The sequence below is a fragment of the Pseudophryne corroboree genome, chromosome 4, assembly GCF_028390025.1.
Source record: "Pseudophryne corroboree isolate aPseCor3 chromosome 4, aPseCor3.hap2, whole genome shotgun sequence".
Classification (NCBI taxonomy): domain Eukaryota; kingdom Metazoa; phylum Chordata; class Amphibia; order Anura; family Myobatrachidae; genus Pseudophryne; species Pseudophryne corroboree.
In genome coordinates this window covers 904,386,205-904,458,293 of record NC_086447.1, presented here as the reverse complement: position 1 = coordinate 904,458,293, position 72,089 = coordinate 904,386,205, and the positions used below count along the sequence as shown (strand labels likewise).

Below are 72,089 nucleotides of genomic sequence, written 5' to 3'. Positions count from 1 at the left end.
TTTTTATTTTTTTCCTGTGCTTTGATCTGTTGGTGCAAGGTCAAAAACTGGGGTGTAAGGTAGTCTTTTCAGATGAGGCCACACCCATTTTACAGAGACCATGCCCATTTAATCGAGGCTACGCCCCCTTTGCCGGGAGCGCACGCATGCCTTTTTATTCTTACATCTATGGGGGGGGGGGGGCATTTTTTTGTTATGTCAATGGGGGGGGGCGCATTTTTAAATCTCGCACTGGGAGCCAAATTGGCTAGAAACAGCCCTGCACCTCTCAGATGTAGCAGTACACGTCCGCGCTGATAGCTGTTACTGTCACAATCTCCCTGAAATTATTTTTCAAAAGTAGGCAAGTATGACTTTATCTTCATTCACATTATCCCTCTCCAAGGCTTCGTACACATACCCCTAAATCTGGCATCAACACTTTTTATTCTGCCTGAAATGAATCCTTATATCATTGTTTTAGATGGATGAGGGTCACAATAGCTGACTGTTGTGGAAATAATTCATGGTGATATAAACATACCCACAACCTTGGAGCGGAATATATACTGCAGTGTTTATCAAGTCTCTTGAACAGCAACATATTTTCCCCTCAGCCTTTCTAAGCAGGAGGCGCTTGTGTTGTATCTACTTTCTTATGGCAACTGTTCATTTCATCCTTCAGTGTTCTCTGCTCAGTGCTATCTGGAGTGGGGGTGGGAGGGATTCTCTCCTCTCTGTCGTGGCTGAAATCTAATTTCCACCAGGGTCAGATGTGAGGATCAGGCCGGCATCTCTATAACAACTGACAGTGGATAATAATAACATGACTTTCCTGCAGAGGATATTTGTGTTCACCACAATGAGGAAGATGTAAGTTCCCTGTGCACTTTCTTTCCATAGAATCCTCCTTTGTCCGGACTTACCGTATACCTGCGTCAACCATTGTAGCTGTATCACTAGTTGCCGTAGTAATGCCGTGCTCCGCAGAAGTAATCAATCTCTGTGTGCAACACTGTAAATAGGTAAACATTTATATTTCCACTAGCTTGCACTGTTTGTATTCACCTACACTTGTATAGTCACATTGAGCTATATTAATAAACATGATGACTGGTGCAACTTTAGTAGCACGTGGTGCAACGCGTGCAGATGACACAGTCAAGTCACCCTGTGTAGATGTTTTCCTGTCTTTGGTAGAAATTTAGTACTGCAGGACTGAACTGGCGATGGCTCCACGTTGTTTGCACATCTGTTTTCTTAGTATGACTCGTCTCATGATAAGTGCAACCGTAACTATAGCGTAGGGATGCACGCTGTGATGCTGCAAGGCGCCTACGTTCAGCAGGATGTAATGGAGTCTGGGATTGCCAGAGGTGCGGGATGGCGACCGTTCTCTGACTTTTTTTTAAAGGGCCAATCGCTTACAAGGCCTCCGGCTGCATTACTGATCCAAAGTGCATCCTAGGGCGCAGTATATGCTCATCTGCGACATCACCGGCCGTCGCAAGACCTATCAAGAGGCCAGGAAATCTCCGTCCTCTGATGGAGATCCTGGACGTGTTCTTCCCCTACAATGGCGGTGACACACCTCCGTTTGAAGAAACGAAATCCGTCGCCGCCCCATCGGCACCTCAAATGTTGTAGTGTGGCCAGATTTAGGGGGACATTTACTAAGCAGTGATAAGAGCGGAGAAGTGAGCCAGTGGAGAAGTTGCCTATGGCAACCAATCAGCACTGAAGTAACATCTATAATTTGCATACTATAAAATTATACAGAGCTGCTGATTGGTTGATGGGGCATCTCCACTGACTCACTTCTCCGCTCTTATCACTGCTCAGTAAATGTCCCCCTTAGAGATGTACCCGAAACCCAATGATTTGCCTTCATGTACGTTGTTTCAGATGAAAGTATGTGCGGATCTGTGTGTGCGACGATGGCCGCAATGCCCCCTGAGCCACAACGTTTGGGGTCGGGGAATGGGCAGCGACGGCCAGCGTTACAGAAAATGGGGGTGTGTTGGCTTAATTTTCTGGGCGTGCAGAGACCAGTGGCTGAATCCTTGGACGTAGTTTATTGGCCCCGGCTAGATGAAAACATCTGCCATCGTAAATAACCTCAGACAGCCGATGTTCACGCAGATGATCCGATGCTGCATCTTCAGCGGCTGTTCTGCCTTTCTCTGAATCAGACTCAGAGATCCGCCCAGCACAGAATCAGCACCTATGAATGCAATTGTAAATCGGCCCCATAGAACGTATATTTTATTTCCGTGATAAATATACCAAACAATTTCACGTGGTTCTCGCTACGGTTTGGGCAAGGTGGCTCGTTCCTCTACCACGTGTACAGCAAATCAAGCACATGTTAAGAAAACATGAAGAAGAAAAAAATGTGTCGACTATTGTCACGTCAACTTTTTGAACCTGTCAAACTTTTGTACCTGTGGACCTTAAGCACTGTAATCTGTCGACCTTTTCTACCTGTTGACCTATTGCAGGCCGACTTTATGGTGTCGACCTATTGACTGACTACTTAGACACTGTAGACCTATCATCCGGATACCCAGAAGACAGCACAGTGTCAAAGTGTTTGCTGTCCCCTGCACCGACGCCATCTTTCTGAAGATATCACTGGAAAGATGGCAGCTGTGGCAGAATACATGGAGCGGTCTGGGGCCTTAATGGGCCAATTCAAGTTGAATTGCGTCACCATGGCCTGGCCCCTGTTGTACAGTGCCCCTTCCGGAAGAAGTATGTTTGTGAATTTATTCCGATTAATGCCTTGGGCTAAATGTGATAGTATGAGAAAAGCAGGAAGTGTGGGATTTTGTGGGAGTCCGGACGGATTTTTAAAGCGGCCACCATTTACATAGAAAAAGCTGTTTTGTTTTGCCATGTAAATGATGGGCGCTTTAATAATATGGCCAGACTCACACAAAATCCGTCACATCATGCTTCTCTCAGGCTATCACATTTACCCCTAGTCTAAGTAAATTCATAATAAGTCACTCCTGATACATTTAAATGTTGGAAATGTTCCTTTTCTGATTAGTATACATGTATAGGTGGAGTAACCCCCTGAGATACACACATCACCGGTGGAGACCCTCACATCTAGGATATAAGCTATCCCCAGTAGAACGTCAGTGACTTTAGGGATCAGTGACTGGTCGGCATGTTCTGTAGCGTAAACACGGTATAATTGCACAATCAATGCAAAGCAATGCTGCAGACTTTATATTTTCTGCTGCTCTTGGTTCTAACATCATATAACAGAGAAGGATGCTGGTTAGGAGCAGCCATCAGACTACAGGTACAGTAGTTCTTCTAAACAGTCTAAAGCACTAACGAAATATCATACTGAGAGCAGGATTCTAATCTCCAAGCTTTCTTCTTGTGCACAAGACAGCTCCCATTGTGTACACTACTCAGGCCGGTCCCCCAGCCTTGTTGTTGCACCCAAGGCAGCTGCCCTCTTGTATGTGCTCCTCAGCCCAGTCATATGTACTACTCAGGCCGGTCCCCCAGTCTTGTTGTTGCACCCAAGGCAGCTGCCTCTTGTGTGCAGTCCTCAGCCCAGTCCCCCAGCCTTGTTGTTGCACCCAAGGCAGCTGCCTCTTGTATGTACTACTCAGGCCGGTCCCCAGTCTTGTTGTTGTGCCCAAGGCAGCTGCCTCTTGTGTGCACTCCTCGGCCCAGTCCCCCAGCCTTGTTGTTGTGCCCAAGGCAGCTGCCTCTTGTGTACAGTCCTCAGTCCAGTCCCCCAGCCTTGTTGTTGCACCCAAGGCAGCTGCCTCTTGTATGTACTACTCAGGCCGGTCCCCAGTCTTGTTGTTGTGCCCAAGGCAGCTGCCTCTTGTGTGCACTCCTCGGCCCAGTCCCCCAGCCTTGTTGTTGTGCCCAAGGCAGCTGCCTCTTGTGTACAGTCCTCAGTCCAGTCCCCCAGCCTTGTTGTTGTGCCCAAGGCAGCTGCCTCTTGTGTGCACTCCTCAGTCCAGTCCCCCAGCCTTGTTGATGTGCCCAAGGCAGCTGCCTCTTGTGTACACTCCACTGTCTGGTCCCCCAGCCTTGTTGTTGTACCAAAGGCAGCTGCCTCTTGTGTACAGTCCTCAGTCCCGTTCCCCAACCTTGTTGTTGTGCCAAAGGCAGCTGCCTCTTGTGTACACTCATCAGTCCAGTCCTCCAGCCTTGTTGTTGTGCCCAAGGTAGCTGCCTCTTGTGTACACTCCACTGTCTGGTCCCCCAGCCTTGTTGTTGTACCCAAGGCAGCTTCCTCTTGTGCACACTCCTCTGTCTGGTCCCCCAGCCTTGTTGCACCCATGGCAGCTGCCTCTTGTGTACAGTCCTCTGTCTGGTCCCCCAGCCTTGTTCTCGTGCCCAAGGCAGCTGCCTCTTGTCAGCATTGCCAGAATGTCAACATAAAATCAGCATTTATTATTATTATTGTTATTATCCTTTATTTATATGGCGCCACAAGGGTTCTGCAGCGCCCAATTACAGAGAACATAAACAAATAAGGTAAACAAGAAAACAGTGATTACAATTTAAGACAATATAGGACAAGTACAGGGTATGTACACATACTGTAGCTGCGTCAGCAGACGACACTGACCTAAATATCATGGCATCAGAAGACCAAGGGATTTTGTGCCATCGGAGGGAGTATTGAAAAGAAGATAGGTTCAGTAAGAGACAGAAAAGCACATGAAGGAAGAGGGCCCTGCTCATGAAAGCTTACACTCTAAAGGACACACTGAATGTTGACATGGTCATATCTACCTATAGAATGATGACATTTTGACCGGCAACATGATAGACCACACTAGCAGCAATATTCCTTTGTATACAATGTTAATGGCCAGCAGAGACAAAGAGATGCCAATGGCCCTATGCTGTCTTCAGTCCGTGCACTTTCATACATTGGGGTTGCACTGTGAAGCCCTGTTACGGATGACGGCCTCCACGTTATTACAGCGGGCGTCTGATTACGTTCAGTGTTATTTTCTGATTTGTCTTTATGTGACACTTTAATGTGCAAATGGCATTATCTCTGGTCATTGGCACCAAAGTTGCTGCTTTGTGGCTGCTGCTGTACACACCCCATGTGCCCCAGGAGACTGCAGCCCCGATAACTGGTTACCCTGTATCACTCCATTATATAAGCATGGTGTGCCGTGGAGACAATGGGGGTCAATGGAGCATTACAATGACAGCCTAGTACAACTTGGTTACATAGAGATGTATAACGGTGTCAGTACACACAAGTGATTGTCTGCAGGAGCTGCGGCTGGCTTACACTGATCCCCCAGCTTCTGAGCTTCTGCTGCCTTTGTCTTGTGTGCGGCTGATCTGAATGAGTCGCTGGACTGGGGCCCAGGTTACTTATCTCCACCAGTCACATAAAGATCACATTTTGGGGAGACCTGTAGGCCTTATGATTAGTGGGATTGAGATCAGGCACATGTGCACCCCTTTTCCAAGGGGTATGGGTCGTTGGGTCGACACAACGTAGGTCGACAGCCATTAGGTTGACACTATAGGTCGACAGGGTCACTAGATCGACAGGATCAAAAGGTTGACATGAGGTTTTTTTTTAGGTTTTTTTGTGTCGTTTTCTTTGTAAAGTGACGGGGAACCCCAGTTAGTGCACCTTATCCCCTCGCATGTCTCGCTTCGCTTGCCATGCTTCGGGCAAGTTACTATTCCCAAACGTAGTCCACGTGGATCGTAAAGTATGAAAAAGTCAAAAAATTTCAAAAAATAGGAAAAACTCATGTCGACCTGTTGACCTAGTACATGTCGACCTAATGACCATGTCGATCTAGTGACCCTGTTGACTTAATGCATGTCGACCTATAGTGGTCGACCTAATGACCGTATCCCTTTCCAAGCATGAGCAAAACATATCTGTTCCCCATAAACAGAGGTGTACGTTTTGCAGTGCGACCCGTACGTCGTCGTCATCACCAGGCGAGACTTTTATCAGCCTACACTGGGTGCAAAGCAGACACCCAAATACTTTTTATACTCCTAGAAGCTGTAATGAAAGCAAATACAAAGGAAATAGACACAGTGAATTCCAAGCAGTAACTACTGTATAAATTGATTACGTTTTATTTATAATGGTTAAAGTTGCATTCATTCCTAGGAAAGCATTTTCCTATGGTGACCATCCAAGAGAAAATATGTTGGGGGCAGCTCCATGCACGTACCAGCCTTCGGGGAGTGGGGTGGGAGAAGGGCATGAGACTGAGGCACCTTCGTAAAATGTTTTCCTAGGTAGTAATGCAGCATACAGATAAAATAATAAGTGATTGTGGGCTTTAATATTTTATTAGTTATCTCTTGCAGGGTTTGATTTTTTAAGTAAACATTTCATTTTATGTTTTCATGTGTTCCAATATGCCCTGCTGGCTAAAAACAGTGCCTCGTGCCTCAGTGGTGTCACTGGTGCCTAGTGCAGTGATCGGCTGCACTCTAATCAAATGTAGGTGACTATGTAGCCAGACTTATAGCATGATGCGAAAGCATGTAACAAGCAGTAGCTATAGATTGTAAGCTTGCGAGCAGGGCCTTCCTACCTCTATGTCTGTCTGTTTTTGCCCAGTTTTGTTCTTAAAGTTGTTCTCATTGTAAAGCGCAACGGAATATGCTGCGCTGTATAAGAAACCGTTAATAAATAAATAATGTGGTCTTTGACCTTTGACACCTTGTCGGCCTTGACTGCGATTTCATTACCTTCTGAATGAGTGGCAATAACATTTTCCCATTCCACTTACCAAAGCATTAGAGGCACCCTCACACTTTAATGACAAATGAGTAGCGAGCGAGGCCTGTAATGTGCTGCGGTTACATTAAGGAATCATCAGTATAGTCTGACCTTTCGTTGACAGAAGCTGACTGTGTGTAGCGAACCTGACAGAGCAAAGGTGGTCAGTGCGTTTCGGGAGACAGCAAGGGGTTATCAGCCACCAATACTGTTCATGCATCAACATTAATTATATTCCCAAACAGAAAATAGACTCGGAATGTATACAGATGCATACAGTAAGATCAATTATAATGTAATATAGACAGCAGCAGTTCTCAATATGCATTTATCATGTCTTTTCTTCCTGAGCATCCACTTCTATAATAGACATCTCTCCTGCGGCCTAAAATTAGCCCCTAGCAATGACATTTCCAGTATACAACATCTAAACTAGAACACCCAGAGATACCATGTATCATATTTTATGGTTCTCTGACCAAACTAATAGAATGGGCAGGATAATGATCCGGCATACTATGAGCAGAGAGACAATGGATAAAGAGGAGCTCAGACATTCCTTTGCTATCTGCGTACCTTTTAAATGTCAATGTATTCATTGGTTTATTTACAACTGCGGCAGAATGAGGTTGTTCAGGTGGATCAGTTCATCTATTGTATTCATTGTTAAATACTGGGTGCAAACAGACGTAGCCTAGGTGATCTGGGTGTGACCAGATTAACGCCCAAATCATCGATATGTAGCTACTCAGAGAATCCAAATGTAATTAGCAGTGCAGAATGTTTTGGCTCAGCCAGCTTCGGTGTCCAGGTGTAGGAAAGGACAGGTATGCATGTAGCCAAAGGCACTGATTCAGCAGTTGTATCCGCTACCTTGTGCTGATGCAAGTATCCATCCATCTATGCAAGTATCCGTCCGTCTACGCGAGTATCCGTCCGTCTTTGGGGCTAATTCAGATCTGACCGCTCGCTAGCTATTTTTTGCAGCTCTGCGATCAGATAGTCGCCGCCTACAGGGAGTGTATTTTTGCTTTGCAAGTGTGCGAACGCATGTGCAGCCGAGCGGTACAAAAAAACTTTGTGCAGTCTCAGAGTAGCCCAGGACTTACTCAGCCGCTGCGATCACTTCAGCCTGTCTGGTCCCGGAATTGACGTCAGACAACCGCCCTGCAAACGCTTGGACACGCCTGCGTTTTCCCAAACACTCCCAGAAAATGGTCAGTTGCCACCCACAAACGCCCTCTTCCTGTCAATCTCCTTGCGTTCGGCTGTGCGAATGGATTCTTCGTTAAATCCATTGCACAGCAACGATCCGCTTTGTACCCGTACAACGCTCCTGCGCATTGCAGTGCATACGCATTTCTGACCTGATCGCAGCGCAGCGAAAAAAAACTAGCGTGCGATCAGGTCTGAATTAGCCCCTTTATGTGGTTACCCGGCTCCCCCACCAATACATCTGGAACAGGCACCCCATCTCCTTCTGTCACCACAAACAAGCCCTGAGACGTTACTGTTCTGTGCAGCGGTATCTGCCCAGTTGCCGCCCAGAAATGCCCATTTCACAGACAAAGAGAATGCACAGAGCGAACCGTCCGCTTGCGTATCCTCCGTTGAGGTGCGTGTGTGTAGGCAGCACATTCGTAGTCTGCAATTGCTGTCTTCCACGCATGTGCAGCCGGCTGATAAGCGCAAGATGCTCCCACTTTTGGACTAGCGTCTGACCCTGGAATAGGCCCAATATGAGCATGTGACGCAGGGAGATTGTGGACTGAAAGATGGCGAGATGATCATAACACATCTTAGGGTACACAATCCATTCTGCTTGATCTCCATTTAAACAGATGCTTTGTGCAACATTTTGTAAATGATTGGTCCATGGTCAGATCTGTAATACGGCTTACCATGGACCATCCTTTTAAAGTGGATGTCAACTTCTGATTAAACGAGGGTTCTTCTGAGTCTGTTCATGTCAGGACTGCATACCTCCCAACATCTGGGAACAAGAAATCAGGATACGGTCGTGCAGTTGCCTGAAAAGGGGTGTGGCCTCTCAACATGTCCCCATCACTCTCAGGGCGAGTCCAGTGCTGCTCACCCCACTCTTTAGATGCTTCCCCAACCTTCCTCTACCCCCTCCTCCCCCTGTGGAACACTGCGGCAAAAAAATCATAACTGTCTTGCCAAAAGCAGTATGGTTGGGTGTATGGGATTGGGGAGAAATAGAACTTTTAGTATACTCTAGTATACTCCCCTCATTCCCTATCAGTATATAAAGCTGATAAGCCCTGGTGCTGTGTTTGATTTGTTTATGACTGCAGCCCCACCCTGGTCCCTGCTATCAGCAGCAAAAGCTGAATCTTTTCCAAAGGCATGTGGTAAGTCCCTTAGTTTGCCACCCCTCATGCTTTCCACATGGAATGGTTGCTATGCTCAGTAAACTAACACTTTAGAAGGACGAGAGTAGAGACCTTTCAAAGTAAAGAATGGTACTGGCCTAGTGTCTTGTAGGGACATAATGTTACGGAGCTTTGGTTTTAGCTGATTGGACAAGTTGTGGTCAACTGAAGTCTGGAACACAGTCAGTCTCCATTCACTTTCACAGGGGTGAGGATCTAATCTATTGAGGGTGTCTACTAAGGGTCCACCATAATTCAACTATTTGAAGGGGTGGTCTTATTTAAAGTTTTTTTTAGATAGTGGAATACCTTTTTAACCAAAAAATCTATTCAAATATGAATTTGACAGTATTCCCAACCTTCCATTCACTATATTTAGAAGGGTCCCATCACTTGCATAGATATAACCAGGATCTCTGTTAATCACCATAGGAAGCCTTATTGTTGTGTCAATTATTCTCAGGGGCACCAAGAGGGAGGTGGGAAGGGTACTCATTATCTAGGCCCGGATTCATCTGGGGGGCATGGAATGGGTCCAAATCAGCCATCGAGGAGGTGGAATACCCCCTTCTAGGCACACGCCACAGCAAAACATATTTTAAGACAAGGGGCCTAATTCCGACCTGGATGCTACAGCAGCAGCGTTCAAGGGCTGAAGGCCCGTGAAGTGTGCGCATGCAAAGAAGCCACACTGCACGTGCGCACACAGTTAGATGCAATGGCATCTCTCCTGTGTGGTCTCAGGGCAGTCAGGGGTATGTCGGCATCATTGAAACAGCATTACGGCGGCATTGGGGGGGGTGCATGGGATGAGCCGCAGTGGCTGCGTGATGTCACACACAGCCACTGCCACCCTAAGCATGGTGGGTAGCCATCTGCCTTTGCAGCTAGGCTGCTTAGGCAGAGGGCTACTCGACAGGTGCGAAAGCATCGCTGGATCCAGCATGTGGGGAAGACTTGCCCTGTGCAGGGCGTCCCCCCGCATGTCAAAGATTTTGGTCATAGATGTGCGGTTTTTTCGCACATCTACAATCAGGTCTGAATTAGACCCAAAGTTTTAACAAGTGGGTGTGTCTGTATCCCCTTGTTTTCCACACCCTCTCTGTCACGATTCCAGTGCAGCGATTCTCCAGATACACCAATCTGAGAACCGCTGCCCTTGACACCTTGCTGATTACCTTAGTGTGTGTGTGGTAAATCAACGTGGTTACTGCCACCAGCAGAGGTACCGGACACTGCGCCAGTCAGGCCAGCGACTTTGAAGGAGCATGCCCAGGGCGAGCTTCTGCTCTCACCTGCACACACAATTATTAATACGTAAAAAATTAGGTAACATGAGCCTCTCGGGGTTTGGGTGTAAAAACACAGAATCCAGAACTAAAATTAAGATTTTTAATTCAAGTAAAAACTTCACAGTTTGTAGTTACAGAAAAAGGACGGTTAGAAGAATATAATAGTGTAAATAATCAGTAATCACAATTTCAAAAAATAAAAATAAGGGGGGAAAAAAGACAACATTCCAATCACCTGTAGAGTCAAACGCTGGTTCAGTGAGGTCTCTCTTTATATCCTGGACATTATAGGCCCAGTCTCTCCCTGGATGCCACCTCAATGATAATGATAACTTTTGGTCTGTGCTTCTCATATTTAAACCTCCATGCTTCAGCTTTACCCCATGCCCCCACCTCTTTAGGATTCCTTTAACACTCCCAAAGCCAGAGTGGATTGAGTCTCAGCTTACACTTTGGGGTTTCTCAGCCAGTCTAGCGGGGCTGTTACTTTCATCTTTATGGCTTGCTTTAATGCCCTGGACCTGGATCCTGGGCAAACAAACTGTCGTCGTGATACACCAGGCCAGGAAGACCATTTCACACCTAGGTAGAGAGTGTGTCTTCCCTGAACTGCATGCTTGACCCCTGCTGTATTTATTCAGATTCCTGTCTCATACACAGATACTAGGGCGAATTAGCATCAGTCACGGGACTTCTGGTGGATATGAGCACATTACCATGTGACCTGCAAAGACATTTAACTTGTACAATACATTGATACATCAGGCAATGTGAATAATACAATTGTTTATTCATGCCCAGTCCAATATAAGCTTGGGCACTACACTCTCTAGCACCCAGGCCTATCATGCGTCTTGGCAGCCCTGGTTATACCATGCTAGAGAGAGTTGAGCAGTACCCGTAACAACTGGAATAAGTGCTAGCCATATGTGAGTGCAATAACCCTGGAAATTGCATTAGTCAGACTGCCACCAAACAGTTGCATATCTATAATGGGTGCTTGGGCCCCTGGGTCCACATGACATACCCTGCACCCATTTCTTTAACCACTTGCCTGGTACGGTCGCATCAGATGCGACCATACCAGCAAGTGTTTTATCTGACCTGGTTGCACAGGATGCAACCAGTCAGATTATCAGTGTTAGCAGCTGCAGGGAAGGTCCCCCTGCCTCCCTGCACCCTCTCCCAGTGTTTTGCGTGCTGCCGATCATTGCTGTTCTGTCAGCACAGCAGGACCCCCCACCCAGCGGCTGCAGACAATAGCAGCCGCTGGTAAAGTGTAAAACAACCCCCCCCCCCACGGTACCTGGCAGCTGTCTTGGGGGTAAAATGTAACATTGCGATGGTACCGATATTGCAGACCGATGTTCCGATGTTTCATATAATGTATTTTTAGGGGGGGGGGAATAAAAACTTTTTTTTTTTTTTAACTAAAATCATTTTGGATAAGGGTAAATTCATGTTCTTCACCTAATTCACCTAATTAGTCATATGAGCACATAATCAACTACAAATACATTGTAAAGTTTGTAGGAGTACATATTACTGAATTCTGTTTTATACAGATCTTAGAGTATTCAGATGCAATGCGGAGAAAACCAGAGTAATGTACACAGACTCATGTGCAATAGGCACTTAAACTTAACCATTCATACTGATAAGTAGATAGACATTTAGTGCTGTATAATCCGTACTCAGTAGAGTGGGATGCAGGGAGACTCACCTCACTTCCAAGATCGATCAATACGTTAGCGAATGCTGAGTGGATCCAGACGCTACTAGTGTACACTGCCGCTTCGGGAACTCTAAGTGGACACAGACGCACTGTGCATAGAGACGCACCAGTCATACAGACGCCTGTACTGTGACCGGGTCTCCTCGCGGTAGCGCTTAGTGAACACAGACGCAGCGGCCTATGCTGCAGCCGAGACCCCTCGTGGTAGCGTCTGAGACGGAAGTGAGTCAACAGTTCATGGCGGGAGACTCACGGAAACTGGTCATGAACTGGGGAGAGGGGCGACCAGGAGAGCATCTGACTCCCCACCACTGACACCAACTCTAGGGACCGCAGCCTCATACTATTCCTGGTGCCTTATGATCCCTAAGGCCTACCGCTGGAGCACCCGTGGTGGCAGCGCGTCAGCTACTGTTTGGTAGTCTCCTCCCAATACAGTGCGGCTGTGTCCGTATTCCCCGACTACGTAGAACCGATGCCTTACCTTCTCCCCGTGCTCCGGCCACAGCCTGGTAACGTCTAATGGACCTGCTAGTATATCCGACACAGACGCCCGCCGAGACAGCACTGTACACATGGCTAAGCGTTGTTGCGACCCGGCAGAGAGTTGTTGGAGCGACTCTTTCCAATATGCGTATAAGACGCTGTTAAGAAAGATCACTCAAAAACATAGACTATAAAAATAAAATAAGAAAGCTTAGGTCTGCCAAGAACAGCAGCCCTCTGACCATGGTCCGGTTCCTGCCGCACCAAACAAAAAACTGATTTTCCTGAGCCAGTGGGCAGGGATATATGGACAGGCCCGTTGCATCCTGGGAGGACTGAAAGCTTGTGATCGTTTGGTGCCAATCCTCTGTCACTCCATCATATCCCATTGTTATCCTGTGGATAACCTGTGGACCCTGCCGGAGAAAACCAACAATTTGGAGTGTTTTTTTTGGGGGGGGGGAAACTCGTCAGTTAAGTGGTTAATACTTACCTCACTGGAGTACCATGGCAGCAGCGACAGCATTGCACAAATCAAAGTGAAAATGGCGCAGTGGTTATTTTCGCCTGCATTAGAGAACACAGCCACTTTGGTAAATTGCAGTATGGTCCATATGGGACCTATTTGTCAAATAGGTCTGCGAGTCACTAAATTGAATTTAAATTAAGTATAATTTTTGCAAAATGTATGTCGTTCAATCAACAAAATATTTTAAATGTGATCTTTTTCCCCTTCTTCGGGGCTCAATATGTAAAATATAATAACCACGTGCGTGAGCTGCTTGGAAAACATGTTTGTGGTAAACAAAAATAAAATGCATAAATGAAGATTAGCACAAAACGGCATCAATCAAAAACAACTTAACAGGCGGACAGCGGTCCAGACCACATGATCCCCCTGGCAAACCATTCTTTGTGAGAAGAGCGGAACTTTTTAGCAGGGTGTAAACCCAGGGGATTAGCACCTAATCTTTAAATCTTGAGATCAGAAAGAAATTCAGGAACAGACGGCTATTGTTCCCTACACAGTGCATGTTATTCTTCAGTACTGGGATATACTATATGATGGCGCATTTTCGCGCGGAAGCAAAGTTTGGATTATGACACACTGCGATTAATGGGCAGTTGCATTAATCAGGCTCCTGAATAAAAGCCCAACAAAAGCAAAAACACAGAAGCTGATCACAAAGAGAAATGCAAACCTATAACATTCACCGATCTATAGGGAAAGACTCCGAACCGGTTGCAGAAAGTGAGAACGCCTGACTTTGCAGGTTTAAAAACGAGAAGGTGATTGATTTGCCTCTGGTCTGTTTTATTCATTAATTCATTTTAAATATGGGGAAGTTATCAGTTATATTTCAGAACCTGCTGATGGTGTATAACTGTGTACAGCCAAAACCACACGCAATCTATTTTGTTTCTTCTTTTTTTTTGCAGAAAGTGATTTAACACAAGGCCTGTATGAGATGTGGGTGCAGAACACACGGCAGAAGCGTCTTGTCCAAGGCACATCTACAAAACAGGGCGGGAGTGACATGCCCCATTTTGTAAAACAACCCCGTCACTGCCCTCGCTACGTCCCCCAAACAGTCGCAGTGCGTCAGTCATGCCAGGGTTTGGAGCAGTCAATACGCAATAGGAGTAGTATACACTAATTGGATTAGCATACTACCCTGATTGAGGCCCATACCAAGGCTCCATTAGGCAGACTGGTTCAGATGCAGTCGTAGGAGCTCTTAGCTAAAAACATCAAATTCTGTAAAATGGACGCCAGTGTCCAGAACATGTTTGGTGCAAGTAAACATTTCCCATGAGTGCACTTTGGTAAAACAGTGCAACATCGTAACCAGCCCAAGACTCGTAAAAGATGGTAAAACGAGGAATTGTCCCAGTAGTATATGCAATTTATAGACACTGATCTAATAACTCAACGTGGTTGTGTAAAGATCTCACCCCAGATATAGCCCTCAGGTCCTATTGTGTCAATCACTTCTGTAGTTATAGTGATGCAAGGGCATTTGGCAGGACTTGCCAACACTTTCAAGAAGGTCACCAGGAACCGTCTCTGTGTTCCCTGTTCAATGTCCCCCAATCCTGGGGCAGCACTCACACCTAGCTAGAATCAGATAGGGTTTGCATTAAGGCAGATCTAGGTGCCACAAAAACCTGGAGGTGGATTGGCGTAAGACAACACAGATGATCCATTGCTGCATCTTTGGACGCAGCAGCAGAAAAGATAAGCTTACAGCGGACATCTTTTTACTTACGACGCCTCCTGCAGCTTTAGCATAGTTTCGCACAGCCGCAGCTTTGCCAAAATTACCATCCACCCATGAATCAGACAGAGTTTACCACCGGTTATGCAATACTCCCATATTACGCACATAAGATGGACCACCTCCATTTGTCTGACTCACCGTCACCACCAAATACACTTAAAGTACGTGTCACACACCGTGCATCTCAAACGCTACTGCGCCTCTGTGCACGGTGTAACGCACGGGCCGTACGAGTCTTTAGCGGTTTAAGAGAACAGAGGCTCTTCAACACTTGTAAGGTATCACCGAGCCTGGGAAACCCCATAATAGCCCAGATTACATTTTTGAAGCCCATTGTAGATATAAAAAATAACTGAATGAAAGACAAGAGACTGCGGGGCAGATGTAATAACCTGGAGAAAGCATAAGGAAGTGATAAACCAGTGATATGTGCAAGGTGATAAAGGCAGCAGCCAATCAGATCCTAACTGTTCATTTACATATTGGAGCTGATTGGCTGGTGCCTTTATCACCTTGCATATATCACTGGTTTATCACTTCCTTATGCCTTCTCCATGTTAATATATCTGCCCCTGAGTGGCAGATCTCATATTAGTGCCTTCATTATATACATTCTTGGTATAATATGGAAAGTCACTAGGTTGCCTCTGCATTATTCATAACTGCAGACCAGGCAGAGCTCAATGATAATAGAAGTCATCTGCTAAAGATATTTTGCTACGTAACTCTACACTTGACATGCGACTCTAATTATACACAACAAAAAATAAACAAAATAAAAATGAACTGATGACCAGACCCCGGTTCTCGGTGGTGCTAGAAAGTACAGATGAGATCTTCGGGAACAAAGAAATTAGGGGGTGAGGGGGAGTTTGTTAGTGTTGAATATTTAACTGTTTTTTGCAGCCAATCGTTGCAGGGACTGACTCGAAAATTGCTTAAGCTAGTGTCACACATGTACTTAGATAGCCAGCGCGAAATGCGTCGGCGTTCATGGTGCACAGTTGCTCCCGTGCTGACACACTGACAGTGCACAATCGAAAATTAAAGCACCAATCCCATATAGGAGTGTTGATTAATCAAACAGTAGGTGCAGTTCTTACTGGTCTACTGTCCTGGAATTTCAGGCAGTTCCCCAGGGCTCCTGGGAGATCAGAGAACCCTCCTAGAGCCCACCAACTTAGTTAGGGAAGAGGGCGGGATCCACGGGCAGACTGTCTATCCGGCACTGCTGGGCTAAACCGGCCATATGGATGCCTAGCCAAGCAGCTCTGCCGGCATGCTAAGGCGGGGTGTGTTGTGAGGCCATTATACCATGACTAGCAGCATACACCCATGAAGTATGGCCACGCCCCCTTTACATGTGCATGTAGGAGGGATTTCAGGACCTATTTTAAATTCCAGTCACTCCCTGGCGGGATCAGAGAGGGTTACCTGCTCTCACAGATGCGCAATGAGGTTATTTGCTGCAAATAATAACGTTATGTCACCCACTTTATAGTAGGAAGCCCGGCTTCATCCCATTACCCCATTTGTGTGAGGCATAATTACAAAAATAGCCTCATTACACCACTTGTGTTGTCAGTTGAACCTCCACTCTCACACATAGCACTCAAGTGAGAACAGAGGGGGGAAAAGGAGGGGGAGGATTTTACAATGCATATAGGGCTCAAAGGAGCATAAAAAAATTCTCTCTGCACACTGCATCTTTTGCCAAGTGACTGTGCTTACCAGGAAAACCACAGAACAATGGAGAATTCTAAATCACTAAAAACTGAAAAACTATAATTACACAGACTCTTCTTAGAGTCAGCCGCAGTGATTTGCGATATTCATATACACAAACACACACCTAATTTTTTTCATTGGGCTTGCTGCAAACCACAAAAAGCTAACAGAGAAAACTTTACTATATCATCACTGGGAAACAAAAAAAAAATCATTTTTACGTAGTGCCTGGAATTTTAGCCCTGGTTCTGGGTATTTTTGTGCCACCGATTCGGAAAATACCATCCATTTCTAGGAGTTCTACTTTTTGAGATATTGCCGACGTATTCACCTATTGTTCTTCTGCTTACTGTATATATATATACATGATGTTCTGTTGGCGTTTGCGTGTGTACTTTACATGTTTGTAAACACATTACAAATAAAATACCTTTCTATACATTCCAGAGGTTGAAAGATGGACATTACGGTCCTTGTCGGACCACACCGTAAGTGGGTTTGTGTTTGTGGCAGAACATCCATCACAACTGCCATCAATCCAAGCCGTTATAAGAGCAGGTCTACAGGCCACAATATTTCTACAATAATATATTTCAAACCTAACCCAACACTATCTTTAAAAGACAAACCTAAGTTAGCAAATCAATCAGTCATCAGAGGCACCTACTGCAAGAACATCAGCTGTGCACTGCAAGAACCACCGGCACTTTACTTAACACTATTACCTTTGGAGTAACTGAGGTCCTACAATACCTTTGGGACCCACCTTTTCAGGTGACCGTGCATGCAGAGAAGTAGTTTGAGGAGCTTGGTGGAGTGAAGGCATCTGGGGCCAGGGATAGAGCAGGTGCACTGGTGGTTCCACATCTACCGAGCAGTGCAGAAACGGGAATCTTCTAATCCTGGCTGTGCCAGTTGCGCTGACCACCTATGAGCTGGGTAACAAACTTGGTTAAACCTAACCATGCTGGGGCAATATTGAAGAGGCAGCCATGTATCTGGTGCTGCCCCCCTTTACTGAGATGAGCTCCCTCGCTCTATTAGGCTCTCCCCAACCTTTCAAACGGGCACTGAAGACCCACCTGTTCATCAAAGCCTACCCTTCCGTATAATCTAGTTTGAGGCCACTCCCCAAACCCCCTACCTCATGCCTTGGCCATCTATGCCTCGCTTAATTCCTACCATCAGTCCGCCTTTCACTTGCTCGCACCTCATGTCACTTGTCTGTCTCCCCCCACCCCCTAGATTGTAAGCTCCTTGGAGCAAGGTCCTCTTCGCTCCTGTTCCCACAACCCTCTTCTCTCACTTCAATTACAGCTCTTGCCTACGCCGCAAATGTCTATACCTGCATCTACTCTTGCTCGTTACCGTTTATCTCATCCAGTAGCTGCCTTCCCGCAGTATTATGTTGATTACTCTTTAGGTTCTTGGCTGTAGTGTGTACTGTGAATTGTGGTGCTAATTGTTACTGTAATGTTAAGTTTTGTGTACCCAGGATTGTTCTAAATATCTGCCGTATGTACGAAGAGAACTATTTTTCTGGAAAAACAGGTTCAGAAACTCTGGTCTGGGGGTGGAGCTATAAAAAGAGTAATAGATAGATTTATTTTAGAAAAAGCAGGCACTCAATACGGACTTTAAAATAAAATGTATCTTATGGAAAATAAATTTTGGCCCAGGAGAGGCTCAGGAACCCAGGTCCTGATTAGGTCATATTTAATGAAGTTCAGGAACCCAGTTCCGGCTGAAAAATAGCACCGAGTACGGCGCTGCAAAACACTTGTAGCGCCTTATAAATAAAACGTAGTAATTAATAAGTAAATACTCCAGCATACGTTCTAAAAAATTGCCCTCAAAAGTTTTCATTTTAAACGCCACAATAGAATACCAAACACCTTATTACGGGCAAAGTAGGGATTATTGATTAAATGAGGCTACTTCCAGAAGTGCTCGGGCAGATTTGGAGAAAGCCACGTGTAACGCAAATCTTCCCAGCAGCCAGGACTGGCACAGGTCACACACCTGATACATGCAAGTCACGGATTGTCTAGGTCTACGGAAGATCATAGGTTCACCTTCCATTCCCAGGTAGCACACTAACCATATAATCATGTACTGTATATGGGCCAAGTATAGATTCTGCTTTTATCATGAAACGGCTGCTCTTACTTAGCAATGGTGTCAGTGCACATTACAGCCAGACATTACCATTACCCATATGGAAGCGGACACTGACCAGTAAGGGATCGGTTTACATTCCGCAGCTTTGATACGTGGCACAGGGTCTCCGCATTGGAATGCTCGTTTTACCAAGTAGGGAATGAGGTCATTGATGTACTATTGAATATTCCAACACAGACACAGCGACGTGTAATGTGCATGCATAATCCATTTTTGCTTTTCCACTTCATTGTGAAGTAACTAGGTAATCAGCAAACTGGATTATATAAGCTTAAAACATTTAAGAGTCATTCAAGTAAACACATTCAGGGCATACATACTAGAGCCTTGGAGAAAGATAATGGACCAGCCAATCAGCTTCCAACTGCCACGTTGGTTGTTTATCTCAGATTGGGTGGTTCTCTCAAAGGCTGTCCAAATGGGTCAATTAAGCCCTGAGAGTTGCAAACTAAAAACTGCAATTTCAATTTACGCGCAGGCTATTTGATACCAATGTCTGTAGCATTTATTTCCTGGGAAAATTGTGCAAGTAATGGCGTAATACACATCTGCTGTGATCAAGGAATAGCTATGTATCATGGTGCATAACAGGAGTACCCATCATGCGGCACTACACCTCCCAGCATGCCTTTACAGTTTTGCTGTTAGGAGATGCTAAAACTGGCAGTGCAAGCAGAGATGTGCAGATACACAGAAGACGCTCTGGTTTGTACGTCCTCTCCTGCAACTGTGTAGCATCTTGTGCTTTATGTAATTTATAAATCCTCACTGGGCAAAGCCGTTTATGCTCCTTTCTCAGGGATACATCAGCTCGGTTGTAGGGCCTACATTAGGTTCTTCAAGGAATTGTATCCACATTAAATCCATGTTGTATTCCACCGCATTAAATAAATCTGCCTGATTTCATAAAAACGTTACTGAAAAACACAGCAAAGTGCAATACCACAGACTGCATTTAATAAGTGTTTTATGACAACATAAAACTAATAAGGCCAGTCACCTGAAACTGGGGATCGTACCTGTAGGTAGTAATTAATATAGTATTCTGTGTATTGTCCATTATTCATTAAGGGGTATATGCAATTAAGGTCAAAACTGCAGTCTCGTCGAAAAGACAGTTTTTGACTTTCAGGTCGGAAGGGGTTCCGACCCATTCAGTCCCCAGCTTTTTTTATTTGACAAGTTGGGGAATTCGACTTGTCGAATAGTACGTGAATTGGCGGTATAGCTGCCGATTCACGTGCTTCTGAGGGAAACCGGGCCAAATTCAACAGGTTTTGGCCCTGTTTCTGACCATCTCAGACTTAAAAAGCCGAACTGAGATGAGGGACCTGAGAGAGGAGAGGAGAGGGGGGGAGGAGGTCCCGCTTGCTGGAGCCTTGTGGATGCTGCCGTGAGGTCTGGCGGCTGTGCCACATCCTCCTGCAGCGCTGCTGTCCCCCGTCTGCCCGCTGATCTCCCCCCTCTCCGGTCCCTCATCTCAATTTGACTTTTTTTAAAGTCAAATTGAGATGGGCATTAAATAGCCCTTGTCGGATCCATTCCGACAAATGCATGTCGTAATGGATCTGACCTCAATTGACTATACCCTTAAGTGTTAAAACATGGTACATTGTAGGTCCTGCTTAATGAAAAACCTCAGACATCACTGGGGAAGATGTATCAAACTCAAGACAAAAAGGTGCTCATAGCAACCAGATTCGAGCTATCATTTTATAGAACAGGGCTGGCCAAAGCGGTCATCGAGATCTACCAACAGTTCGTTTTCCAGGCCTCCTGAAGTTCTGTAGCATTGTCACTTAGGAATGAATGCAGCACATCTTAATTAGTAATGACTACACCTGAGCACCATCTACGTGATCTGGAAAATGTGAACTGTTGGTAGATCTCGAGGACTGGTTTGGCCAGCTCTGTTATAGAATGTACTAGATGCGTTTCCCAACCACGGTCCTCAAGGCATAATAAATCCAGGATTTAACAGCAGCCATACAGGTGACTTCTAGAACCATCTGTGTTCAATCATGGATTTCCCTAAAACCTGAACTGTTAGACACTTTCTAGGGCAATGGCTCCCAAACTCTACCCTCAGAGGACATTCCCAACCACAGTCCTCAAGGCACACCAACAGTGCAGGTTTTAGCGATATCCAGGCTTCAGCACAGATGGTTAAATCAAAATAACTGAGGTACTAATTCAGTCACCTGTGTTTAAGCCTGGATATCACTAAAACCTGCACTGTTGGTGTGCCTTGAGGACCATGGTTGGGAATGCCTGCCCTAGAGGGCAACCCGGCAGTCAGAATACAGACACCGGAATCATGACACTATTTGGAACACCGACACCGCCATGCCCAATATGGTCTCCAGCCTGGCGCTGGAAACTTAAAAGCCAGGATCCAGAAGGAACAGCCACCACCAGGCCGGAGAGGTAAGCTGCGAGGGAAGGGGTTGTTTAAGTTTAGGCTGTGGGGAGGAGGGGTGTTAGGTTAAGGCACCCCCCCAGAGCAGGTTAGGCTGCAGGAAGGGTTAGGTTTAGTTACCACCGGGGAGGAACAGTTAGGTCTAGGCTACTGAAAGGGAGGGTTAGGAGGATGGGGGTACTGTAAGTATACTTACCTTACCAGGATTCTATCCATCAGGATGCCTTGGTGGTATTCCGACAGACGGCATATCAATCCCAACCCCCATCGAGTGTGATGCAACAATCAATTGCATATACTTTCGCTTTGCTTCCCATTTCCCAGCAGTGTTCTGCTCTATTTTAAAGTTAATATTAATTTAAAAGGTTGAAAACGGATTTAAAAAAAACAAACACATCTCCTACATTGACTTACCAGGCCATGGCAACAGAGTTCCTGAGACACTGCAGCAGCCAGTGAGCCATGAATAAAACAGACTTGCTTCTTGCGTGACTTTGCAGACTCCGAGCCTGACAACCCCTATAGTTACCATCCAACACTGGCCACTGATTGATGACCCTTCCCGGGGCAGTTACATAGCATGTGAAGCACACTGTACCAGAATGACACAAAGCAGACTGACAGACAGGAGGTGTGGTGGGTACAGAGATCTGTTCCATCCAAAAATGAAACCACAGCACTGGCTTGGAAAGCAATGTCAAACTTTTATTTACAACCGTCACAGTGACAAAAGTTGTTTGGAAAAAAAAAAAAAAAAAAAAAAAAGCTAGCTTCTCCCTGAGCCTCAAAAATTACAGAAATATATATACTATTATACAACAGTTTACTTGAGTGCTTTTGTTCGCAGACGTTCGTAACAACTGGAAATATACAATACTTATAACGAGAAACAACAAATGCAGATTAGGTTCCTCCACCGGAGCTGATCTTTGCGCCAAGGTTCTGCTGGAGCTTTACCGACGCGTGGACCCTGAAGCAGGGAAGTCTGGGCCTCCCAGTGGATTTCCACTACATTTCTAACTGAACAGACCACAAGATAGTTGGGGTTGACCGAGCATGGCTGGAGCGCCAAACTGTTGTCCATTTAACACCACCGAAGGTCAAAACGAGACAGGCACACAACACTACAAGCCTGGAGACCTATTGGCTGGTGACAGACGGAAGATGCAGACAAATCCATGAAAATTTTTCATTTTACACGTGTCACTTGCAAGACACACACGAGAGGAAGCTTTACATTTTGCATTGACGGTCCAAAGCACAGACAAAATTATTGCTATATATTCATGAGAGAACCAAAACAGGCATACAGGAACGATGAACCATCTAATGTAATGCAATCTTTCCTCCTCTTCCACCAGCATTTTCATACTGAGGTATTTTCAATTCAATGGATAGTTAGTTTCTCTAAAGGAGGCTTGAAATACAATGACAATAGCTGTTTGTGCTCAGGGCAACAGGAGGTTGGGGGGGTGCATTTTGTGTGGAGAACGTGGAATCTTGCAGAAACGGATGTATATTTTTAGTACTGTCATTGAATAGATTCATCCATCACAACCTGAGAAATTGTGAATAGGGTGTTTGAGGAGAAACTGCATTGAGGAAATGGTTGACAGGACATGGAAAACAGGCTCTGATGTTACAACATCATGTAGAACAATTGGACATATCCGCGATGCATAATGCAAATGTAGCTTTTAAAAGTTCCATTCCTCGTACACCAGTTTACTTAGAGAAAAATTATCCTTGCTCCCCACTTAACTTTTTGGCAAACGTCTCAATTCGAACAATGGTAGTCTACTAAATTAAACATAACTTGTCACTATTGCCAAATGTCTGTCGCATGTCCACATTTGTGATCGGCAAACGCGCAACGCCCATGCACAGATTTTACGTCCTGGACACATTCGGTGCCGTTGAGTGATGCACAGGAGCTCTTCGTTATCAGGGAAGGAAGCTCTGTATTTCATGATTTTAAAAACCCCCAGAGAATCCTAAACACTTGTCAACGTGGTCTACTTTTGGATCAAAACCCTACAACACTTTCAGTCAATGAACACAACTGGACAGACAAGTCATAGCACAGGACACAAATACTGCAACATGACAATAACTCTTCTTGTGCATGGATGAACACTGGCGTCATCGTGGAGACGGACTTCATTTTTGATCCACACACAAAGGGCTTACTACATTGTTCGATGAGCACTTGTCAAGAGCGGAACGCGGGTGCACAGCCAGACCATCAGAAGATCACTTTGGTGGGCATAGGCGAAAGACAATTGATTGTTTTACTAGACAGCGTGGATGAACATTCAGCTGGAAAGAGCACGGGTTGAACTTTCATTCTTGCAGAAAGCAGATTCCATACTACCGGTTGAGTCTGTCTGTCCAAAGAATTCCTTCTTTTACTGCCTTGATCTAACCAAGATTACTGCTGTGTCTAGCCTTGGAGGAAGACCTCAAACAGTATTCTCGAAGTAAAACAAAAACCTAATACTTCTTTGAGACTTTGTTGCTCAATCACATCAAAGGCTGGTTGCACAAGAAAAAAAAAAGAAAAAAAAAAGGAAAGTCTCACCGGTGCGTCTTTGAAATTGTCATCGGTAACAAAAAAATTCCTTCCTAACAGTTTCCTAGTCGAGCCATTAGTGGGCCTTTCCTCTTACAACTAACAAAGGTTACATTGTATCCAGCTGCATCATTACTGCTCCTTATCTTTCTTTGTTGTGTCGCAGTTCGATTCTTTCTCCTCTTCCACCAGGAATTCCTCTGGAGGCCATCTCAGCTCCCCGCTCTCCACGTCTCCCTCTGTGGGCTCCACAACAATGGAGGGTAGTCTGTCCTTGAGCTTGCAGCATCGCTCAAAGTCTGATGGATCTGGGAAGATCTGAGGGAAAAAGGTAAGAGAAAAAGTCAGTTTTCAAAAAGTCACAAACCACATTAAATTTTCACACCAGTCCCCATGCCTCAACCACAGGTCAGATTTTGCAGTAAAATGGTTTGAGGGCTATTCCCACTGTACTTTCAAAATGTTCTGATCAAATTATATTGTTCGTTCAAGCTTAACCGCTTCCCTGGCATAGTCGCATGAGATGTGACCATAAACAGGTGGGCCTTCCCTGCCCCGGTTGCAAGCTCAACTCTGCCCCCAGGTCTGCGGCAGGTAATCTCATGCTCCCCACCCCCCCTGCCCCAGAACAGAGAAAAGCTGCTGTGATGTTGGTGGTCTATGATGACCACCATAAGTGCTGTATCCCTCAGTCTGAGCAGCAGTATATATTTGACAATCTGTAGAGGGGGCTGATCGCTGATGTACAGTATAATCCGACCCTTTGATTGTTCCTGCTCAGTGGAATTGATTGGCCCCTTCTGACCGCACTGCGTATAAGGGAGGGGGAGGAAAGTTGATGGGAGTGAACACCATATGGATACTTGGGTATTGGGAAATTTCATATAAATATATTGATCTATGGCCAGGGGGTTGGAATTGGTAATTAAAGTTCTATGTTCTTTTCAAAGACATGTTTTTACGCCAATAAAAAAAAATAAATCTGATGTTTAAAAAATGTAAAAAATAGTCAGTTAGCTGGTTAAGAGAATTCTAAACTGGCCGTTGACTAGAAACCATCTTACTGGGCAAGTTTCTGGTGCAGCAGTAAAGAGGTCAGTCTGAGTCGCTGTAGAGGAATTACCTAGTTAATTGGTTTCCAGCACCAATTTTTTTAATCTGACTTATGCAAAGGTCAAAGTATAGTGGAAAAGACCATAGTTTAATATCTAATGGCCAATACTGTAAATATATTAAAAAAATAAATAAAGATTGTAGCCAAAATTCTATATTTTAGAACAGTTGTAGTTGAGTCAAGAAAGGGTCAACTGTTTCTGCCAATTTGGAAGACAGACCCTACACAAGAAGTAGATCTATTAAATTTTAAAACCATTTGATTTCTTCTTCCAGGAACTTTTCTAAGCGTAAAGTAAAACCAGTGTCTGCGGGAAGTGCACAGATCTACAGATTTCTAATCAAGCCTGTACTTCCAACAAATGCTAATTGGACCCTCCCCCCACCCCCTCTCCTATCCCTAGTCACGCTGGGCAGCAGACTGGACTTGGTAACTTTGTTGCATCAAAATTTCCGCTCTTCAATACTTTTACCCCTCAACATTCGTTCACCCAAATTGATTTCAGAAGCACACCTCTGCAGCAGTCAGATAAACGTAGGTAACAGAGGGATTTCTGATCCGAGGCCACCGCTCCTGCATGACCACACTGAATCCCAGCTAAGACTCAAATGCTTAAGGTCATATCCAGGCATTGTGACCGCCGGGATCCCAACTAGCAGCATTTTAACCGCTTCCCATATCCATATGTCCCAAACTATCCCATTACTGCCAGGTTTTAAGGCTATCCATGCTTGAGCACCACTTAATTGGAACCTCAGTCATTTTGATGTCACCACCTGGACTAAACAGATCATAAAACCTGGACTGGAAAAGCTTTAAAGGATAAGGAATCTTGTGGACTAATGGTTAAATGTGCAAAGAAAAAACAAAACCTATTCCCTTGCCTAGATCTTATTCTACATACTGCTGATTAAGTTCACGAGTATCCAGATACTTTATGGATGAGGATCAATATTCCTAGGGTGAATCAGTGTATCTAGCAAACCGTTAAATAGAACAATTTGATTTCCTTATCCTTTAGGCTTCTGGCCACTGGCACAGAGAGCGTGCACTCTATGCAGATTTGTTTTTCATTTTTAGTGGCAAAACATTAAGTTTTAGGATTGCATCCTGCGGATTAAGGTCCAGGGCTCCTCAAAAGGAGATTACACAGCATCAACTGCCGGATAGAAAATTACAAACAATCCCGCTTCATGGCCAAACCATGGTGGGAGGCCAAATAGTGATGTTCTGGGATTTTACTTCTGTTGGCAAAGGCATTATTCTGCACCATGTCCTAGCTACAAGATCAGGATAAGTCAAGTAGCTCAATGGCAGAGACTGGATGAAAGACTAGCTTTGATGTTTAGGGTCATGGATTATTGTTTTGCCCATAATTTCAGCCTCTTAGGGAGCTCACGCACTGCCCTATCCAGATAACCTGGAAGAGGCTCCCATGCCAACAGTAGGCAAAGCACACGAGAAGCCACTTTAGAACTACAAGTTCCAGCATGCTCCAACAGTCTATAACATTCTAGACGTATTGGAAATATTTTGTTTTCTATGGCAGTTTGGCAATAAGTGGGTATTACATTTAAATCTATGGACAATTCACACAAATTAAGTGAAAGGTGACTCCACCTATTTCTCAAGAGAGACAAATGTTATATATAAATTTGCAGGTTTTGAGGGCTTTGTAATTGGTTCAGAGATTAACAGACACAAGTTGGAGAAATCACTGCTCAATTTAAAGCGGCGATCAGTTTGCAGGCAAAACCAGACAATTGTTTTGAGTTTACCTTGCCAAAACCACAAGGGCTTCTGCATCTCCTTGAACCAGTTACATAACTCCCTGTCATTTACTTAGTTCCTCAACTTTAAGTCTAAGTAAAAATGTCAATCTGTCCTGTCAACCAATTAAGAAAAACAACATTAAGATTACGAGCAGTCATCAAATCACTTTAAGACACTACACTGCTCTATTAACATAAGTGCCGTAGCGACTGGCTCCTAGTGAACAGCTAGAGCTGGCACAGACCACCAGACAGCTATGTGTAGGAAACAGGTGCACTATAGACTTATACAATGCTCCATCATCTGCATTAAACATTTCCTGCCCTGATCTTAAGTAAACAAGATGAAAGTTCACCATTGCAGTTCCCCATTTAGCAAGGGGAGAGAAAATAAGGCAGCAGACAGCAATGGGACAAAGGGGTGGTTGGAATATGCAGAATCCTGAGAACAAATACTAAACAATTCACCAGTAAAGTCTTGAGCACCAGGTACAGAGAGCAGGTCTGCAGAAGGCAACAGCAGACCAGGAATAGCTAGTGGAGCACAAGACCCTAATTTAATTAAAACATTTCCAGTATGGATGAAGGAGAATGGCTTTGTAGCGCGCAATAAGCGATTCTATACAATACGGTTTGAATGGAAAACAAATTGTGCAAAGTGGGCCGCTGGTGTCAGAAACTCAGCCTCCCATCATTCAGTCAAATTGAAACCAGTGCCGACTTCTTTAATTTGGATATAACAGACCAAAACAGACTATTATATTTTAGCAAACCAAAATTTGGTGTTTACACTCGCGTTATAACAGTAACTTGGAAGTTCTAAGATAACAGAATTCAAGATTTGGATAGAAAATAAGTCGTAGAGCTACCCAAATTACAAGTCCAGTATTTGGAAACCTCTTTACAGAGGTAATAACTGCCATGGGAAAGCAAAGATGTAGCCCTAAGATTGGGCAGTGGTTCCCCAATTATGTCCTTAAGGCACCCAACAGTCCAGGATTTAAGGATATACATGCTTAAGCACAGTTGACTAAAGTACCTCAGTCAGTTTGATTATGCAATTTGTGCACAAACATGGATATTCTTAAAATCTGGACTGTTAAAGAGTGGCTTAAGCAGAGTTTGGGAAACCCTGAGCTTTGGAATCTAGCTTGATGCCACTGGTTCTTGCAACCTTGGCAATGGTTGTGTTAGCCCCCGGTGGCCCTGTCCACTTGCATAACATGCAACAAACTAGATTGGGTCTAAGAAATTTTGTTATGGGTGCAAATACCTTCAGAGTCCGAAAGCGCAAGACCGTTCATACCCCGAGATAGTGTCCTGACCAGGAGCCATTTGTTATTTATCTACATTCCCCCTTAGGAAACTGCAGCACATTACAGGGAGCAGATTCATTAAACAAATCTGAAAAAGCAGCTGCTGAGTCCGAGACGGATTCTTCGAAATCTACTTAGCCCTGGGCCTTTCACGCACAAGCGAGCGATTCTCATTAATGTGGGCAGTGAATGTAAAAGGGCTGAAATTCCATTCATAAAAACCGACCGGTTTCTAGAGAGACAAACTGCAGCGCAGACCTGGCAGCTACCATCACACTTTACTGGTGCAAAAACAACCATGCAAGAGGTTCGCGTGTTATCCTTAGCTGCAGTACACACAAGTGCTGAGAATGAATGGTTTTCTCTTGTAGAGAATGGGCACAAAGGCAACTGTCAATCCCTCATCGGTGGGATAATTGGGCTGGAAGCCACAGTCCCACCTCGCGACAACATACAACAAAAGATCAGTCTTAAAATAGCATCACCCTCACCCGCCTTGGTCCACTTCAATCTCTCCTTAACGCTGCAGCTTGTCTAATATTTTATGCCACTCTGCCAATCCATTCACTGGCCCCTACCCCCCTCAGTGTTCAATTTTAAACTCCTAGCCCTCATCTAGAGAACTTACCCCTCTCCACCTATATACACACACACACAACTTCCTTCACCTCCTACCTACCGCTACTCCCCTCCTCCTACCTACCGCTACTCCCCTCCTCCTACCTACCGCTACTCCCCTCCTCCTACCTACCGCTACTCCTTCCTCTAGAATGTAATCTCACAAGCAGGGCCTTCTCTCATCTCATCGCTCCCCCTATATTTAACACAGCTGTACCAATACGTACAGGTGGAATCCTGTACATGCTATTACCCTGTACTCCCGTTTACCCTGCTTGTATCACTGTGCCGACTGACTTTGTAGCAACATAAATTATAAAGATGCTTCACTGGCTACTGCATCACTGCTAAAACATTCTTCCACTGAGGTTATATTAGCCGTCTGCCAACTGTGCAACAGACTCCCATTCAGGGAAAAACCATGGTGCGCCGACCAGCAAATTATCAGGACAGTCCTAGGACATCACATACAGTCATTAGAGAAAGCGATTTTTTTACAAGCCGAACAAGCATCCTATTAAATCGCAGGAAATAGGATGCATTGGATCCAAGGGGGAGATGTATCAAGCCTTGGAGAGAAATAAAATGGAAGTCACAATGCAGTCAGTCCGCTTCTGTTATTTCAGAGACTGCTAGATAAAAGACCGAAGGGGATTGATTGCTTTATAGGACTTCTCCACTCTCCAAGGCATGATACATCGCCCCCTAGTGACATAACCAGTAGCGTTAATGCTACATTACTACAGGCAGGTGCTGCTCTACTCATCGTTCCAATACTATAGAAAGCTGTATGAAGTGTTTCGTGCTAAAACAGACTGGTCCAATGTTCCTCAAAGTCATTGTTTCCACCACACCCCAGCAAAAGCCAACAGAAGAAGCCTGCACCGCTGGTAAGACAAGTATCCACTCCACCTTCCACCGCACACCCCTGCCTGTTTATCTACACATAATCATGCACTTTTATAAGTGGATTCACAAGGTATGTAGCCAGCTGCCTTACAGCCCTATAAAAAACACTGTGCACACTCCATATACAGTTTATTATGGCAGTGTTTGAGTCGAGTCAGCTGTTCTGAATTTAGGTTCTGCATAAAAACTCCACTACATACGGAAATTGTGCTGCAGCGGCACCGAACCCATTGCCTGCTTTCAGTGCAAAACCAAGGCACCAAGAATCAGGAGCGTATTGGTCTCATTTTAATTAAATCTGTAGCTTTCACGGGAGAGTCCTGCAATTGGGTACAGATCTGTGCCAGGGAGACAAGGGCACGCTTCTACAGCCTTATCTGCCACAATCGTTATCTACAAAGGTGGCAGAAGCACCTGTAACATACCTGATAAGAATCTTTGCGAGGGCTCAAGCCAATCTCATCCATAGGTTGGGTGTTCATTATTACCTCAGTCATCTCAGCTGATCGCAAGTAATCAGTGCTGCAAAGAAGAGAAAGTGACATTAATACGCCGGTAATCCACACAAGGCTTTACATACACTGAAATATGTAGTGTAACTGTTTCCTATAACCAAGATGATCCCAAAATTAATGAAACAGTTGGCGGCTGCGTCATCCCACCGAAAAAAAACGAGAGAGATGAATGAGTTCTGTAGTAAGGGGGTTTAAAACGAAAAAGCAGTATATCACATTTCCGGAACTAGCGATACAAATCTAGAACCTGCTACTATTAAACGAGGAATCCACTGAGGTTTAAAGGAATTACCGCCATCGTTAAAGACTCCTGTGATTTATGTAGTTCTATGTATTTAGAAACCATAGAGCCGACACTCAAAAGGTAACAAAACGGACGTTTCCAAAAAAAACTTTGCAAAGTCCAAACGAAATTTGCAATGCCTTCTCTTAAAGATCAAGTTCTAGAGCTAAGTGACCACACCGCCTGGCTGATCTGTGAACCCAACAGAGGCAAAAGTTTATTGCCACAGTTCTCAACCCTCAAGTTTTCCAAACAGGTCATGTGATGAGGATTTCTCTGGAAGCAGGTGGGATAATTACTGACCCAGCAATATAGATTAACCCACCTGTTTAGGATTACGGAGATCCGCAAAACATGACCTGTTGATACCCGAGGACTGGTGCTGAGAACAGCTGGTTTACAGAATGCAACCCAATTATCACTTCTCACTAGACCAGAGGTTCTCAAACTCAGTCCTCGGGGGCACACACAGTGCATGTTTTGCAGGTTACCCAGCAGGTGCACAGGTGTATTAATTACTCACTGACACATTTTAAAAGGTCCACAGGTGGAGCTAATTATTTCACTTGCGATTCTGTGAGGAGACCTGCAAAACATGCACTGTGTGTGCCCCCGAGGACCGAGTTTGAGAACCTCTGCACTAGACTGTCAACCTTTCTGGATAACCTATTTGGAGGACTGCCAGAGGTGTGTATTTAGGTTCTCATCCAATAGATCACATCCACTTTGCCGATGTTTATTTTCGGGTGATATGAGGAGAGATCGTAAACATCCGAATTTCATAAAAATGAAAAAAGGTGCATCTGTTAACACCGTGGTTCCACAAACTTTGATCTAACCTTCCAGGTTTTAAGGATATCCATGTTTGAGCACATGTGATAAATTAGTATCTTTTATTCTGAAATATAACTGCTCAGCCATGGATAGCCTTAAAACTTGGACTGTTAGGGTGTCTTCAGGACAGAGCTTGGGAACCACCTCGTTAGCCCTTGCTCCTGTGGTCACAAATGAGGGAGGCGTGCTATAGAGAGGACAGAACCATTTCAGTTCAGCCCCAAGTACACTTATTACTTGACGGCTTCTACTTAAAGTTTATTGCTGAAGACAACTGACGTTTATTAAGGCTGTGGTAAGCAGAACTGGCTCGCTAGTCACTTAATATAAATTGATGTCTATTAAGGTGCTGCTTTCCCAGTCCAAGCCACTGGACCTCAATGATCAAAACGGCACATGATCAGAACTACAGAAATGAAAGCAACTGTACCCAAATGTCCTGATTTTAGCCTTCAGAAAGCAGAACACTGAATTTCCCCATAGCCAGACAATTGCTGACCCTAGATCACCAGGCCTACCAGTCTATTCTAACAATGGGGCCACCTATGACCAACGTCACAAAAAGCAAAACCTTATTTTCAATGATTAATCCTACAGAACATGACTGCATGCTGTATAACAGCCGCTGCGAAGCCTTTGGCATAGTTTGAAGAATAGATTCCAAGGTGAAAGGACTACATTTACTGTCGCATACATATGAACCTGTAAATAAGGGACACGCCTTCAGCAAACAACCCTCCAGACACTGCACAAGAGCCTGTAAAAGGGCAATTTGGAAAACATGCCGAACATTAATCAGTCAGGTTAGCGTACGATAGGAAACACGAAGACATCTTGGAAAGTAGGCATTGTGAAAGGTCCAGGCTCAAATGTAACTACCAAACTGACTTGGGGATGGACCCCACATCTATGTCAGATTCAGAAGGAAGGAAAGCCAAAAAGGTTCTACGGGTCTAGCCAATTGGCAGATAAACTGTTGAATTCATAAGAAACACTGGAGTTTTGCAAACACTCAATATTTCTAATTGGGGAGATTTACTAAGCATTGGAGAGAGATAAAGTACCAGCTAATCAGCTCCTTCGTTCTATGATGTTTACAAAATGACAGGTAGGAGCTGATTGGTTGGTAGTTTATCTCTCTCCAAGTCTTATTGCATCAGCCCCCGTAGGAGTTTGAAAAAGGTAAATTTTACAGACTGAGCCACACGGAAATTAGGAAACTTCTGTGAATTTTGAGTTAGAGGTTATCGAAAGTGCAAGAACTTAAATGTTCTGGAGCGTACAACCACCAGCTCCGCTGTACATTAAAAAGACCAAGATGTCAGATATGAGGGCCCCCCATGAATATTTGGGCAGATGCTCACACATGACTAATAATGATGCAGTTACTTCGTGAATTTGGCCCTTCAGGGTGAATAACCACATCTAAGCGTGGATGAGGAGATTGGCAGAGACTGGCACAGAGGATTGTCATTCACGTTATGCTAAGCTGACAGTAGGAGCAATGACATCAGCTCCTTTAACCAATGCAAATCCAGCGTCACCGGCTCAGCCTCACACACCAGCTCCCCAGTGACAGGACACAGCAGTACCATAAGGCTAAACATGCTACATTACAATAACAGTGGGGAGACAGGCAGACAGCCCTGCAGAGCATCTATATACAGTCACCATGCCTGTATATATGGTTTAATACTTTGGAAACAAAGGCAGCAGACAGCTCTCCCATTAAGCAGACAAAGCTCAGAGTCTGGGATCCTGTTACACAAGGGACTTCACATTAAACATGCAGAACACAAGATCAATTGCCCAATTAATCTATCAACACAAGACCATTGTGCACTCCTGCTATGGGTAAGTTACACCAGGGCATGGAAAAACACAGTATAACACCACTGCCCTCCAGCACCCAGAGCCCCTGCCATGCTGCCCACTGCCCTCCAGCACCCAGAGCCCCTGCCATGCTGCCTCCTGCACCCAGAGCCCCTGCCACGCTGCCTCCTGCACCCAGAGCCCCTGCCACGCTGCCCACTCCACCCAGAGCCCCTGCCACGCTGACCACTGCCTCCCTACACCTAGAGTCCCTGCCACGCTAACCACTGCCTCCCTGCACCCAGTGCCCCTGCCACGCTGACCGCTGCCTCCCTGCACCCAGAGCCCCTGCCACGCTGACCGCTGCCTCCCTGCACCCAGAGCCCCTGCCACGCTGACCGCTGCCTCCCTGCACCCAGAGCCCCTGCCACGCTGACCGCTGCCTCCCTGCACCTAGAGTCCCTGCCACGCTGACCGCTGTCCTCCTGCACCCAGTGCCCCTGCCACGCTGACCGCTGCCTCCCTGCACCTAGAGTCCCTGCCACGCTGACCGCTGTCCTCCTGCACCCAGTGCCCCCGCCACGCTGCCCACCTGCACCCAGTGCCCCCGCCACACTGCCCACCTCCTTGGTAAGTTATGCTTCACATATAAATGCAGACATTTAGCAGTTTGTGAACATCTAATGCTCAGTAAGTACAGTTTCCCTTCCCATGGTCCCAGCTATACCACTAACCCCCTGCAGTGTATGGTAACAGTGCCCCAGTGTCTCTACCCCCTGGCTGTGTACAGCTAATCCACTCACCCCCTGTATAACACCCTACCACCCAGTACCAGGACTAGTGTGCACATAAGAGACAAAGGGAGGCTGGGAACGATGGACCATGCCAAAGCCCTTTCCCCCCATCACAGGCACCTGGGGGGCACCTAGGCTCTAAACTGCTGCCAGACCCACCCGCAGCCTGCCAGTGAGAAGTTCAGCTGCCAGGATGTCTGCAGAACGTGGCACAGAGCACAGAGGGGGGGTTGCTCTACATGCCAGTGTGTGTGTGTGTGTGTGTGTGTGGGGGGGGAGGGGGTATAATAAGCTCAGCACACCCTGTGCCCCCCTCCCCTCGCATACATATACAGTGCACCCTGTGCCCCCCACCCTCCATACACAGTGCACCCTGTCCCCCCCTCCTTGCATGCACAGGAATAGATAAGAATGTGAGCCACTTACCTGGGAATGGGGTAAAATACAGACATGAAGTCCTGAGAGGCTGGGGGTAACGTCCTGCTTTAAAGAGATCAGACACAAAAGAGTCCTATTGGCAGCAGAGTCCTCGTTATAACCAGCACAGCCCGCACTACTCCCTCCGGGGTGACCACAGCACTCTGTCCCGGCAAGAATGGGCTGCGCTGCCTTTTATAACATAGGGGGGCTGGGTCTGTCCCGGGCCACGCCCCCCGCCATTGACGTCACGAAAAGCATGAATGGTCTGTGCTCGCGGCTCATCCCCTGGATACAATGTATCAGAGAGAGAGAGTTACATTCATGCTCAGCCCTCCTCCCCGCTGCAGCCCCTGTATGCTGACTGTGTCTCCTTCCCTGTCCCCCAGGCCAGTCTCTCTCTGCTGCAGCAATGTCACAGTGTCTTCATGGAGTATCCGGGCTTCTGTAGCCCCCCACCCAATGACAATGGGGAGGAGGGTCACCTGTATATGTCAGGTGCTATATATAGCTGTGACTGTGAGCCTTGCACACTTACACACCCAAGATCACAGTCACACAGCAACAATGTCTGACTTCTTATTCTTTGTTGGTCTTGTTGTGACTTAAAATAATAATCCTTGGGTGGGGAACCTGTAGAGACAATGCCTTGTAGCTGGTGTAACTGGGCATGTCTCTTTGGGGTGCGATTGGCAGCGTATGACCAGGGCAGCGCACGCCCAGACTTTAGGTCAGGGATGGGGAACCATCGGCCCTCCAGCTGTTGTTGAACTACACATACCAGCAGGGCCGGTGCTAGGGTGTTCGGCGCCCCCCTGCAAACTATAAAATTGCGCCCTCCCATATTCCGTTGGCGTGCGCCGGGAAAAGGGGTGTGGTCTCACAAGTATGGGGCATGGCCACACAATAGTACCCCCATTTAAAATTACGCCACAATGTAGCACAATCTTATTAATCTTATACGTAATGCCCCACCCGTAGTAGTAGCGTCCTTATATGTAATGCACCCCAGTAGTAGTAGCATCCTTATACATAATGCCCCCAGTAGTAGTAGCATCCTTATACATAGTGCCCCCCCAGTAGTAGTAGCATCCTTATACATAATGCACCCAGAGTAGTAGTAGCATCCTTATACGTAGTGCACCCCCAGTAGTAGTCGCGTCCTTATATACGTAATGCCCCCCCTAGTAGTAGAAGCGTCCTTATACGTAGTGCACCCCCAGTAGCAGAAGCGTCCTTGTACGTAATTCCCCCCTAGTAGTAGTAGCGTCCTTATACGTAATGCCCCCCCACAGTACTAGTAGCGTCCTTATACGTAATGCCCCCCCCAGTAGTAGCATCTTTACATGTAATGCCCCCCCCCTGTAGTAGTAGCGTCCTTATGCATAATGCCCCCCCAGTAGTAGCATCCTTATACGTAATGCCCCCCCAGTAATAGTAGCGTCCTTATATATAATGCCCCCAAGTAGTAGTAGCGTTCTTATACGTAATCCCCCCCCCCCAGCAGTAGTAGCGTCCCTATACGTAGTGCACCCCCCGTAGTAAAAGCGTCCTTATACGTAATTCCCCCTAATAGTAGTATCGTCCATATACGTAATGCCCCACAGTAGTAGTAGCGTCCTTATACATAATGCACCCCCAGTAGAAGCCTCCTTATATGTAATTCCCCCGTAGTAGTAGTAGCGTCCTTATAAGTAATGCCCCCCCCCAGCAGTAGTAGCGTTGTTACGCGTAATGCCCCCCCTGTAGTAGCGTCCTTATACGTAATGCACCCTCCCAGTAGTAGTAGCGTCGTTACGCGTAAAGCCCCCCCTGTAGTAGTAGCATCCTTATACGTAGTGCACCCACAGTAGTAGTAACATCCTTATACGTAATTCCCCCCTAGTAGTAGTATCGTCCTTATAAATAATGGCCACCCCAGTAGTAGCGTAGTTTCACGTAATGCCCCCCTGTAGTAGTAGCGTCCTTATACGTAATGCCCCCCTAGTAGTAGTATCGTCCTTGCATGTAATGGCCTCCCCCAGTAGTAGCGTCATTATACGTAATGCCCCCCCAATACTAGCATCCATAAAGTGCGCGTACGCAGACATACCTCACACACACAATTCACACATATATACACACACATACACACCCACCCACCATATGCACACATACACACTCACCATATACACACACACACACACACACACACACCACTTACCTAAGCCAGTCTCCCTCTGTACTGCAGCCTGGTCAGTGTAGCTCCGCCCCTTCTATCCCGTTTAGCCCCGCCCCCTTTCGGCCCGTTTAGCTCCACCCCCTTCTGTCCCGTACTCAGCCGCTGTCACACGGGGAGGGGAGGCAGGAGGTTTTTCATTCAGCAGGCGCTGCTGCCAGTGACTGTCATACCGTGACAGTCACAGCAGCAGCAGGGGGACAGGACGGCGCAGCAGTGAAGGGATTCAGAGCAGGAAGAGCGCCTCTCTGTCCCAGCGCCTCCCTGCACTGCATCCCTTCGCTGAGCGGGTAGCGCCGGGCCTGCATACCAGCATACCTTGCTGCAGTTTTGCTATTTGGCCATGCTAAAACTGTTGAAGGGTATGCTGGGATGCGTAGTTCAACAACAGCTGGAAGGCCGAAGGTTCCCCATTCCTGCTTTAGGTGCATCTTATTCATCGACATAATTACAGTTTGCGCCGAATTTAAAAAATTGACACCTGTAGGGATTACGCGGTTACGGTTCAATAGATCAGAAAGTCTAAAATCATTGCGTCGACTCCAAATGGTTGACAGTGGAAAGGTTGACTTGGACACAAGGTCAACACGGTCATTAGGTCGAACTGTGAAAGGTCGACACTGGAAAAGGTTGACAGGTACAAACACACATGAAAAGGTTGACAGAAAAAGGAAGACACAACATTTTTCTCTTTTTTTTTTGGTGTCGGTTTCGCCGTCTCAGCATGTTGACCCCAATTAGTGCACCACTTCGCTCGCCATGCTACGGGCGTGGTGTCTCGCTACGCTACTGCCGCGCTCGGCACAGGTTATTATTCCTAATCGTAGTCCACGTGGATAGTCAAGTATGAAAAAAAATAGAAAATATTTACGTCGACCATTTGGTGTCGACCTATTACCTACTGTATCTAACTAGGCACTGTAGTTCTTTGACCACATACCGGATTACAAGGGATGGACCTTGTCACTAGTCCGACATAATTGTGCCTGTGTGACTAGATCAAAGAGTATACATATAGGAGATGAATATATATATAATTCAACAAATGACGTACCGCACTTCATAAATATTTGCATAAACACTGAAAAGAGAATATATGGAAACTAAATATAGATGCAGCTAATCACCAGGCGCTGCTGGTGACCTTACCTGGGAGAAGCTACCTAGGGAGGACCACTCATGCACAATGTTGGTGTTCCAGTACAATACAGGTACATCTGGGGTGTCCCCTCTGTAACGCCCGTCACATATCATATGAATTTTGGAAGAAGATGAAGCGGGACTCATCCTTTTATTTTAAAAACTTCTTGAAACACAATTTTAAAAAAACCATACTTAACTCTCCAATCACTTCATCAGGTGAAAGATGCTACAATGTCACTGCTCCGTGTAGTGGTTAAGATGAATGAAGAATTGTCCATAGGACTTTGCCATACCCTAGACACACTCTTCTGTGGCGAAATGCGTCAGCACAGGGCATGAATTCCTAGGACTTGTGCCTGCTGCCGACATCCTATCATGGGCTTTTCTGGAAACAAGAATAGTGGTCATTTACTGCATTTGTGTCCTACTAATAATGTCGCCAAGTTCCAATATTACTGATTGGGTGGCAATGTTCCGTCCACCCCAAGAAGGCACAGGCCGTGGCTATACAGAATGCAGACCCCCTGGCCACAGCTGTGGTCCCCTGGGTGGGTTCAGTGTCGGACTGGGGCATAAAGGGCCCACTGGGGGGATGCTGTTGTAGAGGCCCATGCTTAAGGGTGTGGCCAGGCTCCATTGGGGGCGTGGCCAGCCACCACAGAGGTTTGTCTAACCATTAAAGAGTAAATTTTCTGTGCCTAATGGTAAATACATAATAAACCATATTCTTGTGAAGTATAATGTAACATATGTATAATGCATAATTCAAGTGCAGCTGGATAAAGTCTGGAACCTGATCCCTAGAGGAGGAGGAGGGCCCACTGGAAGTGGGGCTTACCGGTAGTTTCCCCTGTTCCCCTGTGAGCTAGTCCGACCCTGGGTGGGTTATTAGTCCTAATTTAGCCTGCAGCTTGCTCCTACCTTCTGAATGCTAAATTATTATCAGTACCTCTAGAATTTAACAACCCGTGGTGCTGGGCTGCTGTACATAATTTTGTAGGCCTTGGTTCTACTTGGTTCCGTTGTTTGTCAACTCAAGCTATGGCCTTAGGTGCTAGTATGGTTAGAGACGAGAGGTTAAGGGTAGCAGTGGTAGGTGGAGGAAGGGCAAGGAAGGTAGGGGTTTGAAGTTCAGGTAGGAGATGAGATGGGGTTGGAAGCAGGTGAAGAACCGCGGGGTCAAAGACAACGGACAGATATTACCTGTTTGGAAAGTTTGGTGTGGGTGCATGGGCACAGGGGAAGGGGCACCTGTGACATTGCTTAGTACTATGACTTATACCCAAAATCTTCAGAATGTCCTTTTATTTGAAGGCACCGTCCAGTGAAGCCTACAGCAGCGTAGCGCCCAATGGGTTAATAAGCCAAGATTTACTATAATCAGCAGCTAGGCGAGGAAAGAACAGACATAAGGATCAGTGAGCGTTTCATCTGTGCTTGATTCAATTTGCCAGGGCGGCTTTGCTTCCCAGGAGAAAGAAGGGTAGGTGGGGGGGCTGGTCTGCTGCCTCACGCTGTTATTTTCCACTGAGCGCTAATATGAGAAACTGTGGAGGATTAAAAGCCCAACTGGTGGGAGGAATCTGCGTCTTAAAATAACTCCCAAATAAGTTTAACTAGGTGCTTCATCGCGCCCTACGGGCGCTCTTCACACCGTCGCAAGGGGCTACGCCCCCTTAACCCTTGCATGCCTTTCTGGGGTTCAATATTTGTGTTATATGGAGTATCACCTGCATTCCTTTGTTAGTGGTTAAATATTGCACAATGAAAGGGTGTGTGATGGTGAAGGAGGCGCAGCCCCTTGCGACGGCGTAAACAGCACCTGCAGGCCACAATGTACAGAATGTAGCGGGTGCGGGGGGTACTGCGGATGGTGTCTGTAGATGCTGCGGATGGAGGGGGGGCGGAAGTGGGGGTGGGGCCCGGATGGGGAAGGGTTGGGAGGTGCTGCGGGTGGGGGAGGGGCAGAGGAGTGGGGGATGCAGATGGGGGAGGGGTCCGGAGGCACTGCAGGTGGGGGAGGGGCAGGGGTGCCATGGGTGGGGGAGGGGCAGGTGTGGGGATGTTGCAGATGGGTGAAGGGTTCCGGAGGTGCTGTGGGATGGGAAGGGGCGGGAGTGCCACTGGTGGGGTAGGGGTCCGTAGGCGCCATGGGTAGGGGAGGGGCAGGTACGGATGTTGCGGCAGATGGGGAAGGAGGTCCGGAGGTGCTGCAGGTGGTGGTGGGGCAGGTGCAGGGGTGCCATTGGTGGGGGAGGGGTGGGTGAGGGGGGGACCGCTGATGGAGGAGGGTGTCTGCAGATGCTGCGGGTGGAGGGGGGCAGGTGTGGGGGAGACATATAAGGGGGGTGAATGGTGGAGGGGGCCTGGAGATTGCTGGGGGTGGTGAAGGGGTGGAGGAGTGGGAGCCGCGGGTGGTGTAGGGGGTCTGGAGGCACAGCATGTGGGGGAGGGGTGGAGTGCCGCATGTGGTGGAGGGGAAGGTGCGGAGGTGTGGTGCATTGGGGAGAGGTCTGGAGGTGCTGCGGGTACTGTACCTGCCAAAAAGGTAGTTGGAGGGTATGCAGTAACAGAGCCAGGACAGGGGTGACAGGGTCAGAACAGGGTTGACTGGGCCAGGACAAGGGTGACAGGGTCAGAACAGGGGTGACAGGGTCAGAACAGGGGTGATGGGGCCAGGACAGGGGTGACGGGGCCAGGACATGGGCGACGGGGCCAGGACAGAAATGACAGGGACAGGATAGGGGTGACAGGGTCAGTGTAGGGTTGACAGGGCAAGCACAGGGGTGACAGGGCCAGGATAGGGGTAGCAGGGCCAGCATAAGGGTGAAAGGGCCAGGATAAGGGTGAAAGGGCCAGGATAAGGGTGGCAGGTCAAGGCCAGGGGTGACAGGGACATGACAGAACACAGGGCACGGGAGAGATTGGTATTAGGGACAGAACAGTGGTGACAGACAGATGTGTCTTACCGGAGTCACTGCTGCTGGCTGCTGCTGTTCCACTCCAACCTGTTGGCATCTGCTGCTGGTGGAGACTTGGCATGGCTGACTCTCTTAGGCTGTATTCCTGCTTCCTCTGCCCGTCCGCATCACTCCCCCCCTCCTCAGTCACACACCGCAGACCTCGCGCAGCTGCCGGGCACTGTGGTAAGGTGAGACTGGGAGTGACTGGTTAGCCCCCAGGAGATGCTGCGGCTGGAGGGAGGAGGGGGTCATAGCATGCACGTGGCGCGGACCTCACGGCTGCTGGGCACTATGGTAAGGGGAGACTGGGAGTGACTGGTTAGCTCCCAGGAGACGCTGATGCTGGAGGGAGGAGGGGGTCAGAGCCTGCAAGCAGCGCGGACTTCTGCAGCGCTACCCGCCGGCTAAAGTGTGTGAAGGAGCTGGGCGCAACTCACTGCGGGTGGCAGCGCTGCAGCTAGCGGTGGGGTCGCAGGGGCTGGAGATAACAGAGGCAGTACGGAAAGTGCACAGCGGCTGGTGACCCACAAAACTACAGCTAAGAAGCGTGGAGTGTGCCAGAATGTGACGCTCCTCCCTGCCAGAGAGAACCTGCTGAGTATGCTGATGTGGGGGTCAAGTATGGCATACCCCCTCACACACCCCTATACCTCCCAAATGTCCCAATTTTCGCGGGACAGTCCCATTTTTTGGGGTCTGTCCCGCTGTCCCACCCGCGGGTCGCAGTGTCCAGCGGTGGGGGGGGGGGGGGGGGGAGCAGTTGGAAAGCTCCTGTACTCGCTGTTCTGCTTAGCAGAGCAGCGGTGAATAGTGGAGACAGAGGGAGAGGGGGCATCAGGGGGTACGGATTAAGGGGGGGTTCCAGCAGCAGAGCCGGATTAAGGGGGGGGGGCAGGCGGTACGTACCATTGGCTCCACAGTTTTAGGGGCCCCCCCGGCTCGAGTAGCTCTGTCCCAGCTCGGAAGCTCCCCCGTCCTGCCAGCAACAGCGGCAGCATTGTGCTACAGTCAGCACACGCTGCTGCGTATTGGCAGGTCTGTGGTGTTACAGGGAGGCAGCAGTCTCCCTGCTTTCTTCTGCCTGTGCGGGTGTGTAGGGGGAGCGACCACCTCCTCTGGATTTAGCCCTAGCTGAGGGGCCAAAATTCCATAAAAAAAAAAAAAAAAAAAAAATCCTGGAATTTGCATAATGGGGCGTGGCCTCGCGTCCCGCGATTAGGTCACGCCCCCAACCCACAGCAGGCACAGCAATGAGATAGGGCTCCCCTGTCTCAAGTACCCTGTGCCCAGAGCGCTGGGCATGCCCCCTCACTGACGAAAACGGGGCCCTCCCGTGAAGCCACGCCCCCTTTTCGCTGTGTGTGTCTGTGTGTGTGTGTGTGTGTGTGTGTGTGTGTGAAAGCTGGGAGGTATGCACCCCTGCCTGTGCCATGTCCATACTATCTGCTTCTGCAGCTGCTCCTAGTGTCCTATAGATTTGGCCAGATCTGTGACTCATTTGACTAACTCCGCCCACTGTTGTGACTCCGCCCAGCGTTAGCAAATGAATCACAAGATCACAGATCTGGGCTATTATATAGGAGATTAGGTGAAAGAAACGCTGGAAACACGACCTCTGTAGCTGCATCTTGGAGTGCACTAGGTTAGGGAAGGTCAGGCGGTGGCATCGATAAATTCATGTTTAGAAAACCGCTTGGTGGATCCAAGTTTGCCTTCAGCTTGTCCAATTAGATGCAGATAAAGAAAAAACCTAATTGGTAAGCGCAGAGGAGAACGCGGATCACACACGCTGTGGAAAGTTACATGGCTTAGTAAATCTCTCTCTAAGGGTGACTATGAATAGAACAGATTAGCCAGTAGGGAGATAATACAACAATGCATTCTGGGGGTTGTAGTGCGACTGCCCAAACAGTACACTGTGGTTTAAGTATTCCAGACCACAATGTATCCCTTACTGCTGTTCTTCTCAACTCCAGTCCTCAAGTACCCTCAACAGGTCATGTTTTCAGGATTTATGTCTGTGGAAACAGGTGATAACATATCTGACCCAGCAAAATAGATCAACTCACCTGCGCATGATTACAGTTATCCAGAAAACATGACCTGTAGGGAGTACTTGAGGACTGGATCTGAGAACCACTGCCTTACATGTATGACTAGAAAGTACAGCGAGATAATTAAAAGTGGGCAACTGGGCATCCAGAATTTTGTTACAAACAGAATTGTTGCATTTCCGTTAAACGAAGAATCGTATCTTTTGCAGCCGACCGTGGGATAGCGCGGCGCAGTTGGGATACGGCATATACTCAGATGCAGAGATAAATTGTGGAAGTAATATAACTCCTGATCCCACACACCACTGTATTACCCTGCTGTAATAGTTGGCAGTTTGTAAAGAAGCAGCAGGTACTATTTATGGCCTATGCTCTGTATTTCTTACTGGGCAAAACAATTACTTGTATACTGCGTATTCAGAATTTAATGACAAGTCACCATGTCGTGGCGCAGATTGCGAGGACAGCAGTGTTGCGCCCGCATTTTTCATACCTCCCAATATTTGAAATGGCCCATGGCCTTTCAACTGTGCGTGTGTCAAGACACTAAAATGTAGCACAGCGCAGACGTCTTACAGTGTGTACGCACGGAGGCGCAGATGCGATTGAGATGCGCGGACTCAGAAATGTTCTGGAACTGTACTGCGGGCGCGCACATAGTCAAGTTTTTTATTTTTAGCACAGAGGGGCCCTGGCCACACCTCCCCACGTTGGCCACGCCCCATCACAGTACTGGGGCCCCCGCAAAGCTGTCGTCAGCCCGGCGTATTAGCATGTTATGGAGAGTTGCTGAAGTGGTTGCAATCTGAGATGCTTAATCTTTCTCATTGGAGGCCGTACTCCAATGGGGAATCTGCGCCTAGCAAGTTCTGCCGACCAATGGTTGCGTCTAAAGAGGCACAAAGTGAAAGCCTCAGTTCTTGCTACTCCTGACGTGCGCTTGTACACCAGGGGAAGGGCTAATACTAGCATTATCATAAAGTTGTAACTACAATAAAAGGCACTCAGGCGGTCGCAGCAGCATGCGACACTCAATCATCCCCCCGATGTGCAGGCCTCCAGAAATTACTAAAACATCATGAAATTAATTGCTTCCCTTTTTAAAATATGATGCGTCTTCCAATCAATCTAAAGAAATGTGATTAACCTCTTTTCAGTATGTAGATATTATTTCACAGACTACTTATAAAAACCCCATGAGAACAGATGTACCAGCTAATTACAGCAGGAGAGGTTAAATGCAGAATACTTTTCTTATTTCACTTTCTATTATACTGTAAATTCTTTGCTGGCTCCATAGTGCCCTCTACTGGCAAAATTTGATTTTTTTCACTATTAATATCGCTACACAAATGTATTCAATGTGATTAAAGGGTTAATGTTGTCTAATAATGGGCTTGATTCATGTTTGTAAGTAAAGCAAAAAAAAAAAAGCCCCCAACCCTGCAGCGCTATGTGCGGTGCCCCCTCCTCCGCACACACCTAGTTACGGCCCTGGATAGTTGCTGTAGAATTTGCAGGAACTATTTTTATAACCGACTAAAGTCTAATAAAATCACCACTTGAAATCCTGCAGTGAAACTGCCTGGAATCTGGGATTATCACAAATATGAGGTAAGAACATGTTCCCACTTAATATCACATAGAATTTACAATAATTAATATTTATAAACACAAAAATCTGTACTGTATTATGTATATTGTAACAGTACAAAGGGGTCACCATCCTTCTCTCTTACGATATTCCTTAAAAAGCAAGCAATAATTTTTTGCTGAAAAAAGCAATTGCAGATTGCAGATTTCCTCAGTGACGCACTGCATGCGAGTCCAACATAACAAAACATTCTTCTTATAAATATGTATTATTCATGGACTGTGGGGGTAATTCCAAGTTGATCGCAACAGGAATTTTGTTAGCAGTTGGGCAAAACCATGGGGGTCATTCCGAGTTGTTCGCTCGCAAGGCGATTTTAGCAGAGTTACACACGCTAAGCCTCCGCCTACTGGGAGTGAATCTTAGCTTCTTAAAATTGCGAACGATGTATTCGCAATATTGCGATTACAAACTACTTAGCAGTTTCAGAGTAGCTTCAGACTTACTCGGCATCTGCGATCAGTTCAGTGCTTGTCGTTCCTGGTTTGACGTCACAAACACACCCAGCGTTCGCCCAGACACTCCCCCGTTTCTCCAGCCACTCCCGCGTTTTTTCCGGAAACGGTAGCGTTTTTATCCACACGCCCATAAAACGCCGTGTTTCCGCCCAGTAACACCCATTTCCTGTCAATCACATTACGATCGCCGGAGCGAAGAAAAAGCCGTGAGTAAAAAAAACTATCTTCATAGCAAAAATACTTGGCGCAGTCGCAGTGCGAACATTGCGCATGCGTACTAAGCAGAAAAACGCTGCGATGCGAAGAAAATTACCGAGCGAACGACTCGGAATGACCCCCCCATGTGCACTGCAGGGGAGGCAGATATAACATGTGCAGAAAGAGTTAGATTTGGGTGGGTTATTTTGTTTCTGTGCAGAGTAAATACTGGCTGCTTTATTTTTACACTGCAAATTAGATTGCAGATTGAACACACCACACCCAAATCTAACTCTCTCTGCACATGTTATATCTGCCTCCCCTGCAGTGCACATGGTTTTGCCCAACTGCTAAAAAAAATTCCTGCTGCAATCAACTTGGAATTACCCCCTGTAACTGAGCACATCTATAATGTGTGGGGCTACCAATATTACTGTAACATTCGAATCAGTCTTCATTGCTCTTTTAATTTGAACTCTTTATTCCCCCCCCCCCTCCACTTTATGGGGGTGATGTATTAAACCTTGGAGGGAGATAAAGTAGAGAGAGAGAGAGAGAGAGAGAGAGAGAGAGATAAAGTACCAATCAATCAGCTCCTGTCATTTTTTAAACACAGTCTGTAACATGGCAGTAAGAAGCTGTTTGACTGATACTTTATCTCTCTCCAAGGTTTGATACACCACTCCCTAGTTCTCTAATGTTTGTTCTGTCATTGGGACCTCTCCCATTTGTTCAGTTTAGTAGGGTACTTACACTTACATAATCAGGGAACCACATTACCTAGAACCGAGTCCACCAAGACATCAGTCAAGCACTGCTACTACAGGGAAGCGTAGCCAAACGTGGTGGTGCCCCCGCACACCGCATTGTGAATAGGGAGACCCTATATAAAATGATGAGGAGGTATGGTTATTCCAATCATAACAAGCATAGCACCCACCCACTGAACCCCCTCTCTGTGCCTCTGCCTAGGGTTAATTAAGGTACCGGTTGCGTCCTGTGCTATAAGTCTTAAAGGTGTCTATAAAACTGTCTTCCGATTCGTTTTTTCCATAGGTTTATAGCAGTGTACCCCTATGTGCTCCTCGGGGGTGGGGCCATGCCTCATTATGACATGGCCACTCCCATTTCCCTGTACTACTTCCTGATAGCAGATTGTGAAACATTGACAGCTATGACACTCAGTAATGTGATATACGGTGGCATTGTGTGTAGAGATACCTCTTGAATGTGTAGTTGTGTTTGTGTGATAGGTCCACTTTCAGCTGTTCATCTAAGTACAGGTGAAACACTCCCAGACAGACGCTGTACACAGCTATCGCACTAGCTAAAGAGACTTGCTAAGTCAACAGTGAATATATTAAAAGGAATATTTATAACACGGAAAATAGCAGCCAAGAAAAACTGCTAAATGCATATGTGGATACGCAGCATGGTGTCTAGAATGTAATTAATCTCAATTTATATTAGTAGGTTATTTGGATGATATATTAAAACGAGAAAAAGAAACATGAATAATAGTATTGTAGCATTTTTGCCACCTGTCTGTCACACTTGCATGAATCTGTGAAACACAATTTCTAGATAAACCTGATAAGGTGTTTCCAGATTATTTAGCCTATCCCCATCCCCCCACTACCCAAATAAGGGACATGGGGGCTAATTCAGAGCTGATCGCTCGCTAGCGTTTTTTGCACTGCTGCGTTCAGGTCTAAACTGCGTGTGCGTATGCACTGCAATGCGCAGGCACGTCGCACGGGTACAAAGCGGATCGCCGCTCAGCGATGGGTTTGTGCGAAGAATTAATTCACACGGCCGATTGCAAGGAGATTGACAGGAAGAAGACATTTGTGGGCGGCAACTGACCGTTTTTAGGGAGTGCTTGTAAAAACGCAGGCGTTCCCAAGCGTTTGTAGGGCGGGTGTCTGACGTCAATTTCGGTCCCGGACAGGCTGAAGTGATCGCAGCGGCTGATTAAGTCCTGGGCCGCTCAGAAACTGCACAAACTCTTTTTTGTACCGCTCGGCTGCACGTGCGATCGCACACTTGCACAGCTAAAATCCACTCCCCGGTGGGCGGCGACTATGCGAACGCTGGACTGCAAAAGAACCCTAGCGAGCGAACAGGTCTGAATTAGGCCCATGGTTTTATCCAACTGACATTGTAGTCATCTTCGTGGAGGTTTGCCACATCCTTAGGGTCATGTCTAGAGATTCTGTGGCACTAGGCTGCACCCAGTACCCTTTCCCCTGAAAATACCGTACCTGTGCGCATTGCCATGTGCACTCGTGGCAGAAGCTCGCTACCCGTTCAGAGTGCTGGATACTTCACCACATTCCGGCAGCCGGAACAAAACTCATGATGGCAGGTCAGTCCCTTAGAATATGGGTATCTTCAGCTAGTCACATTAAAGAGGCGGTTAGAGGGCCACACACCAGCACAGATGTAATTGGTCCAGAGCACAAATGTGTGGTATATTGAATAGATTGTACAGCCGCACTCACTGCATACTTGCTTACTGTCCAGGAATGGCCGTGAGGCTCCCGGAAATCAAGTGGCACTCCCAGCCCCCCCGGGAAAGTGGACAAGTCTCCCGGATTTGCCTGCACTCAGCCATTCACATACCGAGCCACCTCCTCTGTACAATGGCAGTAATCTTGGCAATGCACAGCGTTGGTGGCTTCAATGATGCACCTTTTCTGTCATGCTACGCCCCCTCTCCACCCACTATGCCAAGCCACACCCCCACATCTCCTGTTGCTGTGCTGACCTGGCTGCCCCCTCCCAAAGTAGGCAGGAGTCATCCTTAACTGCTGAAGGTATTCAGATTTTGCCAGTGCTTCTCTGCCATTGATGGTTGAGTGGGACTGAATAGTTTTTTTCCCTTCTGGGTACAGAGCTTAGCCCCTCCCCCCAGTGGGCCACTAAGCTCCACCTCCATTTTTGATTGGCCTGCGGCCCGGCCGACACCTGCGATCTGATTCACCATGGAAGGTTTATGTACCATTGATGGCTATAGCCGATTGGCCCTCCTATGGCAGATTTTGGAGTACAGTACAGTCTGGGCCTCATTTGGAAAAACCAGGCAACATTCAGCCAAACTGCTCTGGCATCTGCGGCTCCTGGTCTGGGTCGTGGTGGGACAGTGGCTCCCTGGGAAGAAAGATTTGGGATTCTGTCACCAGTAATCAAGACAGCTGAACCCTCAATTGATTAATTTGCATTTGATTTTTATCTAATGATTTCCAGGATTTCTACATCTGAAACCCAGGATTCTGTTGAAGCTCCGTGCAGCCGAATTCTATAATGATCTCTGGACTAGACAGGAGAAATCACTGAGCATCATGGGTAGGGAACCTTACTGGGTGGTCGTAGTTGGGAGTTGATTCAGTACCCACTGATCCTGTAGCCAAAGTATGGATCAGTCAGATGTGCTGAAAGGGGATGAGACAAGAGAGCAAAGCACTGGTGACATGGGGTATACTACGGAGGAATAAGGGCCCTGCCTGTAAGAGTCTTCAATTGGAGGGTGAACTGGGAAGGATACATGCTGGAGGGTTGGAGCTGGAGGAGAAGTAGCGAGTAATCAAGAACGCTGGTACGCTTTAATAAAAATACGTATAATTTAAGGGCGCATTTAAAGTCGAGGAGACTAGCAGAGAGTCTGATAGGGCAAAGGAGGGAGTTCCAGAGGATGGGGGCACCTGGATGGAAATCGTAGAGGCGAGTGTGAGAGGATGTGATCAGGGTGGAGGAGAGGCGCTGGTCAGTGGAGGAGGGAGGCGAGCAGAGATGCAGGCAGGGCCGTCTTTTTGTATGGGCTCAATGGGCACTTGCCCAAGGGACCCAGGAGTATAAAGGCCCTAGTCTGATAGCTGAGGGTCCCCTCTTTCCAGGGGTACCAGATTTTTGAAAATCGGCCCTGGGGAACTGGAGAAATCCGACTTCAAAGCAGTGGTCCCCATCCAAGCCTGTTAATTTCTCTTCCCAGCCAGATATCTTGGGCTCTGTCTGACTGAGAGTCTTTCTGAGGGTATACTCCAAAAGCTGGGACTCTCCCCTTTCGGTGGACACTGACAGCTTGTCTCTACTATGCCCAGAACCAGAGATATCAGCCTTCCAGCAGCTGGTCCCTGCTGCAGCTCCACACGCCTAATATGCATTTTTGATTTTCGTTGGTGGATTGCTCTGGCCCCTGAACGCTAATCCCCAAATCCCCAGTACCTCCTGAAAGGTGGGACTCTCTAGATTTTTTTTTATCCCAAGAAGAAATCTATTTCTAGGAACTGGAGATATCAGCAGCCAGGCAAGCTGCCCTCCCACCAGAAAATTATGAATATTAAGCCCACTCCACTATCCACTCCTCCCCTGCATATTAAACACCCCCTACCACCTTGGTAGTTATGTATCAGGGCCCCTTCATTCAGCCCAATGCCCCCTTTTACAGTTTAGTGTTCTCCATTCTGCCCCATCTGTGCAGTAAATGGGTAATAACAGAAATGACTGCTCCAGGTCCTACATGCTGAGCGGAAGATAGAACACCCCCTACCGCCTGCAGGACATCAGAGCTGCCGCTGATACCACTCCCCACCCCTACCGCTGGAGGATGGGTAGGGGCAGGGGCGGATCCAGAAAAAAATTACAGGGGGGGCACCATTAGGGACGTGGCTTCGTTGGAATGGGCGTGGCTTCGTTGGAATGGGCGTGGTATTGCAGGAAAAGACTACCTTATACCCCAGTTTTGCAACCTGCACGCCCAGACGTTGGCCACCACAGGAAAGAAAAATAATCCTGATTCATGCCCCTTACATTATTTGTCATTTTTCCTCCTTATAGTAATGCCCAGTATACATTATGCCACATACTGCAATGGCCCTTAGACATTATTCCACACACAATAATGCACATGACACAATATGCACACACTGTAATGCCCCAGACACATTATGCCACACACCGTAATGCCTGTGACACATTATGACAGGAATCGCAATGCCCGTTATACATTATGCTACACACTGCAATGCCCCTGATACATTCTAGCACATACAATGTCTGTGACACATTATGCCACACACTGCAATGACCTTGAGACATTATACCACAATGCCCGTGATATAGTATACCATACACCGTAATGCCTGTGACACATACCGCAATGCCCGTTATACCCTATGCCACACACCGTAATGCCCGTTATATATTATGCCACACTGCAATGACCCTGAGACATTATACCACATACCACAATGCCCGTGATATAGTATACCACACACCGTAATGCCTGACACATTATGACACACACCGCAATGTCCGTGATACATTATGCCACACACTGCAATGACCCTGAGACATTATACCACATATCACAATGCCAGCGATATAGTATACCATACACCGTAATGCCTGTGACACATTATGACACACACCGCAATGTCCGTGATACATTATGCCACACACCGTAATGCCCATTACACATTAAGTCCTACAGTAAGGCTTCTAATTACTTTTCAAATACCTGCTCGTTGTCAGGGGTTTCATGCACTGGGTGTCATGCTCGTTGCCAGGGGTTTCATGCTCTTGGTTCCATGCACGGTGCCAGGGGTTTTCATGCTCAGGGTGTCATGCTCGTTGCCAGGGGTTTCATCATGCACTGGGTGTCATGCTCGTTGCCAGGGGTTTCATGCACTGGGTGTCATGCTCGTTGCCAGGGGTTTCATGCACTGGGTGTCATGCTCGTTGCTAGGAGGTAGTCCTTGTTGCTAGGGCTGTGCTCCCAGTGCCACATATGTCCCCAGTGCCAGATATTCCCCCACGGTGCCAGGTACTCACATGCCCCCAGTGCCAAATATAGCCCCCCCCATGTGCCAGGTACACATATACCCCCAGTGCCAGATATTCCCAGACAGTGCCACATATGCCCCCAGTGCCAGATATCTCCCCCCCCAGTGCTTTATATGCCCCCAGTGCCACATATGCCCCAGTGCCACATATGCCCCAGTGCCAGATATCCCCCCCCCAGTGCCACATATGCCCCCAGTGCCAGATATCCCTCCCCTGCCAGTTATTCCCCCCAGTGCCACATATCCCCCCCCCAGTGCCACATATGCCCCCAGTGCCAGATATCCACCCCCCGTGCCAGATATGCCCCCAGTGCCAGATATTCCCCCCAGTGCCATATATGTCCCCAGTGCCAGATATTCTCCCCCCCCCCTCCCTGCCAAATTTGCCCCCAGTGCCAGATATCCCCCCCCAGTGCCAGATATGCCCCCAGTGCCAGATATTCCCCCCAGTGCCATATATGTCCCCAGTGCCAGATGTTCTCCCACCCCCCCCCCTCCCCCCTCCCTGCCAAATATGCCCCCAGTGCCAGATTTAACCCCCCAGTGCGTCCCTTCCTCCGCCGCCGATGCTCCCCCCGCTCCCCTGCTGTTAGGAGGGACACGGAGGGCACAGTGTGCGCCTCTCCTGTGTCCCTCCTGTGTCTCCGGCGGCCGCGGGTCACTGTAATAAAGGAAGTGCTCACGAACGGCACTTCCTTTATGAGACCAGCGGCCGCCGGAGACACAGGAGGGACACAGGAGAGGCGCGCACTGTGCCCTCCGTGTCCCTCCTAACAGCAGGGGACGAAACGAGACCGCAGACTGACATGCGGACGCTAGTCCGCATGTCAGTCTGCACTAAAAATGACAGGGGGGGCACGTGCCTTGGTGCCCCCCCCCCCCTAAATCCGCCACTGGGTAGGGGCCAGGGGTGTATCTACCTATTGGCCAGGATGGCACTTGCCAGGGGCGCCAGGCAAGTAGGGGGCGCCGCCTGGCTGTGCCACCCGCGGCCAAAAGATAGAAAAGCAGTACTGTCAGACTGTACCTGGGTGAGAGTTTGCTACTGCATTTTATCTTGGAAGTGATGGCACCCTGATGTGTATCTAACAGGAAGCACTTCTACCATCCAACTAACGGTGTTTGGTTAATGGCTGGGTCCATTTGAGGCTCATCTCACTGCAGCTCATTAGCATTTCATTCAGGATGCAGTCAAGATGCCGGCGTTTGGCATCCCGGCGGTCGGAAAGCTGACGCCAGCATCCCGAAACTGCTCGGAATGATGATGCTGGCATCCCAACATAGATAGCGATGCAGAATGCCAAAATCCGGATCGAGTTGGTGCCAAAGTCTCCACTAGCAAGCCACGTGGGAGGGTTAGGGTTAGGCTGCGAGGGCGGGAGGGCTAGGGCTAAGCTGCAGGGAGGGAGATTAGGAAGGGTGGGTTAGGGTTAGGCACCATTGAAGAGGCTTTTGGAGGGGCGGAGGGCGGGTTAAGGTCAGGCTGTGGGAAAGGTGGGTTAGGGGGGAGGGATGGTGTATCGTGAATACGAGACACTACTGTGAGGTGTAATGTGAATAAGGGATACTACCACTGGCGTGCGCAGCACATTTTATTAGGGGGTGCACCGTCGGGGAGGGGGGGGGGGGTCTAGCACCGCCTTTTGGGCGTGTTTAGTACCATCTATTGATGGTCAACATATATAAAATATCCATCTTTGTACCAATCCTAATAATGCAGATGCATTGTCAGATGTTGTGGTGTGCACCAAACAAACACCCCTGATGGCACTCACTGCAATTACACTGCTCCTCCTCAGCCTGGTCTTGCTGCCCCTCTCTTTCCCCTGCAAGCTGCACCAGCTTACTTACAAGTCAGTCACTCACTGACACTGACAGTCACAGACTAGTACTGCTGCTGCTGCTGGAAAAATGAGTGACGTGTCAATGCTGCTGCCGGCCGTCTGCTAGTATTGAATTTGTCTTCCTAAGAGGAACGCTGGCTGCATGCTGATCCTCATCATTGGCTGGCGTTGGCATAGCATAGAAGGAGAGAGGTGGGCATGTGGTGGGTGTGGCGGGTGGGCATGCGAGCAGCATGTCGTAATCACCTCACATCACGCTGTTTTTGTACATGGAGGTGGAGCCGGGAGTTTGAAAGCCGGTGGCAGTGGCACCCTTGATTAACCCAGGCATCCAGTCAGTAATGCATTCCTGACAGGGTGCAGCGCAGAGGGGACAGTAATCAGCCTGCTCGTCGATCGCTGCATCAGGCATGTGAGATCGGGGTTCCAGACATTAGGGGGTGCCTGTGCGCACCAGGCACCCCCCCTGCGCACACCTATGGATACTACTGTGTGGCATAATTGTAATTGGAAGTACTATTGTGTCCACGCCCTTCCCCCACAAGACCATTCCCCATTTTCAATACTCACACCTTATTCCAAATGTGTGTGGGGTGGGGGCACCAGCCCCTTACTTTGCCAGGGGCGCTCAGACCCCTAGATACACCCCTGGTAGGGGCCCCAGTGCATTGCTGTGCCCAGGGGCCTGCACTGCTGTTAAGACGGCCCTGGATGCAGGTAGAGATGTAGAGAAGGGAGGAGTGGTTTAGGCTTTGTAAGTGAGGGTGAGGAGGTTGAACTTGATTCTGAATATATGAATGAATATTCCTGCAGTGATGTTAGGAAGTTAAAATCAGAATTATAGTATGTGGTGCAGACAGTAACACTGGAACCCTATCACATAGCCTGGACATGTGTGGATATTTTACAAATGCATGTAACCCCATATGCTTCTAACCCCAGGATGGCAGAAGTGTCGTGGGGGGGAGGGGGGGGGGGAGGTTGGCGTCCTGGGCAGTCTGTGCCTTGGTTTATAATTTTACCATATTTCGTTCCCTGACATTTGCCTGACAGAGGAAACTACACATGCAGATGGCAGAATTAATGCATTGCTTGTCCTACAGATGGGACATTGGGGGTGATTCCGAGTTGTTCGCTCATTAGTTTTTCTCGCTACGGAGCGATTAGTCGCAAACTGCGCATGCGCAATGTTCGCAGTGCGCCTGCGCCAAGTGAATTAGCACAAAAGTTTTGAATTTTACTCACGGCCTAACAAAGTTTTTTCATTGTTCTGGTGATCGTAGTGTGATTGACAGGAAGTGGGTGTTTCTGGGCGGAAACTGGCCGTTTTATGGGTGTGTGTGGAAAAAACGCAGGCGTTTCTGGGAAAAACGCGGGAGTGTCTGAAGAAACGGGGGAGTGTCTGGGCGAACGCTGGGTGTGTTTGTGACGTCAAACCAGGAACGAAACTGACTGAACCTATCGCAGTGTAGGAGTAAGTCTCAAGCTACTCAGAAACTGCTATGAAATTTCTATTCGCAATTCTGCTAATCTTTCGTTCGCAATTCTGCTAAGCTAAGATACACTCCCAGAGGGCGGCGGCTTAGCGTGTGCAATGCTGCTAAAAGCAGCTAGCGAGTGAACAACTCGGAATGAGGGCCATTGTGGAGATTGGGGCTGTGACAGCTCCCAGCTATTCCTAGTTCCCAGGGGCAGGCCTGGTTTTTAAAGATGTGTTTCCCCTGGAATTTTATTTCTGCCTGCAAATAATCCTGTTGCTTAATATTGACCAGCTGTCCAATAAAACCCCTATGTATACAGAAACCAGGTCTCACTGTTTCCAGTGTATAAGTTAAGGTTTATTGGGGATAGAGATTCGAAATGCAAAAACACCTAAAAACATTCTAACCAAAGTCAGTAAATGTGTTGTGATGGCTGGGGTGCTGTAAGAGAGGAGGGGACCCGTGTGCAGTCCCCGTGTGCCCCCCCCCCTCCCTCTGGCAGATGCACGTATAGACTCTATACATATCTCTGAGATAATGTCCCCAGCATGGGGTATTTCTGCAGCAGTGACAGTAACCCATAGAGGTAAGTATTGTCTATGGGTGCAGGGTAAGTTGTGTGGATCCCCCGGCCCGTGTGCACCATACGTCCTGTACCCATGGTGTTTGTATGGGGCTCCCATCATTTGTAAATATAAAACCAGGGTAGCGAGGTGGACAGCAGCAAAATCTTTTTCTAATGGGCAAAACCATGGGGGTCATTCCAACCCGATCGCAGCGTGCTTTTGTTCGCATAGCTGCGACCTGGTCACTACTGCGCACGCGCGGGGGCCGTAATGCGCTCTTGCATCTTAACGACGAAGGGAAAGAAGAAAGCAATCGCAGTGGTGATCGCTTGAATATTGACTGGCGTTGGGCGTTCCTGGCCGGCAACACAGCGTCCGGAGCCGTTTTCAGGGAGTGGTAAGAAAAACGCAGGCGTGTTTGAAGAAACGCAGGCGTTTCCAGGGCGGGTGTTTGACATCAGAGCCAGGACCGAACAGGCTGAAAACATCGCAGCTGGTAAGTATGTCTAGCCCTACTTAGAAACTGCACAAATGTATTCCCCATAGCAGGGCTGCACAAGCGAACGCAGCCTTACTATGGGAAAAACCCACCCCCATAGGCGGAGTATAGTTGATCGCATGGGCTGCAAAAAGCAGCTTCGTGCGATCAACTCGGAATGAGGGCCCATGTGCACTGCAGTTGGGGCAGATGTAACGTGCAGAGAGAGTTAGATTTGGGTGGATTATAGGCAGCAGCTGCGATCGCAGCCTGAAACCCTTGCTGGAGTGCGCACCACGGGAGCCCAGTGAGATGCTATCAGCATCTCAGGGCTGCGATTGCCTCTGCCTGATTGACAGGCAGAGGCGGTCGCGGGGCACGAGGGGGCGTGCCAACGGCGTTAGAGGCAGCAGTGGCGTGTCCGGACCATGGTGTGACGTCATACGCAGCTGCTGTGACCTGGGATGCGGCGAGTAGCGGCCTGCCAGCGTGCAGGAGCTGCGCTGGCAGAGAGCTACTCGCCAGGTGCAAAAGCATCACCGCTGTGCTATGCTTTTGCACCTGTGCTGGGGGGAAGGGGGGGGGGGGGGCTGACATGCGGGGCGGACTAGCCCTGTGCTGCTCCCACATGTCAGAGTAAATGATCGCAGATGTGCTAAATTTAGTACATCTACGATCAGATCTGAATTACCCCCCTATATTGTATTTGTGCAGGGTAAATACTGGCTGCTTTATTTTTACACTGCAATTTTGATTTCAGTTTGAACGCACCCCACCCATACTAACTCTCTCTGCACATGTTACATCTGACCCCCCCTGCAGTGCACATGGTTTTGCCTATTAGAGGAAAACTTTACTTCTGTGATCAGGTCTGAATTAGGCCCTATGCCGGGGAGGGGAACAAAAGGGACAGTTGGATTTGGGAGAAAACTATTTATGTGGGAGTGTTTGTATCCGGATGGTTTGGAGTAGGGCACAGCGATCTTTGCTTGATGCCATACTTTGAGTGTATGTGGGCTCTGGGCACTGGAATAATTGTGGTTTGCAGGTAATTACAGGGGGTCTCTGGAGCTGTGTAACACAGGGCATGATTCCGATTTGACACTAATGCCTACGCAGCTGCGATATTTCAGGGGGTTAATATGAGAAACAACGCAGGTGTAGTAGCGCCCACAAATTAACACAGGAGACATTGCAACATCTCAGCCACTGCATATACATTCGCAACCACGGCGCAGGTGCAAGGAACATCGAATCCCTGAGTCTATATTCTTACAGAATGGCCACGGGAGCTGCAACGCTTCCTGTTATGTCTATTCATTCTGTCAATCCTCAATGCAGCGCAAAAGTACTTTGGCATATGGCAGTGCGGCCGTGACACGTGCACAGATGGACGATAATCTCTCAGCTGTGTAAATATTGGCATAGCGTACAAATCTGAATCAGGCACTCATTCACAAGATGGCTCCCGCACATGCTCAATAGAGATCTCAGTGGCCATCTTGGAATAGAGCATGAAGCCTCTCTGGAGACCAGTAAGACTGAAGCAACCATAGTAGCACATTCTTCTTTCAACAGACATGCCTCATCGGTGTCACTGGTCCCTAGTGAATGGATAGGCAGCAGGGGCGGATCGGCCATAGGGCTTACCAGGAAGATTCCTGGTAGGCCAATGTGTCTGTGGGGCCTGTTTGTGTATTGTCATGTGGCCCCCACCACAACATGACAGACAGCTCACCGCACTCTGTACACTGCATTTCCCCCATTCATTCTGTTATTTCATCTCTGCAGTACAGCAACTCTGCCATCCAGTGATGCTACCATGGCTACACTGTATTTTATTCCGCTTGTGCTGCCCATGTGAGGTCACTTCTACAAAATTTTACAGGGCATTTTTAGTTCCCAATCTGCCCTCTGGTCTCAGACATAACTACAGCAACAGATGCAAGGAAGGCCACAACTGCGTACAATAAGACCCTATGAGGAGGGATCCCACCTCCCTCAACAGACCCCACCCCCTCATCAAACCGCACCCACATTAGGGCTGCTTCCATCATTTTCCACATAGGCAGCATTCCCAGTGATGTCACTGGCTCCTAGTGACTGGATAGGCCGCAATCTCAGTGATATCACTTGTTACTAGTAACTGGATAGGCTGCATTCTCAGTGATGTCACTAGTCCCTAGTGACTGGATAGGCTGCACTCTCAGTGATGTCACTAGGTCCTAGTGACTGGATAGGCTGCATTCTCAGTGATATCACTTGTTTCTAGTAACTGGATAGGCTGCATTCTCAGTGATGTCACTAGCTCCTAGTGAATGGATAGGCTGCATTCTCAATTATGTCACTTGATCCTAATGACTGGATGGGCTGCACTCTCAGTGATGTCACTTGATCCTAATGACTGGATAGGCTGCATTCTCAGTGATGTCACTGGATCCTAATGACTGGATAGGCAGCATTCTCAGTGATGTCACTGGTTCCTAGTGACTGGATAGGCAGCATTCTCAGTGATGTCACTGGCTCCTAGTGACTGGATAGGCTGCATTCTCAGTGATGTCACTGGTTCCTAGTGACTGGATAGGCTGCACTCTGTACAGTATCTCTTTCTCAGTTTTATATACTGTTGCTTGGATACTCTTTTGGGGGGATATTTTTGTAAATAAATTTTTTACATAATTATACATCATGTCTGTGTTCAAAACTGTGGCAGCAACTTTGAACTCATCCTAATGTAATATCTCTATAAAGTGCACAAGAAAATAAGGGATCCCTTCTGCGCTCATCCAACAACAATAAACAGTAATGCAATAAATGATAGGTTCCCAATGGATAAGTCTATGACTAAATTATAGTCTCTTTTAGTTCTTATGCAAAGCGGAAGTGCTGGATGTAGGGAGACTCAATGCATACCGTACTCACAAGGAGTCGTGGTATGTCCCGCGTGTAGAGGTTTCTTAAGTCGCTTGGTTCTTCTTTACCTTCTCCGAGGTGGAAAGTTCTTATCCTCGTAGTTGGAGAGAAGAAAAAATGGGAAAGAAGAGCAACTGATGGTGTAGTATGTTCGTGCAAGCAGGAGATCACTGGATATAGATAAGTGGTGGGATACGGGGATATCTTCAACGTGACTCTAAGGGTAGTGGTCCGTAATTTTCATCCTTTCTGTACGTGCTGATATAGAAATGGAGGTGGTGGGAGTGACTGGTGATTTAACGCGTACCTTACTCACGTTAAATCAGGGTTGATCTTCCATGTAAAGGTATCTTTGTTTCTTCGTCGTTCGTCCTTCCTGTTATTGTCCTTCCTTCGTCACAGGGATGGTACTGGATCGAAGTTGTTTTCTCGGTGAAAAAGCAGGAGAGAACAGATAATGGTGTAGTATGTACGTAACGGCACGTAATTAAGTGACTGTTTAAAGCAATAAATGGCTTTTGTGCTGGGTTGATGTTCAGGTGCGTACCACACTCACATCCATACGGGGAAGGAGAAAGCGCATCAAGGTATCTTTCCCTTGGACTGGAATTGTATCATTCAGTCATTCACACCCGGACTGGATACAGGATAGATGAGAAATGGGCGTACCCGACTCACACTCAAAGGTGTTGAGGTCTGCACATAAGGGTATCTTTAGGATGGTCCTATACGTCGTGGCTCTCCAATTCTCACGTGGATGGCGGTGTATAGGGAGGAGGAGAGTGGAGTGTCAATAAATAATGAATGAGGTATTGACACGTCAAGAAAGATTTATTGAACACAAACAAAAAATGGAAAAAATGGCAACAAACCAGTGGTCAATACAGAAAAGGTGCCAGCGGGGATGGGTGAAAGATGTTAAAAAAAGGGGTCCGGATTAACCTCACCTTAGCTGGTACCGTCCTGATTGATCACTGGTAGTACTGGCCCTCACACCAACGCGTTTCGACTTGGAAGTCTTTTTCAAGGTGTGTATTGAGGGCACTGGTACAGATATTTATACCCCCTGACAGGAAGTCATGTGATGGGGGTGGGGTTACATCATTGTGCAATGGTATACATAGAGCCAAGTAAAACATACATAAGTAAAACTTAACAAGTGGACATTGCCATAGTAAGGTGACATACTTAAAACTTAATTGAAATACATCGTTTAAAAGGTTTAAAAGGTTACTTCCTGTCGCGTGGAACGCATATAATACCGGAAGTGACGTCGATGCGTTCCACGCCGGACGGAGGGAATAATTAAAAACATATGATTTAGACGTGGAGTGCTCCCCAAGGATTGAACCCTGATGCGGGCATAGTGTAGTTAAACATAGTGCTGCATTTAGCCGAGAGCGCAAGCAAGCGTAACGGTGACATGCTCGCGCTCCCGGAAGTAGGGTTTGGGCCGTCATACTGTGGACCGCATAGGCAGGAAGTGACATGCCTGCGTTCCACCGGCCCCGAGATCGCGATCCTTCCTGTAGGTGGAGCGCAATGAGGTGTTATGCGTTCCACTGAGCGTAGCAAGTCTGTGCAGCATATGGTGGGTGGGTGGAGCGCAAAGAACGGGTTATGCGTTCCACTGGAAACAACAGGTTTCTGCAGCATATATTAAGACAAGGGACCAGAATGAAATATAGTGAGTAAATGGCAAAATACAGGAATAGAAGAATAAAAAGGAAGGTCAGGATTGTATACACAAAACCGACAAAAATAAAAAGTAATAAAAATAAAAATAAAAACATGAATAAATATCTGATGAGACCGTTAAGAAATACAAGTGACCCTGATTAATATGTGGGTAATATTCGAGGTAAAAAAAGGGGGGGGGGGGATTCGAAAAAAGTCCTCAGAAATTTATGAGGGATTAGAATGGGTTAGCTGTTTTTACAGAAACCATTTGGTCTCAAATTCTAGATTAAGACCTTTAGGTTTTAAAGTACCCAAATTAAATATAGTCCTCATCTCGGTCCGAGCAAGTCTTTCCTCAAGGTCGCCTTTTCTCCAATTCCCTTGTACTGCTTGGATACCGCAGAATAAGGCTAATTCCGATGTTTTGCAGTCATGTTCTTCCTTAAAATGTGCTTAGATCCCATGTGTTAGCAGTCCTTTCTTAATATTCCTTAGGTGTTCACCCATTCTTTCTTTGAGTTTTCTCGTGGTTCTCCCCACATACTGTTTGTTGCATTTGCATTGTACAAGATATACAACATTTTTGCTGTCGCACGTTATAAATTCACCAATAGTATACTTCTTTTGGTTGCTTGTGGACATATAACTGGTTATGACTGATGTGCTGCTTTTGCAATTACGGCACATTTGGCAGGTCCCACGGCGATAAAAGCCCTTATTTTTGATGGTCAAAGTTCTTTTTGGAACTTCCAATGCACTTTTGACTAAGCGTTTCCGTAGGTTATCCGCTTTTCGGTAAATGAATCGTGGTTTCTCTGGTATATACTGTCTGAGCACGGGGTCCTGTTGGAGTAATCCCCAATTCTTTCTCACAATATGCTCGAATCCTAATCCTAAGGATTTACCGAAAAGCGGATAACCTACGGAAACGCTTAGTCAAAAGTGCATTGGAAGTTCCAAAAAGAACTTTGACCATCAAAAATAAGGGCTTTTATCGCTGTGGGACCTGCCAAATGTGCCGTAATTGCAAAAGCAGCACATCAGTCATAACCAGTTATATGTCCACAAGCAACCAAAAGAAGTATACTATTGGTGAATTTATAACGTGCGACAGCAAAAATGTTGTATATCTTGTACAATGCAAATGCAACAAACAGTATGTGGGGAGAACCACGAGAAAACTCAAAGAAAGAATGGGTGAACACCTAAGGAATATTAAGAAAGGACTGCTAACACATGGGATCTCAGCACATTTTAAGGAAGAACATGACTGCAAAACATCGGAATTAGCCTTATTCTGCGGTATCCAAGCAGTACAAGGGAATTGGAGAAAAGGCGACCTTGAGGAAAGACTTGCTCGGACCGAGATGAGGACTATATTTAATTTGGGTACTTTAAAACCTAAAGGTCTTAATCTAGAATTTGAGACCAAATGGTTTCTGTAAAAACAGCTAACCCATTCTAATCCCTCATAAATTTCTGAGGACTTTTTTCGAATCCCCCCCCCCCTTTTTTTACCTCGAATATTACCCACATATTAATCAGGGTCACTTGTATTTCTTAACGGTCTCATCAGATATTTATTCATGTTTTTATTTTTATTTTTATTACTTTTTATTTTTGTCGGTTTTGTGTATACAATCCTGACCTTCCTTTTTATTCTTCTATTCCTGTATTTTGCCATTTACTCACTATATTTCATTCTGGTCCCTTGTCTTAATATATGCTGCAGAAACCTGTTGTTTCCAGTGGAACGCATAACCCGTTCTTTGCGCTCCACCCACCCACCATATGCTGCACAGACTTGCTACGCTCAGTGGAACGCATAACACCTCATTGCGCTCCACCTACAGGAAGGATCGCGATCTCGGGGCCGGTGGAACGCAGGCATGTCACTTCCTGCCTATGCGGTCCACAGTATGACGGCCCAAACCCTACTTCCGGGAGCGCGAGCATGTCACCGTTACGCTTGCTTGCGCTCTCGGCTAAATGCAGCACTATGTTTAACTACACTATGCCCGCATCAGGGTTCAATCCTTGGGGAGCACTCCACGTCTAAATCATATGTTTTTAATTATTCCCTCCGTCCGGCGTGGAACGCATCGACGTCACGTCCGGTATTATATGCGTTCCACGCGACAGGAAGTAACCTTTTAAACCTTTTAAACGATGTATTTCAATTAAGTTTTAAGTATGTCACCTTACTATGGCAATGTCCACTTGTTAAGTTTTACTTATGTATGTTTTACTTGGCTCTATGTATACCATTGCACAATGATGTAACCCCACCCCCATCACATGACTTCCTGTCAGGGGGTATAAATATCTGTACCAGTGCCCTCAATACACACCTTGAAAAAGACTTCCAAGTCGAAACGCGTTGGTGTGAGGGCCAGTACTACCAGTGATCAATCAGGACGGTACCAGCTAAGGTGAGGTTAATCCGGACCCCTTTTTTTAACATCTTTCACCCATCCCCGCTGGCACCTTTTCTGTATTGACCACTGGTTTGTTGCCATTTTTTCCATTTTTTGTTTGTGTTCAATAAATCTTTCTTGACGTGTCAATACCTCATTCATTATTTATTGACACTCCACTCTCCTCCTCCCTATTGACAATGCTAAATTCCTTTGTCGTATAAACAACCCTTAATGAAGTCTAAGAACACAGTACGCTGTTTACTTAAGAAGTACCGTAAGGGTACGCTAGTTGCGTAACGATCGCTTAGCCGTAGGCGAGACGCTCAAGCGTCACGTTCGCTCACGGCCCAGTGATCACAGGACAGCACGTTATTAGTGATGACTAGAGTAATGATTCGCTATGGCGTAGCGGACGCTCGAGACCACGAGGAGATCACCAGCGGCGCAGACGCTCACAACGCTATACCTTTATGTCTAAACCTTTTATCAATGAAATACACAGAATACCTTAATGTGAATACAGGGTGTAAGTGCAACCTTGTGTAACCTGACTAACTACAAAGCTGCTTGAGCGTCACCGACGCTCAAGTGAACACTTAAAACTATAGGAAATACACGGATACTGGTTTAGGGTCCAAAGCCTATTAACTGTATTATAACTAATATACTTGTAAAAAGGAATCACAGTACAAATGATACACTACAATATAACAGAGACTTCCTAACCGAATAACTATACAAGAAATACAATACAATACTATGCTGATCTAATACAATACAATACTAGTCAATGGGAGATACGAGAGAAAGAGAAGGGAGAGAGAGAGAGAGAGAGACGGAGAGAGAGACGGAGAGAGAGAGATTGGCTCACAGTAAGACAATATGATTACGGAGAAAAACTTACGCACAAAGGGTATGATCGCATGCGCCTCTGGACATCCAGCTTCCCGATTATCAGCAATGAGAACCGTTTGATGAGAAGTGAAAGCGGGATGCCACAGGCCCGTCTTTTATGCTACTCACACAATGCAATCTAATGGTCCCTACAACCTCATTGTCCATTGGACGCAGGAATTCGGCTTCGCATTATAACAAAAGGTCATAGGGTGATTCATACAGGTGGGCTGTGACGATTTCAAACAGCTCAGGTGGGTGGGAAACTAGGTTTCCCGCCGCATACCCGAGTATGAGTAAATAATAGAAATGGACATAAACTTCTTATGTCCATAACTATCCGCACGAGCGATTAATACGCTCCAAACCAACACCGGAATATTGCTATTTAAATACTCTTCCGATGGGTACCAAACACTGCTGTATGATTCCTGTTAGACCCTTCCTACAATACAAAGAGGGATTCCTCCGTTCAGGGACATTCTATATTAACCAAACTTTCAGAATCTATCAAAGGGACCATGGTCTACAAACTACATTAATTGTGGAAATATGTAACGATTGGGTCGCACGCTACGACTACATACTCCTTACCGTAAATACGCATACCGATGCGAGCGGGTGCACGCATCAGCGGGTATGCGCTATCACGGGAAAGCGCACGCATGCGCAGCGCGGACCAGCGTGAGGTGCAAATATGGCAGCGTGTATAGGGATATTTTTCTGACTTTGACAGTCCACCCTTTGGCAGTCAATAATAACTGCCACCTTCAAAACATTTCAATAAGGAGAAAAATATAAGTCAGGGGTTAATTCATTTCCATGGTTGGGTAAGGAAGAAGAGAGGAGTAGGTGTGAAGAGGGTATGACCTAGTGAGATAGCAGAAGTATGTGTGTATGAGTCCATGTTTGGAGGGTCATGTATCATCGTGCCGTACGTGTGGTAAATCAAGCTTCGAGGTATTGCGAAGTATACATTTGAATTCCTTCTTATCCCGTGGTACAGGTCTGTGGATGGGCTGTCAAACTTTACCGAGCTCTTTTCGGCTTTTGAACAAAATGGGGAGCACATTTTAGTTGATGATACATGAATGGGGGAATATGTGATTGCTGATATCTGTGCCTGTATTCCCTATACTTTGTGTGTCATTACCTGAGGGTTGTAGAAATGAAGAAAAGACATAATTACGGTAAATGCGGGGGTATTCTATGTCAGGGAAATGTACATCTGTTGTTGAAGTTTTGTTCGGTATCTGTTGAGAGTCGTCTTCTTTGCGCTGTATTGCTCCTTGGGCATGAGCAAATAGCTTTGTCAGTGCCATCAGATTTACAAAAAATGTTGGGCTAGCGTGAGTTTAAAAATACTAGGGAAACTGGGGATCCATGGCAAAGTTCATCAAATGTCCATTTCTCAAGTGGTCAAAACTTCATCTTTGGTGCTTGTCTGTTGTCTGTATAGCGTCTCGTCAACTTCCTCGTCCAAGGGGGTCTTTGTATCTTGGGGAAAAGCAGAAAAACAGGTGAAAGAAACGGACCGTATAATCGCATTTTTCATCACATCCTGGTTTCTATCATTGGGTCATAAATCAAATCCAGGTTAATTACAGTTTCCTCACTCCTCAAGCTCATCACTTTTGTACTTTGTTTGCACCTCATTAAAGCCTGCCCGCATCTAAATATCAATCCAATAGATATAACAACACCTAAGATACATAGGAGAAACTTTCCAACATCCATTATGACTCCTTGAGCCCAGTCTCCTAAACCGGAGAACCAATTTCGCGGGTTCAACCATGACACCCAACTAGTCAGCTCATTTCCTACAGCGGCAAGGGTGAGATTGTGTTTTCGGCGAAATTCCCATTTTAATTGGAGAATATCGTCCATCTTTTGGTCTATGACCTCTACCGGATCCTCGGTGCTATTTGTGATATACGTGCAACACTTTATGCCGTACTGTGTTGCCAATGTAACACAATATCCGCCTGTTACTGCTGTAAGATAATTAAGAACCATCCTATGCTGAACTAGTTCTGTTTTATAAGCTTGAAGTTCTCTTCCAGTGTATCTGAACGTGTCATCATACATTTCAGTGATATTATCTAACAAATTGGCGAGTGCGGAAATGTATCTATAATTCATCACTCCTCGAGCGGTGCGAGTGAAATCTAACGCTACCAGAACCTGAATCCCGGTGGATTCATGGATAAGATCAGAGGCCGGATGCTCTAACCTTTCTGACAGTTGTCTTTTAACTCGGTGCTCGTAATGAGTGTGAGTATAAGGAGCTTGGGCACCACGGTGTATGTCCTTCATTTTGTCATGTGTTATAGTCATCACTTCAGGCAATACTTTTCCAATATAACACAATCCTTCAGAGTTTGGGGCAAGCCACTTGTACGCCTTTCTCCCACATATGAAATATGCATCATCGGGGAGAACATATGGGACGGAGAAGGACATTACCATATTACACACCTTCCAGGTGAACTCTCCTGACCCTAATTCTTCCATCTGCTTAATGCATGTATCAGTTTGTACGATATGTGCACAGTATCCTGGTGATACTTCTCCAACTCTCGTAATCCTATTTCCTAAGGTATATCGGTACCGGAAAGATTTTCCTCTACTGGCTATGTGACGTACAAGCTCTGTATCTGTAGGCATTCTATCTGCTCTGTGTGAAAAGGTCATGGTAAGGTTGCTCCATGACACTTCCCAATTTCCCGGTTTACGGGGATTGGAGATATTGAAACATAAAAGGGACCTATCCACATGGTATTGGTGGAGCTTCAAACTAGGAGGGCTGGAGATGTTAAACCTCCGGTCCACCGGTCTCCCACCACTTAGCTCAAGTACCTCCCCTAACGTTAAAGGAAATGGTACTAGCCCTGATTTGCTATGACCCTGAGGTACTTGAGAGCATACCCAACAATCTGTTTGGTTTAATACGTTACCCACTAAGGAGTGATAGTCACTCAATGGATGCCGGTCCATATGGATATTAAAACTGGATTGGCATTTCTTTATGCACCCATCCTCAATCAAATTGTCACAGAGCCTACAGATACAGTTTTCTTCAGCTAACAATCCATCACAATTTCTTCTATCGGATCGTTTTCTGATACTCGCCTTTGCTTGTTGGTTTGGTTGATCTTGGAAAACTACGCCTCCATCATCATAATCGGAACCCATTCCAGAACCTCTCTCGACCTCTATGGTACTCTCGCCGGAACAGACTGCTCTGGTCAACATCATGGTTAACATCAAAATCCGGATCACAGTCTCTTGGGGCAAGTCCATCTTTGAGGAGGAAATAGAGAAGAATGAGAAGGGGGAAAAAGAAATTTTTTTAAGGGAGAGGGGATGGGAAGTGGAGAAAAACAATAAAAGGGGGAAGGGAGTCAACAACTGCTTTCGGTCTTCAAGGCTCAGGTGCCGCCTCAGTCCTCCTGGAACAGACACTCCAGTGATACAACCTCTACCGTCTGTTCCTTATCACGGGACTTCTCTGGATCAGCAACCTTTTTGCAGTGGGATGAATGGACCCAAGTCTCTCTCTCAGCAACCTTCAATGCTGTGGTGCTAGTCAATAAGACCTGGTATGGTCCTTCCCATCTATCAATAAGACAACCTGAGCGTAGAAAATTTCGTATCATTACATAATCCCCAGGTTCAATGTCATGACAATTACTATCTGGTAAATCAGGAATCACCAACTTCAGATTATCATTTTGATTCCTCAACTGCTTACTCATGTTAATCAAGTATTTTACAGTTACTTCATTGTTACATTTCAAATCATCCTGAGGGTTAATCATGACATGCGGTTGTCGACCAAACAGAATTTCAAAAGGGGACAGGTTAAGAGGGGACCTGGGAGTGGTTCTGATGCTATACAAAACAATGGGTAAAGCTTCTGGCCACGTCAATCCTGTCTCTGCCATTACTTTACTCAATTTATTTTTAATAGTGCTGTTCACTCTTTCGACCTTCGCACTCGCCTGTGGACGGTACGGAGTGTGCAGCTTGCTATCAATACCCATTAATTTACACATTCCTTGAAAGACATCACCGGTAAAATGGGTACCCCTATCACTTTCAATGATTCTAGGGATACCATATCTACATACAAATTCCTGTACAATATTCTTAGCTGTAAACATAGCGGTATTTGTAGCTGCTGGAAATGCTTCGACCCAATTCGAGAAAACATCTATACAAACAAGTACATATTTCAAATTTCGACATGGGGGTAATTGAATGAAGTCAATTTGTATTACCTGGAAAGGGCCGCCGGCAGGTGGGATATGGGATGGTTCTGTAGGTATTGCTTTTCCAATATTCTTTCTCAGACAGGTAAGGCATGACATTGCTCTTTTACCCGCATGAGAGGAGAATCCTGGGGCGCACCAGTATGCTCTTACCAATTTGCACATCCCCTCCTTGCCTAGATGAGTCAACCCATGAGCTGCTTCAGCCAGACATGGAAGATATGCTCTGGGGGCCACTGGTTTACCATGTCCATCCGTCCAGAGCCCTGAGGACTCCTGGCCATATCCCTTTGCCTTCCAGACTGCTCTTTCCTGTGTGGAACACAAATTCTGCATCTCACACAACTTCTGTGTGTTGATGGTATTAAATACCATCAGTTGTGTGGTGTCTGTCTGTATGGGGGTAGCAGCTGCAAGCTTAGCTGCTTCGTCTGCTCGGCTGTTACCAAGTGACACTGGGTCTTGACTATATGTATGTGCTTTACATTTGATAACAGCCACTCTGTCGGGTTCCTGTATCGCTGTTAGAAGCCTTTTTATATAAGCTGCATGCGCTATCGGTGTACCAGCTGCCGTCATGAAATTTCTGAGGCGCCATAGGGCTCCGAAATCATGTACTACCCCGAAGGCGTATCTAGAATCGGTGTAGACATTGGCTGACTTACCCTTAGCCAATTCACATGCTCTGGTTAGGGCGACCAGTTCAGCAACCTGGGCTGAGTGAGGTGGACCTAGCGGTTCCGCTTCTATGGTGTCTTGGTCATCTACGACTGCGTATCCAGTACACAAGTCTCCCGAGTCTGACTGTCTATGACAACTACCGTCAGTGTAGAACGTGAGTTCTGCATCTTCCAGTGGATTGTCACTGATGTCAGGCCTTGCGGTAAAATTTTGGGTCAAATATTCCATACAATCATGTGCATCTTCCTTTGTATTAAATCCTCCTTCCCCATCACTCTCACCTTCCACCCTTTGTGTCTGACCAGGCACACCTGGGAGAAATGTTGCAGGATTTAATGCGCTGCATCTCCTTATGGTGATGTTTACTGGGGCCATTAATGCCAATTCCCATCTTGTAAACCTTGCTGATGAGACGTGTCTGGTTTGGGCAGAATTCAATAAGGCAGATACTGCATGTGGTGTATGGATTGTGAGGTTGTGGCCTAGCACGACATCTTCGCTTTTTGTCACTAGCAATGCTATCGCCGCAACGCTACGCAAGCATGTGGGAAGGGATCGCGCTACCGTGTCTAGCTGAGCGCTGTAGTATGCAACTGGCCTGCTGGCATCACCGTGTTTTTGGGTTAGTACACCTGCTGCGCAACCAGCACTTTCTGTTCCGTATAGTTCAAAGGGTTTCCCATAGTCTGGCATACCTAGTGCTGGCGCCTGCGTTAGGCACTGTTTGAGTCTCTCAAATGCTGTTTCGGATTCGTCTGTATGCGAGATCCTATCAGGTTTGTTTGAGGAGACCATTTCCTGCAAAGGTAACGCCAATATGGAAAACCCTGGGATCCAATTACGGCAATACCCACACATTCCTAAAAACGTCCTGATCTGTTGCTGGGTTTGTGGCAGTGTCATGTCTCTAATGGCTTGGATTCTATCAGCGGTCAGGTGTCTCAGTCCTTGTGTTAGACAGTGTCCCAAATATTTTACCTTAGGTTGGCATAATTGCAACTTGTCTTTGGAAACCTTATGTCCTGTGTCTGAAAGATGAAACAGGAGCTGTTTCGTATCCTTCAGGGAAGCTTCCAGCGAATCTGAACACAGTAGTAAATCATCTACATACTGTATCAATACTGATCCACTCTCCGGTTGGAAAGACTGTAAACAATCATGCAAAGCCTGAGAAAATATACTTGGACTATCTATGAAACCTTGGGGTAACCGAGTCCACGTGTATTGGACTCCTCTGTATGTGAATGCAAACAAATATTGGCTGTCAGGGTGCAGAGGTACCGAAAAGAATGCGGAGCAGAGGTCAATAACAGTGAAAAATTTGGCAGTGGGAGGAATTTGCATTAGGATGACAGCTGGATTTGGCACTACGGGGAACTGACTCTCAACTATTTTGTTAATCCCCCTTAGATCCTGCACTAGCCTGTAACCCCTCCCCCCACTCTTTTTAACAGGGAAGATGTGACTATTTGCTGTGCTGGACGTTCTTACTAGAATGCCCTGTTGTAGCAAGCGCTCTATTACTGGGAAAACTCCTAACTCCACCTCTGGCTTCAGAGGATACTGTGGGATTTTTGGAGCTATCCTACCATCTTTTACTTGTACAACTACTGGAGCTACGTTTGCCATTAATCCAGTGCCCTGTCCATCTTTTGTCCAAAGTGACTCTGGTATCTGAGATGTCATCTCTTCTATTTGGGATGGATTCCTATTTGTCATAATGGGATGTGACATTAATTTTGAGGGAGTCTAACATGTCTCGTACTTCCTGAGCGTGATTCTCAGGAATGTCCAAGAATACACCTTCAGGAGTACAATAAATGACGCAACCCATTTTACATAGTAAGTCTCTTCCCAGGAGATTGGTTGGTGCCGATGCAGCTAGCAAAAACGAATGCTTGGTATGCAAAGGCCCTATTGTAATCTCGGCTGGTTTGCTAACAGGGTAGTGCTGGACTACTCCTGTTACTACCATGGCTGGAACTGTCCTACCAGTGGTTCTCATGCCCACTGTCGAATTTATCACTGACTTGGCCGCCCCTGTGTCTACAAGAAAGTTTAAAGTTTTACCAGCTACATTGATTGCAATCTCTGGTTCACTTCCAAGACTGGCAATCAATTTCACTGGCTGCAGATTACAGGTATGGCCACACCCCTATTGGGTATGCTGACCTCCCTGAATCCCGTTGGCAGCAACTACTTGTGGGGGAGTTAGCTGGGAACTACCAGAGGCATGCCAATCTCTGTTCGGGGGGTATCTTTTTGTTTCCCCTGTATGTGGCTCAAAACTCCGCCTTTGTGGACCCTGCTCCCAATGTCGTGTGTCGTGTCGTTGTCTAGGGGGTTGAAAAGATCTTTGTACACTCTTTGTTCTACAGTCTCGTGCATAGTGTCCCTGTTTGTTACAAGAAAAACATGTTATTACACTTGACTTACCCACAGGATTCGGTGGTACATACGCAGGCTGCCTTGTGGTCAGCGCCTGTATACTTACTGACATCAACTTATCACTTTGCGACTCCCTGTGTCTAGTGATGTTTCTGTCGTGATCAATAGCAGCCTCTCTTAATGTGGACACCGACAGACCTCGCCAACATGGTTGCGTGGTCTGAACCCTAGTCTTTAATGTTTCCTTTAAACCATCCATCAGTACAGATACTGCTACTTCTTGGTGGTTTGGGTTGGTCCTAATGTCTTCTATTCCAGTGTACTTTGCCATTTCTAATAGTGCCCGATGAAAATATTCTGTTGCCGTTTCGGACTCTTTTTGTCTAATGGAGAATATTTTGTTCCATTTAACAACGGCTGGGAAATACTCCTTTAGCTGTAAATTTATCCTTTTTACATTATCCTTGTTGTACGCGTCTGTAAGCGGTACATCTTTATCTAGTCCACAATCGGCTAAGAATTGAACTGAGTCGACATTTGAAGGTAAACAAGCTCTTAGCAGTATCTGCCAATCCTTGTTGTTGGGTTCTACAGTGTTACCTAGATCCCTGATGTATTTTTGGCTAGCAACTAAGTCTTTCCTGGGGTCAGGAAATTCGGACACTATTGTTCTTAATTCCATTCGGGAAAATGGAGTGTACATGGCAATGTTCCTTATGGGAGTGGCTCCTGATACATCTGTTTTCCCATTGGGAACTGCTATTACTCTAACAGGGTTAACTCTAACAACCTCATTCTGTGTAGATTCTACAACTTGTGGAGAAATTGTTTCAGTATAATGCATGGTGCCGTACTTACCCGTTGACACGACCTCACCTATCCCTCCGCTAGGGGCCTTTGCTAATCTCGTGGGTGTTGCTGTGCCTACTGTGGTCTCTGCTATGGTGGCCGCTAGAGAGAGAGCTGAAATTGTTGCTGGATCGTCTTCTTGATCACACTCCTGAGGAAAGTTCAAAACAGGGTACAACTTGCACGGGTTAATACTTGCATGAGTTACTTGGTTAACATCATTAACATTTACAGGGTTACTAAGTGTTTGTGTTTTACAACCCAGTGCGTTTCTCTCCGTAATCAACTTCTCTCCTGCTATGTATGGTGGTGGCGGGGCTGTGGCAATCAGTTTCCTGACTGCCCCAGATCCCGCCGCCAGAGCCAAACCTCTCTGTATCTCACCTTCCTGTTGCCACAACTGTAAATAATCATGATGCTGAATTCGTCTCTTTGTTGATTTTATGAGATATAGCCTCCTCCTTAAATTTTGTAACACTTCTGGACTGAAGCTACCTATTCTTGGGAATTTCTCCCTGTCTTGTACAGTCATTCTCTCCCATTCATCACATAAAACCTCTGTGTGACTTCCGTATTTTTCACACATGATGTACCTTGCCGACCCGACTGGTCGGTTCTCTGAATCAACCCGAACCGAGGTTGATCGCCCCCTACCTGAACAATTGGCCCCCATAATCTGCAGGTGTTGCTTACTACTCCTTTGATCTTTATATCACGGTCTTCAGCGAACCCTTACAGCAAACCAAATTATTCAAAATAGGCCGGCGGTGGCGGTTTACCGAGTACCCCACTCACTCGCCCACCTCGACCAATACGACCTGATCACACCGATATGGTGCTGGCGTACTCGATACAGGGCCCTAC

General features: G+C 46.7%; 1 protein-coding gene across 1 annotated transcript; it reads right to left on the bottom strand.

Annotated features, from left to right (window-relative positions):
• Positions 1-21,954: 21,954 nt before the first annotated feature.
• Positions 21,955-34,410, bottom strand: LBH (LBH regulator of WNT signaling pathway). Its single transcript, XM_063918934.1, has 3 exons — positions 34,236-34,410; positions 29,997-30,093; positions 21,955-24,160 (listed from the first exon to the last, which is right to left on the bottom strand). Exons 1-3 carry the CDS (start codon positions 34,259-34,261, stop codon positions 23,975-23,977), a joined length of 309 nt encoding a protein of 102 aa, XP_063775004.1. The 5' UTR covers positions 34,262-34,410; the 3' UTR covers positions 21,955-23,974.
• Between the last annotated feature and the right edge of the window lie 37,679 nt (positions 34,411-72,089).

What these genes read in the sequence shown, in the direction of transcription:
- LBH (XM_063918934.1), bottom strand. Translation starts at nt 34,261, where the DNA reads ATGTCTGTATTTTACCCCATTCCCAG. An exon ending in GTATTTTACCCCATTCCCAG is followed by an intron (nt 30,094 to 34,235) that starts GTAAGTGGCTCA and finishes TCTTCTTTGCAG; the next exon opens with CACTGATTACTTGCGATCAG. An exon ending in CTCGCAAAGATTCTTATCAG is followed by an intron (nt 24,161 to 29,996) that starts GTATGTTACAGG and finishes TTTTTCCCTCAG; the next exon opens with ATCTTCCCAGATCCATCAGA.